The sequence below is a fragment of the Mesoplodon bidens genome (genome assembly GCF_964165515.1).
Source record: "Mesoplodon bidens genome assembly, contig: HAP1_SCAFFOLD_528, whole genome shotgun sequence".
NCBI classification, from domain to species: Eukaryota; Metazoa; Chordata; class Mammalia; order Artiodactyla; family Ziphiidae; genus Mesoplodon; species Mesoplodon bidens.
In genome coordinates this window covers 124,990-197,078 of record NW_027672313.1, presented here as the reverse complement: position 1 = coordinate 197,078, position 72,089 = coordinate 124,990, and the positions used below count along the sequence as shown (strand labels likewise).

The following is a 72,089-nucleotide window of genomic DNA, read 5'->3' as shown; positions in this document are numbered from 1 at the left end:
AATACTGCAGATTTGGAAGAAGATAATGCCATGGGAAACACACCACACTTACAATGATAGAATAGCCAGGAAACTCTATCCTGAACTTTATGGTGACATGATTTATCATGGTCTCCAGTCTTTATTGTATGAGGAAGATCAGAGAGAGACGCAGACAGAGACAGACTGACACACACCAACAGCAGTGTGGCCACACTTAGAACCCAATGGGCCAATTTTTACCCCATGCCGCTTCACTTTACCTTCGGTTTTACTTCTCTTTCAGTAGGCCTGGGATACAAATGAAGAATATCTCTTCAAAGTGATGGTGTCTTTCTCCATGAGAAGAGTTCCCAACAGAGAAGCAACTGAGTAAGTAAGCAATGAAAAGTCTAAATTGACTGTTTGCAGCATTATTTGAGACAGGACGTTCATTGAAAACTCAATCTTGAAAATAATGTATACCTCAAATTTTTAGGGACACACTTTTTAATTTAACATTAAAAAGAACCTTTATAATCTAGCTCAGCTTATAGTTTATATCATGTTCAAACAATGCTCTTCATTCAATAGGCACTATGAAGATAAATACAAAAATTTGTAGTTACATGTCATAAGCTTTCTACATTTATATATATATGTGTGTGTGTGTGTGTGTGTGTGTGTAATATATATATATATATATGTATTTTATATATATATATATATTATATATATATATATATATAATATATATATATATTTTTTTTCTTGCAGATAGATAGATAGATAGATAGATAAAGATAGAAAGAAAAGAGTTCGCTTCTCATTGTATTGGTCTGCTCTGGCTGCCATAACCAAATACCACAGACTGGGAGGCTTACACAACAGAAATTTATCACAACAGAAATTTATTTCTCACAGTTCTGGAGGCTGGGAACTTGAAGATTAAGATGCTGACAAGGTAGGTTTCATTCTGGGGCCTCTTCTTTCAGCTTGTAGGCAACACCAAATCTTTGTATGCTCACATGACCTCTCCTTTGTTGAGGGGGAAGTGGCAGGGGAGAGAGTGAACATTCTGGTGCCTTTCTGGATGAGGGTGCTAATCCTCTCTATCATGGCTCCACCATTATGACCTCATTTAACTGTAATTATCTCCTTATAGGCCCTATCTCTAAATATTAATACATTCACATTTGGGGTTAAGACTTCAACATGTGAACTTGGGGGCAAGGGGATAAGTGCACAGCACTCCTTTTGAAAATAACTTACATATGTATTGGTTCATCGCACTGTTGGTATCTGTCACAGCACCTTGTTTATTTTCTTCAGAGCCTTAGTCCAACTTTTAATAGTTTTACATTTGAATCTGTTCTTCCGAAGGAATCTTCCCTATTTGTGATGTTTCCGTCCATCTCCATTTGTGATTAGGGTAACACTCCTGGTTTCTCTCTACTCCCTTACTTCACTCTTCCCTTGAGAGGTGAAATGACTGATTTGATTGGTGGGCTGGAAGGATAAACGGGGCATGGGTTCCCTTCTCATGAGGAGCCGGCCTGCCCTCTGCACACATTTTTCTGTGCTGCTCCCCACACTAAGTACAGAATCAAGCCCTGCCTGGGCAAGCTCACACACCCACATGGTTGTCCGTGCTGTCTGTAGCTGTAGACTGTTTAGATTGGTAGGGGCCAGATCCTAAGGTGTTAAATATCTTGCATATTACACCAGAATATCGTGATACCTGCCTCGGTTCAGCTCTGCCTGGGTCAGTGTAGATGAATTTATCTCATCACAGGATATTTTTAAAATTAAGAAGGAAACTTGCCCCCTGATAAAAGTCATATCCTCCCACGCAGCCTTTTATTGTGGTCTCCTGTCTGCTTCATTCTTTTGTCTTAATTTTATTGAGAACTTGACAAAGAGGGTTTCTATTTATTGTCTTCCTCAGACTCAAAATGTATCATGCATGGACTGTGAATATAAGGGATAAAAGAGAAGAGGAACATTTGGGGGAGCAATATAAACATATGATATGTGGATTTGTGTGTACACAAACACACACATATATACACAGCACATGTATGTATTTTAAGATACGTAACATGCTCACATGATTCAAAAAAATTAAAAGAAGGAGGTGTAAGGTAAAAAAACAAATGATGCCCTACGTGAACTTTACTCCTGTTTTATAGATTTTTAGAAAAGATATATTTGCCTTTATCTTATGCTTTAAACAGAAGCATTCTTTCCAAAACAATTTATAATAACCTTTTAAAAATAAAAAATGAGAAGGTTGCCTTCCAAGAAATGAAAAAGGGAAAATATAAGGAGAAGAGGGAACCCATGTACACCATTGGTGGGGACGTAAATTGTACAGCCTGTGTGGAAAACAGTATGGAGGTTTCTCAGAAAACTAAACATAGAACTACCATATGACCCCGCAATTCCATTCCTGGGTATATATCAGAAAAAAAGAAAATCCCTCACTCAAAAAGATACATGCACCCCAATGTACACAGCGGTGTTATTTACAATAGCCAAGACACGGAAGCCACCTAAGTGTCTATCAACAGAAGGATGGATAAAGATTATGTGGTGTACACACACACACACACACACACACACACACAGAGACACACATACACATACAAATACAATGGAATACTACTCAACCGAAAAAAAAAGGATGAAAACTTGCCATTTGCAATAACGTGGATGGACTTGGGAGGCTATTACGCTTAGTGAAATAATAAGACAAGTACTGTATGTTATCACTTATATGTGGAATCTAAAATGTAAAGTAGTGAGTATAAGAAAAAGAAACACACTCAGATATAGAGAACAACCCAGTGGTTCCCACTGGGGAGAGGGAAGGGGGAGGGGCAAGATAGGGTTAGGGGGTTAAGAGGTACAAGCTACTATATATAAAATAAGTAAGCTACAAGGATATATCATACAGCAGAGAGAATAGAGCCAGTATTTTATAATAGCTATAAATGGAGTTATAGCCTTTAAAACTGTAAATCACTGTGTTGTACACCTGCAACGTATATAGTATTGTACATAAACCTATACCTCAATTTTAAAAGATGCAAAAAAAAGAGAAGAATATAAGGAAAAAAGCCTCTGGTCATCTCACAATGCTAGCCCCTCAGCTATTCTCTTTTTATCTTATTGTCATGTTTGATCAACAGATTTTATACATTGCTGTGTTCATTGTATTATTACTTCCTCTTAGTACCTAAATTACACCTTGTAACTGACTGTGTTATATCACATTTCCATCCTTAGTAAAAGTTAATTTAAATATGTAACATTTCAGATTAGTTTTGAGGAATTGACTTTGGGAATTTTATTTTTCGGAACCCAGACATTGTAGGAGTCTGTGCATATGTAATCTGGTTTATTTGCAAAGGTGTTTTAATTGGAACTGGGTGCATAGGCTATATAGAGGCTTTTGTTGCCAGTGTCAGTTGAAAAATTGAAAAGTGCAAACCTAGATTGGGGTCAACAAATTGTTTTCCTGCGAACGCTCAGGCAGCTGGAGTCCCAGCAGCACTGCGCTCAGGGGGCTGGGGGCTGAGGGCTGAGGGCTGCCTCATGAATCAGGATGTGTTTAAGATGCAGTACACGTGCTGCCCCCCAATAGTGGCTGCTTCTTTACATGAGCAGGTTTCCTCTATGGGAAAGGGCACCACAGGATGCAAGATGAATTGGAAACAGCTTCCCAGACAGGCTGGCTCTCCCGAGTGTGGTGGGTAATAGAAAGACACCACTAGCTTGGCAAATGGATCAGATTTTAAACGTGCTTTTCAGAGGTCTTTTGGTGCCAGTGTGAGGCAGAGTGGATTCTACAGGGTGGGAAGAATGCCTGTTAGGATGGCTTTAGACATTCAAATCTTGAACATTGGCCGTTTTTTTACATCTATTTTTTCCTATCCTGTCACTGCTTATTCTATGGATACTGCAGAAAACTCAGACCTACTGAGATGCGCTGGGTGGAAGATGTAAAGAGTAACTCACCAAAGATAGTCAAATAATGAACAGAGTAATGAAGACTCTCCGTCCCACCTTTCACCCAGTCCTAACTATGGTATCTCCTATCGAGCGTGATGACGTCCAGTGACACAGGGCTCAGTGTCTCCTCTGCATATTTGGGAACCTACCGCCAGCCTACCCTTGACCCAATATAAGCTGGATTGACTCTGCAAGAGGGTGTTGTTTCTAAAGCGAGGTCCTGGCCACATCCATGAAGGACTTGCAGGAGAGCTGAACGGGTGCAGTCACCATGACCCCAAGCGGGTAGTGGAAGAGAATGTCGATGGTCCGAGAAGCAGAGGGCGAGGCCCTGCAGAGAGGGTGTGGTGTGTCCACGGCCTTCCCCACAGGACAGGGGCGGGGATGGGCCCCAGTGTGGGTGCACCACGCAGCCGGCTGGGAGCTGACAGCTGGGTCCATAAGATGAGTTAGCACCCAGGCCACACTAGTGGACCGCTTGCGTGTTCTCCTGCCCACCTCAGGTCAGGCAGCGCTGCTAGTAGAGAGAGGAGCCGTCTGTGAGAGGAGAGAGGGGCACATCACTCCCCAGCTTGCAGACGTTCCCAGGGCCACTTCCAGCTGATGCCACCAGAGTAGCAGCACCTGGAGCGCGAGCCACCGTGATGGTGTCCCCAGCCACTGAGACTATCCCGTGGGTGGAACAGAAACTGGCGCCTAGCTCTTAGCTGGAGAGGTCTGAGGGCAAAGGCTGGCTTGAGGCTCCGTGGCTGGGTGAGAGAGGGCGGCTTTTCCAACAGCCTGCACTCGGATGGCTGCCCGGGGACAAGCAGAGGCCTCCGGAGGGAGCTGCACGAGTCGCTGCCTGTGGGGCCCGAGAGCCAAGTGAAGGGCCGAAGGAAGGCGGCAGAGCGGGCAGGGAGGGGCGAGATGGAAGCCTTCGGCCAGACTGTGTCGTCCTTTTCAGGGGCAGGGGCAGTGCGCAGGCCCCCAGACCTGTCTCCTGAGGCCCCCCGGGTGCACTCTGGGTGGAGAACGCGAGGACCCGCCCCGACAGGAGCCACCAGCGGCCAGCGGGCAGCACAAGGAGCCTGGCTTGGGAAAATGAAGCTTGCCTTTTTCTCTCCTGTCGGATCCCCGCCCTCTCCCACCTCCCTTTTCCATCCCCCAGTGAGCAGGACTGCGGGGAGGTAAGGGGCGAAGCGCAGGAGGGGTGGAGCCAGGAGAGTCAAGGAACAGAGCACGCCGCTGAGGCCAGCACGGCCGGGGGAGGGAAGGTGTGTGTTAAGGGCGGGAAGACAGTGCGTCTAGGTTTCGATCAGACTGGCCCGAGCTCTTTAAGGGCCAGAAATGACAGGCAAGCTCCATCGCGCCTCCTCGCGGTGCTGTCAGGGAGTGAGGGAGAGAAAGAGCTGACAGAGCGCCCAAGGCAGTGGTGTGAGAAGCAGAAGCCTCTTCTTCATGGCGCTCTCCTGAGGCCGCCTGTGGGCTGCACTGCTGGATGGGGGCCAGAGAATTAAGTAACCTGTGTTGGAAGCCTGCTGTGTAGGCTGCTAGGTAGGCCCTGAGATTTAAATGATGGGTAAATCCAGGTCCCACACAGCACGGGCCCACACGCAAGAAGCCGGCCCTGGGGGTCATGGAAGACGGACGAAATGTGACAGAAACAAGACAGTTCCTTTGAAAGCATTACTTACAAATCTTGATATCAAGTGGTTTTCTTGCTCTTCCCTGGATTTTCGTCAAGGTACAATGGAAGAGGGAAGGACAAGTTTAAGTGGTAGAAAGTTCTGGTTTCATTAGATCAGATTACTCGAAGGTTTCTTGGGACTTTGACTGAAGATGGTAAACAGGTGTTTTCAAGTTTTTACAAGAAGGTTTAGGCCAGATTTTCTAAAATCCTTTCATAGGAATTTTTCAATGTTGGAAGTAGTATTATCTCAGGAAAATATGATTCAGTTTAAACTTCAGTCTATTTTCCAGGTGAACTGAGAAATCTAATTGCCTAGTTTACTCCAATATTGGTTTTGTAGAATAATTTTAGCAGGAGAGGCAGAAGAGTAACTCAGGCATAGTGTTCTCTTTCTGAGTAAAATGATGTAGGGCACGGAGTGGATGTCTTCCTCTGCCTAATTAGTCAGGGATAAGCCTTGTGATCTAAGAACGAACAACATGCTCTTGTATCCACCGTAAGGGGATGAACGGTCTCGTGCCTGTTAAACAGCAGCACAGCTCCTATTTAGTCCTTTGATTTCCAGAAACAAGAGCCCGATTCTTCCCACCCTAGTTGGCCCTGTCTGGCGCCACTGATGAGAAGTGGCAGTGGAGCCAGTTCTTAGACAGTTACCTTCAGACCAGGGCTTCCCACCCTCAAGGAATGGGAGGGGACATTTCTACCCTTTTAGTTTTTGCTGACAGGAGTAATTGTATATGTATAAATATTACAGCTTTGTGAAACAGTTGGACAAAATTGTTATTCCAGTGAATACAAAGGATTCCATCAGACCCATCTATATTTACAAATCTTGAAAGTGTAGGTTTGCTGTTTAGCTGTGCTAATGCCATTTCAGGCATTTATTTATTTATCTATCTATCTATTTATTTATTTATTTATTTTTATTGAGGTATGATTGACAGACCACATTATATTAGTTGCGGGTATACGACATAATGATTTGATATTTGTGCGTATTGTGAAATGATCACCTCAGTAAATCTAGTTAACATCTGTCACCGTGCATTGTATTATAATTTTTTTTTATTGTGATGAGAAGTTTGTAAGATGTAGGCACTTCAGTTTATTTATTACATCAAAACATACTTTAAAAGACATGTTTAGTTCAGTCAGTGCTGTTGGCTGATTAATATTTCATTTTGTGCAAATCTTAGAGGACATTCTGTGATGACAAGTATTAAGGATCATTGTGATCACACGTGTTTGGAGCATTGTGATGACAGAGATCATGGATCATTTTGAGTTCAAGGAGCATGAGCATTGTGATGACAAGAGCAGGAAGAAATGTGATCCCAAGGTTCATGGAGGACTGTGATAACAAGCGCATGGAGCATTGTGATGACAAGGTCATGTAGTATTTTGCTGACACAGGCATGGAGCATTGTGATGACAAGGGTCATGGATCACTGTGATAACATGCATCAAGGATCATTGTGCTTACAGGGTTCATGGAACTTTGGGATGACCAGGTCATGGATCATTGTGATGACAAGGTCATGGAGAATTTTGATGCCAAGATTCCCAGACCATTGTGTTGTCAGGGGTCATGGAGCATTGTGATGACAGTGGTCATGGAGCATTGTGATGACAGGGGTCATTGAGCATGATGAAGAGAAAGTCATGGATCATTGGGCTGAAACTGTTCCTGGAGTATTGTGATGACAGTGGTCATGGTGCATTGTGATGGCAAGGGAATGGAGCATTGTGCAGACAAGTTCCTGAAGCATTGTGATGAGAAGACCATGGAGCCTTGTGATGAAAAGTCTCATGGAACATTCTTATGAAAAGGGGCATGGAGAATATTGATTACAGGGGTCTGGGAGCACTCTGATGACAAGCGTATGGAGCATTGTGATGAGAAGGCCATGGAGCTTTCTGATGACATGTATCATGGAGCTTTGTGATGACAAGGACATGGAGCATTGTGATTACAGGGTTCCTGGAGCATTGTGATGAAAAGGGCATGGAGGCTTGTCATGACAGTGTTCAAGGAGCATACTGACGACAAGTGTCAGGGATCATTGTGATGACAAGTGTATTGAGCATTGTGATGACAAAGATCATGGAGCATAGTGATGAGAAGACAATGAATAATTGTGATGATGAGCGTCATGGGGCATTGTCATGACAAGTGTTATGGAACATTGAGATCACAAACGTTTGGAACATTCTGATGAGAGAGGTCATGGAGCATTTTGATTTCATTTTGATGAAAATAGCCTGAAGCATTAAGATGACGGGCATGGTGCATCATGATGACAGTTTTCGTGGAGCATTGAGATGAAAAGGAGCATGTAGCATTGTGATAACAGGGATTTTGGAGAATGTTGATGACAAGAACATGTAGCATTGTGATGAGAAGGCCATGGAGCATTCTGGTGACATGCGTCATGGAGCGTTGTGACAACCAGGGAATGGAGCATTGTGATGGCAAGACCGTGGAGCATTTTGATGAGAAGACCATGGATAATTTTGATGACGAGTGTCTTGGAGTACTGTAATGACAAGGGACAGCATTGTGAGAAAATGTGTCATGGAGCTTTGTGATGACAAGTTTCATGGAGCATTGTGATGAAAAAGGTCATGGAACTTTCTGCTGACAAGCCTTTGGAGTATTGTGATGACAATGTCATGGAGCATTGTGATGAAAAGGGCATGGATCATTGTGATGAAAAAGGCATGGATACTTTTCATGACAGGGCTCAAGGAGCATTCTCAAGACAAGTGTCAGGGTGCATTGTGATGACAAGTGTATTCAGCATTGTGATGAAAAATGTCATGCAGCATTGTGATGACAAGGGCATGGAGTATTGTGGTGACAGGCATCATGGAAAATTGTGATGACAAGTGTTATGGAACATTGTGATCACAAGGGATTGGAGCATTGTGATGACAGAGGTCATGGATCATTTTGATTTCAAGAGAAATGGAGCATTGTGATGACAAAGGTATGAGGCAATAGGATCCCAAGGTTCATGGAGGATTGTGATGACAAGCGCATGTAGCATTGTGATGACAAGGTCATGTAGCATTTTGCTGACAAAGTCATCGAACATTGTGATGACAAGGGTCATGGAGCATTGTAATGACATGCGTCAAGGAGCATTTTGATTACAATGTTCATGGAGCATTGTGATGACAAGGGCATGGATCATTGGGATGACAAGTTACATGGAGCCTTTTGATGACAAGAGTCCCGGATCATTGTGTTGTCAGGGGTCATGGAGCGTTGTGATGACCGTGCTCATGGAGCATTGTGATGGGAAGGTCATGGAGCATTGGGCTGAAAATATTCATGGAGTATTGTGATGACAGGGGTCATGGAGCATTGTGATGGCAAGGAAATGGAGCATTGTTATTAGAAAGGAATGGAGCATTGTGATGAGAAGTCCATGGAGCTTTGTGTAGACAAGTGTCATGGAATATTCTGATGAAAAGGGGCATGGAGCATTGTGATTACAGGGGTCTTGGAGCATTGTGATGACAAGGGGATGGAGTGTTGTGATGAGAAAGCCATGGAACATTATGATCACATGCGCCATGGAGATTTGTGAATGACAAGGGCATGAAGAATTGTTATTACAGGGGTCTTGGAACATTGTGATAACAATGGTCATGGAGCCTTCTGATGACAAGGCCGGGGAACATTGTGATGACTGGGGTCATGGAGCATTGTTATGACAGTGATAAAGGAGCATTGTGATGAAAAGGGCATGGAGCATTGGTGTGAAATATTTCATGGATTATTGTGATGAGTGGGCATGGAGCATTGTGAAGACATGGGCACGGAACACTGTGATACATGGGTCATGGAGGATTGTAATGACAAGGGCATGGAGCATTGTGATGAGAAGGGCATCGAGCATTTTGATGAAAAGTGTCATGCAACTTTGTGATGACAAGGACATCGAGCAATGTGATGAGCGGGTTCATGGAGCATTGTGATGACAATGGCATGGAGCATTGTGATTACAAGTTTCATGGAGCATTGGGATGACAAGGGAATGGATCATTGGGATGACATGTGTCATGGAGAATTTTGATGACAAGAGTCCCGGATCATTGTGTTTTCAGGGGGCATGGAGCGTTGTGATGTCAGTGCTCATGGAGCATTGTGATGAGAGGGGTCATGGAGCATTGTGATGAGAAGGTCATGGAGCATTGGACTGAAAATGTTCATGGAGTATTGTGATGACAGGTGTCATGGAGCACTGTGATGGCAAGGGAATGGAATATTCTAATGAAAAGAGGCATGGAGCATTGGGATTACAGGGGTCTTGGAGCTTTGTGACGACAATTGCATGGAGCATTGTGATTACAAGGTTCTTGGAGACTTGTGATGAAAAGGGCATGGACCATTGTGATGAAAAATGCATGGGGCCTTGTCATGACAATGTTCAAGGAGCATACTGACGACAAGTGTCAGGGAGCATTGTGATGACAAGTGTATTGAGCATTGTGATGACGAAGGTCATGGAGCATTGTGATGAGAAGACCATGTATAATTGTGATGACGAGCATCATGGGGCGTTGTGATAACAAGTGATATGGATCATTGTGATCACAAGTGTTTGGAGCATTGTGATGACAGAGGTCATGGAGCAGTTTGATTTCATTGTGATGACAATGGCATGAAGCATTATGATGATGGGCAAGGTGCATTGTGACGACAGGGTTCATGGAGCATTGAGAGGAAAAGGGGCACGGACCATTGTAATTACAGGGGTCTTGGAGCATTGTGATGACAAGGGGATGGAGCATTGTGATGAGAAGGCTATGGAGCATTCTGATGACATGCGTCTTTGAGATTTGTGAATGACAAGGGCATGAAGCATTGTGATTACAGGGGTCTTGGAGCATTTTGATGAAAAGGGCATGGATCATTGTGATAACAAAGGCATGGAGCCTTGTCATGACAGGGTTCAAGGGGCATACTGATGACAAATGTCAGGGAGCATTGTGATGAAAAGTGTATTGAGCTTTGTGATGACAGAGGTCATGGAGCATTTTGATTTCATTGTGATGACAATAGCATGAAGCATTATGAAGAAGGGCATGGTGCATTGTGATGATAGGGTTCATGGAGCACTGAGATGAAAAGTGTCATGGAGCATTGTTATGGCAGCGGTCTTGGAGCATTGTGATGACAAGGGCATGGAGCATTGTGATGAGAAGGCCAAATAGCATTCTGAGGACATGTGTCCTGGAGATTTGTGATGACAAGAGCATGGAGCATTGTGATGACTGGGGATTTGGAGCATTGAGATGAAAAGCGGTATGAAGCATTGTGATTACTGGGGTAATGGAGCATTGTGATTACAAGGGAATGGAGCATTGTGATGAAATAGGCATGGAGCCTTTTCATGACAGGTTTCAAGGAGCATTCTGATGACAAGTGTCAGGGAGCATTATGATGACAACTGTATTGAACATTGTGATGACAAAAGTCATGGAGCACTGTGATGACAGGGGTCATGGAGCATTGTGATGAGAAGGTCATGGAGCATTGGGCTGAAAATGTTCATGGAGTCTTGTGATGACAGGGGTCAGGGAGTATTGTGATGACAAGGGAATAGAGCATTGAGATGACAAGACCCTGGAGCATTGTGATGAGAAGTCCATGGAGCCTTCAGATGACAATTTTCATGGAGCATTCTGATGAAAAGGGGCATGGAGCATTGTGATTACAGGGGTCTTGGAGCATTGTGATGACAAGGGCATGGAGCATTGTGATGACAAGGTGGTGGAATATTTTGATGGCAGGGGTCATGGACCATTGTTATGACAGTGGTAATGGACCATTGTGATGACAAGGGCATGGAGCATTGTCTATAATGTTTCATGTATTACTGTGATGAGAGTGGGTATGGAGCAATGTGATGACAAGGGCTCGGAACACTGTGATACATGGGTCATGTTGGATTTTAGTGACAATGGCATGGAGCATATTGATGAGAAGGGCATCAAGCATTGTGATGACAAGCGTCATGGAGCTTTGAGATGACACGTTCATGGAGCAATGTGATGAGAGTGTTCATGGAGCATTGTGATGACAATGGCGTGGAGCATTGTGATGCCAAAGGTCATGGAGTTTTGTGATGACAAAGGTCATGGAACATTTTGATGACAAGGGCGTGGTGCAATGTGATGAGAAGGGCAGAGAGCATTGTGATGACAGGGTCATGGAGCAATTTGATGAAAAGGGTCATGGAACATTTTGATGACAGGGGTTATGGAATATTGTGATGTCAAGGGTCATGGAGCATTGTGATGAAAAGGGTCATGGAGCATTTTGATGACAGGGTTTATGGATCATTTTGATGTCAGGCATCATGGAGCATTGTGATGATCAAGACATGTAGCATTGTGATGACAGGGGCCATGGGAAATTGTGATGACATGGGTGAGGTAGTATTGTGATGACTAGTGATGGAACATTGTGATATCAGAGGTGAGAGAGCATTTTGATGAGAAGTGCTTGGAGAATTGTGATTACAATGTTTATGGAGCATTGTGATGACAAGTTTGTTGAGCATTGTGATGAGAAGCGCATGGCATATTGTGATGACATGTGTCATTCAGCATTGTGCTGACAAGCACATGGAGCATTGTGCTGACAAGGGTCATGGAGCATTGTGCTGACAAAGGCATGGGGTATTGTGATGACATTTGTCACAGAGTATTGTGATGAAAATTTCATGGATCATTGTGGTGACAAAGGTCACAGAGCCTTGTGATGACGAGGGCATGGACCATTGTGATGAGAAAGGTCACGAAACATTGTGATGACAGGTGTCACAGAGCATTGTGATGACAGGGGTCATGGAGCCTTGTGATGATAAGGGCATGGAGCATTGTGATGACAGAGACATGAAGAATTGGTCTGACATGTTTCATGGATTATTGTGATGACAGTGGGTATGGTGAATTGTGATGACAAGGGCATGGAGCATTGTGAAGACAAGGCCATGGGGTATTGTGAAGACAGATGTCACGGAGCATTGTGATGACAATTGTCATGGTCCATTGTGATGACAATGAAATGGAGCATTGTGATGCCAAGTGTCATGGTGGATTGTGATGACAAGTGTAATGGAGCATTGTGATGACAAGTGTCATGGAGCATTGTGATGTCAAGTGCATGGAGAATGGTGATGATATGGGCCATTGAGAATTTTGATGACAAATTCATGAAGCGTTGTGATGACAAGTGCATGGAACTTGCTATGACACGGGTCATGGAGCATTGCGTTGACAAGTGCATGGAGAATTCTGATTACAAGAGCATGTAACATTGTGATGAGAAGTGTCATGGAGCATTGTGATGGCAAGGGTCATGGAACATTGTGCTGACAAAGGCATGTAGCATTGTGATGACAAGGGTCACAGAGCATTGTGATGAAAAGTTTATGGAGCATTGTGGTGACAAATGTCACAGAGCCTTGTGATGATGAGGGCATGGACCATTGTGAGGTGTGATGACAAAGGTCATGAAACATTTTGATGACTGGAGTCACGGAACAATGTGATGACGGGGGTCATGGAGCATTGTGATGACAGGGGCATGGAGCATTGGTCTGACAATGTTCATGGATTATTGTGATGACAGTGGGCATGGCTCATTGTGATGACAAGGGCATGGAGCATTGTGATGACAAGGTTATGGAGTATTGTGAAGACAGTTGTCAGGGAACATTGTGATGACATATGTCATTGTTCATTGTGATGACAATTGCATGGAGCATTGTGATGCCAAGTGTCATGGAGGATTGTGATGACAAAGGTAATGGAGCATTGGGCTTCCCTAGTGGTGCAGTGGTTGAGAGTCCGCCTGTCGATTCAGGGGACACGGGTTCAGGCCCCAATGTGGAAAGATCCCACATGCCGCGGAGCGGCTGTTCCCGTGAGCCATGGCCGCTGAGCCTGAGCGTCCGAAGCCTGTGCTCTGCAATGGGAGAGGCCACAACAGTGAGAGGCCTGTGTACCACAGAAAAAAAAAAAAAAGGTAATGGATCATTGTTATGACAAGGGCTTGGGGCATTTTGATGACAAGCGTCATTGAAAATTTTGATGACAAGATCGTGAAGCATTGTGATGAGAAGCGCATGGAGCTTGCCATGACAGGGGTCATGGAGGATTGCAATGACAAGTGCATGGAGAATTGTGATGACAAGAACATATAGCATTGTGATGAGATGTGTCAAGGAGCATTGTGATGACAAGGACGTGCAGAATTGTGATGACAAGGGACATGGAGCATTGTGATGAGCAGGGCATGGAGCATTGTGATGGCAAGACCGTGGAGCATTGTGATGAGAAGACCATGGATAATTGTGATGACGAGTGTCATGGAGCACTGTAATGACAAAGGGCATGGAGCATTGTGAGGACAATTATCATGGAGTATTGTGATGATGGGGCTATGGAGCATTGTGATGACAAGGGTCATAGAGTTTTGTGATGACAATGGTAATTTAGGATTGTGATGAAAAGCGCATGGAGCATTGTGATGACATGGTCATGTAGCATTTTCTGAAAAAGGCTAGGAGCAGTGTGATGACAAGGGTCATGGAGCACTGTGATGAAAAGTGTCATGGAGCATTGTGATTACATTGGTCATGGAGCATAGGGATGACAAGTGCATGGATCATTGTGATGACAAGTGTCATGGAATATTTTTATGACAAGAGTCCCGGATCATTGTGTAGTCATGGGTCATGGAGCGTTGTGATGACAGTGGTCATGGAGCATTTTGATGACAAGGGTCATGGAGCATTGTGATGAGAAGATCATGAAGCATTGGGCTGAAAATGTTCATGGAGTTTTGTAATGACAGGGGTCATGTAGCATTGTGATGACAAGAGAATGGAGCATTGTGACTACAGGGTTCTTGGAGCATTGTGATGAAAAGGGCATGGATCATTGTGGTGAACAATGCATGGATCCTTGTCATGACAGGGTTCAAGGAGCATACTGATGACAAGTGTCAGGGAGCATTGCGATGACAAGTGTATTGAGCATTGTGAAGACAATGGTCATGGAGCACTGTGAGAAGAAGACCATGGATAATTGTGATGACGAGCCTCATGGGGATTTGTGACGACAAAAGTTATCGAACATTGTGATCACAAGGTTTGGAACATTGTGATGACAGAGGTCTTGGAGCATTTTGATTTCATTGTGATGACAATAGCATGAAGCATTATGATGAAGGGCATGGTGCATTGTCATGACAGGGTTCATGGGGCATTGAGATTAAATGGGGCATGGAGCATTGTGATTACATGGGTATTGGAGCATTGTGATGACAAGGGAATGAAGCATTGTGATGAGAAGGCCATGGACAATTCTGATAACATGCGTCATGGAGCTTTGTGATGACAAGGGCATGGAACATTGTGATGAGAAGTCAATGGAGCATTGTGATGACATATATCATGGAGCTTTGTGATGACAAAGGCATGGAGAATTGTGATTACAGGGTTCTTGGAGCATTGTGATGAAATGGGCATTGATCATTGTGATGAAAAAGGCATGGAGCCTTGTCATGACAGGGTTCAAGGAGCATACTCATGAGAAGTGTCAGGGAGCATTGAGATGACAAAGTTAATGGAGCATTGTAATGAGAAGTCCATGGAAAATTGTGATGACGAGGGCCATTGGGCGTTGTGATGACAAGTGTTATGGAACATTGTGATCACAAGGGTTTGTATCATTTTGATGACAGAGGTCATGGAGCATTTTGATTTCATTGTGATGACAATAGCATGAAGCATTATGATGATGGGCATGGTGCATTGTGATGACAGGGTTGATGGAGCATTGAGATGAAAAGGGGCATGGAACATTTTGACTACAGGAGACTAGGAGCATTGTAATGACAAGGGCATGGAGCATTGTGATGAGAAGGCCATGGAGCATTCTGATGACATGCGTTATGGAGCTTCGAGATGACAAAGGCATGGACCATTGTGATTACAGTGGTCATGGAACATTGTGATTGCAAGGGTCATGGAGCCTTGTGATGACAAGGCCGTGGAATATAGTGATGGCTGGTGTCATGGAGCATTTTTATGACAGGGGTCTTGGAGCATTGTGATGACAAGGTCACGGAACACTGTGATACATGGGTCATGGAGAATTCTAATGACGAGAGCATGGAGCATTGTGATGAGAATGGCATGAAGCAATGTGATGAGAGGTTTCACGGAGCAATTTGATAACAATGGCATGGAGCATTGTGATCCAAAGGGACATGGAGCATTGTGATGACAAAAGTCATGGAGCACTTTCATGAGAAGTGTGTAGTGCATTTTGATGAGAAAGGCTGGGTGCATTGTGATGACAGGCTCATGGAGCAATTTGATGACAAGGGTCATGGATCATTTTGATGACAGGGGTTATGGAACATTGTGATGTCAGGGTTCATGGAGCATTGTGATGATAAGTGCGTGTAGCAATGTGATGATAGGTGTCATGGAACATTGTGATGATAAGGGTGAGGGAGTATTGTGATGACTAGTGATGGAACATTGTGATATCAGTGGTGAGAGAGCATTTTGATGAGAAGTGCATGGAGCATTGTGATGACAAGTTTTAAGGAGCATTGTGATGACAAGGCTTATGGAGCATTGTGATGACAAGGTTGTGCAGCATGATGATGACAAGCGCATGGCACATTTTGATGACATGTGTCAAGGAGCATTGTGGTTACACAATGATCCGGGACTCTTGTCATAAAAATATTCCATGACACTTGTCATCACAATGATCCATGCACTTGTCATCCCTATGCTCCATGACCAATGTAATCACAATGCTCCATGACACTTTTCATCACAGTGCTCCATGACCCTTGTCATCACACTGCTCCTAGCCTTTTTCAGAAAATGCTACATGACCATGTCATCACAATGCTCCATGCGCTTTTCATCACAATCCTAAATTACCATTGTCATCACAAAACTCTATGACCCTTGTCATCACAATGCTCCATAGCCCCATCATCACAATACTCCATGATAATTGTCCTCACAATGCTCCATGCCCTTTGTCATTACAGTGCTCCATGACACTCGTCATCACAATTATCCATGGTCTTCTCATCACAATGCTCCACGGTCTTGCCATCACAATGCTCCATGCCCTGCTCATCACAATGCTCCATGTCCCTTGTCATCACAATTCTGCACGTCCTTGTCATCACAATGCTCCTTGACACATCTCATCACAATGCTATATGTTCTTGTCATCACAATTCTCCATGCACTTGTCATTGCAATCCTCCATGACCCCTGTCATGGCAAGCTCCATGCGCTTCTCATCACAATGCTTCACGATCTTGTCATCAAAATTTTCAATGACCCTTGTCATCAAAATGCCCCAAGCCCTTGTCATAACAATGATCCATTACCTTTTTTTTTTTTTCTGTGGTACACAGGCCTCTCACTGTTGTGGCCTCTCCCATTGCAGAGCACAGGCTTCGGACGCTCAGGCTCAGCGGCCATGGCTCACGGGAACAGCCGCTCTGCGGCATGTGGGATCTTTCCACATTGGGGCCTGAACCCGTGTCCCCTGAATCGGCAGGCGGACTCTCAACCACTGCACCACTAGGGAAGCCCAATGCTCCATTACCTTTGTCATCACAATCCTCCATGACACTTGGCATCACAATGCTCCATGCAATTGTCATCACAATGAGCCATGCCCACTGTCATCACAATAATCCATGAACATTGTCAGACCAATGCTCCATGCCCCTGTCATCACAATGCTCCATGACCCCCGTCATCACATTGTTCCGTGACTCCAGTCATCAAAATGTTTCATGACCTTTGTCATCACACCTCACAATGGTCCATGCCCTCGTCATCACAAGGCTCTGTGACATTTGTCACCACAATGCTCCATAAACTTTTCATCACAATGCTCTGTGACCCTTGTCATCACAATGCTACATGCCTTTGTCAGCACAATGTTCCATGACCCTTGCCATCACAATGCTCCATGACACTTCTCATCACAATGTTACATGCTCTTGTAATCAGAATTCTCCATGCACTTGTCAACGCAATGCTCCATGACCCGTGTCATAGCAAGTTCCATGCACTTGTCATCACAACGCTTCATGAATTTGTCATCAAAATTCTCAATGGCCCATATCATCACCATTCTCCATGCACTTGACATCACAATGCTCCATGACACTTGTCATCACAATGCTCCATTACACTTGTCATCACAATCCACCATGACACTTGGCATCACAATGCTCCATTTCATTGTCATCACAATGGACCATGACAATTGTCATCACAATGCTCCGTGACATCTGTCTTCACAATACCCCATGGCCTTGTCTTCACAATGCTCCATGCCCTTGTCATCACAATTCACCATACCCACTGTCATCACAATAATCCATGAAACATGTCAGACCAATTCTTCATGTCTCTGTCATCACAATGCTCCATGCCCTTATCATCACAAGGCTCCATGACCCCTGTCATCACAATGCTCTGTGACACCTGTCATCACAATGTTTCGTGACCTTTCTCATCACAATGGTCCATGCCCTCGTCATCACAAGGCTCTGTGACCTTTGTCACCACAATGATCCATGAAATTTTCATCACAATACTCTGTGACAAATGTCATCACAATACCCCATGCCTTTGTCAGCACAATGCTCCATGACCCTTGTCAGCACAATGCTCCATGTGCTTGTCAGCACAATGCTGAATGACACATGTCATCACAATATGCCATGCGCTTCTCATCACAACGCTCAACAAACTTGTCATCACAATGCTCCATAAACATTGTAATCACAATTCTCCAAGCACTTCTCATCAAAATGCTCTCTCACCTCTGATATCACAATGTTCCATCACTAGTCATCACAATACTACCTCACCCATGTCATCACAATTTCCCATGGCCCCTGTCATCACAATGCTACATGTCTTGATCATCACAATGCTCCATGATGCCTGACATCAAAATGATCCATAAACCCTGTCATCAAAATGCTCCATGACCCTTTTCATCACAATGCTCCATGACCCTTGACATCACAATATTCCATAACCCCTGTCATCAAAATGTTCCATGACCCTTTTCATCAAATTGCTCCATGACCCTGTCATCACAATGCTCTCTGCCCTTCTCATCACATTGCACCACGCCCTTGTCATCAAAATGTTCCATGACCTTTGTCATCACAAAACTCCATGACCTTTGGCATCACAATGCTCCACGCCATTGTCATCACAATGCTCCATGAACACTCTCATCACATTGCTCCATGAACGTGTCATCTCAAAGCTCCATGACGCTTGTCATCACAATGCTTGATGCCCTTCTCATCAATATGCTCCATGCCATTGTCACTAAAATCCAACATGACCCATGTATCACAGTGTTCCGAGCCCTTGTCATCACATTGCTCCATACCCACTCTCATCACAGTAATACATGAAACATTATAGACAATGCTCCATGCCCTTGTCATCACAATGGTCCATTACCACTGTCATAACAATGGTCCATGACCCCTGCCATCAAAATATTCCACCACCTTGTCATCACAATGCTCCATGCCCTTGTCATCACAATGCTCCAAGACCCCTGTAATCACAATGCTCCATGCCCCTTTTCATCAGAATGCTCCATGAAAATTGTCATCTGAAGGCTCCATGGACTTCTCATCACAATGCTCCAGGGTCTTGTCATCTCAATGCTCTATTCCCTTGTCATCACAATACTCCCTGACCCCTGTCATCACAAGACTCCATGAACATTTTCAGCCCAATGCTCCATGACCTTCTCATCACAATGCTCCATGACCCCTGTCATCACAGTGCTCCATGACTTTTGTCATCACAATGTTCAATACAGTTGTCATCATAATGCTCCCTGACACTTGTCATCAGAATGCTCCTTGAAACCTGTCATGAAAAGGCTCCATGCCTATTTCATCACAATGCTCCATTCCCTTGTAATCACAATGCTCCATTACCCCAGTAATCACAATGCTTCATACCGCTTTTCATCTCAATGCTCCAAATCCCCAGTCATCACAATGCTCCATGCTCTTGTCATCACAAATCTCCAGGACACATGTCCTCAGAATGCTATTTGGCCTTCTCATCACAATGCTCCATGCCCTTGTCATCACAATGCTCCAAGACCGCTGCCATAACAATGCTCCATGACACTTTTCATCTCAGTGCTCCATGAACCCTATCATCACAATGCACCATGCCCTTCTTCATAATGCTTCATGCTATTGTCATCACAATGAAATCAAAATGCTCCATGACCTCTGTCATCACAAAGCTCAATACACTTTTCATCACAATGCTCCCTGACATTTGTCATCAGTATGCCCCTTGAACCCTGTCATGACAAGGCTCCATGCCTTTGTTATCACAATGATCCATGCCCTTTTCATCAAAATGCTCCAAGACCCCTGTAATCACAATGCTTCATGCCCTTGTCATTCACAAATCTCAAAGACGCATGTCATCAGAATGCTCCATAGCCTTCTCATCACAATGCTCCATCCCCTTGTCATCACAATGCTCCAAGACCCCTGTAATTACAATGGTCCGTGCCCCTTTTCCTCTCAATGCTCCATGAACCCTGTCGTCACAATGCACCTTGCCCATCATCATAATGCTTCATGCCATTGTCATCACAATGAAATCAAACTGCTCCATGACCTCTGTCATCACAATGCTCCAAACACTTGTGATCACAATGATCCATATCACTTGTTATCACAACGCCCCATGATGCTCGTCATCACAATTATACATGGTCTTCTCATCACAATGCTCCATGACCTTCGTCATCACAATGCTCAATACACTTGTCATCACAATGCTCCCTGACACTTGTCGTCAGTATGCTCCTTGAACATTGTCATGACAAGGCCCCATGCATTTTTCATCACAATGGTCCATGCCCTTTTCATCACAAGTCTCCAAGAACCTTGTAATCACAATGCTCCATGCAATTGTCGTCACAAAGCTCCAAGACCCCTGTAATCCCAATGCTCCATGCCTCTTTTCATTAGAATGTTCCATTCCCTTGCCATCACAGTGCTCCATGACACCTGTCATCACAATACTCCATGAACATTTTCAGTCCAATGCTCCATGACCTTCTCATCACAATGCTCCATGACCCCTCTCATCACAATGCTCCATGAGCACTGACATCACAACGCTCCATGCCCCCTGAAAACACAATGATCCGGGACTCTTGTCATCAAAATTCTCCATGACACATGTCATCCCAATGATCCATTCCCTTGTCATCCCAATGCTCCATGAAACTTGTAATCACAATGCTCCATGCCATTGTCATCACAATGCTCCATGAACCCGCTCATCACATTGCTCGATGTCCTTGTCATCACAAAGTTGCATGACACTTTTCATCAAAATGCTCGATGCCCTTCTCATCACAATGCTCCATGCCCTTGTCATTACAATCCTCCATGACCCATGTATCACAGTGTTCCGTGCCCATGTCTTCACAATGCTCCATGCCCACTCATCACAATAATCCATGAAATATTTCACACCAATGCTCCATGCCCTTTTCATCACAATGCTCCTTTATCACTGTCATAACAATGCTCCATGACCCCAGTCATCACAATGTTCCCCGGCCTTGTCATCAGAAGGCTCCATGACCATTGTTATCACAATGTTCCAAGACCCCTGTAATAACAATTCTTCATGCCCTTGTCATTCACAAATCTCCATGGCGCATGTGATCATAATGTTCCATGGCTTTCTCATCACAACACTCCATCCCCTTGTCATCACAATGCTCCAAGACCCCTGTAATCACAATGCTCCATGCCCCTTTTCATCAGAATATTCCATGACACTTGTCTACACAAAGCTCCATGGACTTCTCATCACAATGCTCCATTCCTTTCTAATAACAATGCTCCATTTCCTTGCCATCACAATGCTCCATGACCCCTGTCATCACAATACTCCATGAATATTTTCAGCCCAATGCTCCATGACCTTCCCATCACAATGCTCCATGAGCACGGTCATCACAACGCTCCATGACCCCTGACAACACAATGATCCGGGACTCTTGTCATCAAAAGGCTCCATGTAACTTGTCATCCCAATGATCCATGCCCTTGTCATCACAATGCTCCATGAACATTGTAATCAAAATGCTCCTTGACGCATGTCATTACAATGCTCCATGACCCTTGTCATCACAATGTTCGATGACTTTGTCAGCAAAATGCTACATGACCTTGTCATCACAATGCTACATGCGCTTGTCATCACAATCCTCCATGAACCTTGGGATCCTATTGCCTCATACCTTTGTCATCACAATGCTCCATTTCTCTTGAAATCAAAATGATCCATGACCTCTGTCATCACAATGCTCCAATCCCTTGTGATCACAATGTTCCATAACACTTGTCATCACAATTTTCCATGATGCCTGTCACCACAATACTCCATGCCCTTGTCATCACAATGCTGCATGACATTTTTCATCACAATGCTGAATACACTTGTCATCACAATGCACCCTGACACTTGTCTTGAGAATGCTCCTTGAGCCCTGTCATGAAAAGTATCCATGCCTTTTTCATCACAATGATCCATGCCCTTTTCATCACAATGCTCCATGACATTGTCATCACAATACTCCAAAGGCTTGTCAGCAGAAAGTTCCATGACCTTTTTCATCACAATGCTCCATGAAACTTGTCATCACAAAGCTCCATGACACATTTTCTCACAATGCTGTCCCTTGTCATTACAGTACTCCAAGACACTCGTCATCAAAATTATCCATGGTCTTCTCATCAAAATGCTCCACGGTCTTGCCATCACAATGCTCCATTCCCTGGTTGTCACAACGCTCCATGACGCATGTCACCAGAATGCTCCATGGCCTTCTCATCACAATGCTACATGTTCTTGTCATCAACATTCTCCAAAATCCCTGTTATCACAATGCTACATGCTCCTTTTCATCTCAATGCTCCACGAAAACTGTCATCATGATGCACCATGCCCGTCATCTTAATGCTTCAGGCTATTTTCATCAAAATGAAATCAAAATGCTCCATGACCTCTCTCATCAGAATGTTCCAAACGTTTGTGATCTCAATGTTCCATAACACTTGTCATGACAATGCCCCATGACGCTCATCATCACAATTATTCATTGTCTTCTCATCACTATGCTCCATGATCTTTGTCATCACAATGCTCAATACACTTGTCATCACAATGATCCCTGACACTTGTCGTCAGTATGCTCCTTGAACACTGTCATGACAAGCCTCCATGCCCTTTTCATCACAATGCTCCAGGAACCCTGTAATCACAATGCTCCATGTCCTTGTCATCACAAAGCTCCATGATACATGTCATCAGAAAGCTCCATGGCCTTCTCATCACAATGCTCCATACGCTTGTCATCAGAGTGCTCCCAGACCCCTGTAATCAATATTCTCCATGCCCCTTTTCATAAGAATGTTCCATGAGACTTTTCATCACAAGGCTCCATGGTCTTCTCATCACAATGCTTCAGGAACTTGTCTGCACAATGCTCCATTCCCTTGCCATCACAATGCACCATGACCACTGTCATCACAATACTCCAGGAACAGTTTCAGCCCAATGATCCATGACTTTCTCTTCATCATGCTCAATGACCCCTGTCATCACAATGCTCCATGACCACTGTCATCACAATGCTCCATGACCCCTGACAACACAATGGTCTGGGAATCTTGGCATCAAAATTCTCCATGACCTTGTCATCACAATGATCCATGACCTGGTCATCCCAAAGTTCCATGAACCCTGTAAGCACAATGATCCTTGATGCATGTTATCACAGTGATCCATGACCCTTGTCATCACAATGCTCCATGCCTGTGTCAGCAAAATACTACATGACCTTGTCATCACAATGCTCCATGCGCTTGTTATCACAGTCCTCCATGAACCTTGGGATCACATTTCTTCCTGCTCTTGTCATCACAATGCTCATGCTCCTTGAACTCAAAATGATCCATGATCTCTGTCATCACAATGCTCCAAACACGTGTGATCACAATGATCCTTAATACTTGTCATCACAGAATGTCCTCTAAGATTTGCACAAAATGAAATATTAATCAGCCAACAGCACTGACTGAACTAAACATGTCTTTTAAAGTATGTTTTGATGTAATAAATAAACTGAAGTGCCTACATCTTACAAACTTCTCATCACAATAAAAAAAAATTATAATACAATGCACGGTGACAGATGTTAACTAGATTTACTGAGGTGATCATTTCACAATACGCACAAATATCAAATCATTATGTCGTATACCCGCAACTAATATAATGTGGTCTGTCAATCATACCTCAATAAAAATAAATAAATAAATAAATAGATAGATAGATAAATAAATAAATGCCTGAAATGGCATTAGCACAGCTAAACAGCAAACCTACACTTTCAAGATTTGTAAATATAGATGGGTCTGATGGAATCCTTTGTATTCACTGGAATAACAATTTTGTCCAACTGTTTCACAAAGCTGTAATATTTATACATATACAATTACTCCTGTCAGCAAAAACTAAAAGGGTAGAAATGTCCCCTCCCATTCCTTGAGGGTGGGAAGCCCTGGTCTGAAGGTAACTGTCTAAGAACTGGCTCCACTGCCACTTCTCATCAGTGGCGCCAGACAGGGCCAACTAGGGTGGGAAGAATCGGGCTCTTGTTTCTGGAAATCAAAGGACTAAATAGGAGCTGTGCTGCTGTTTAACAGGCACGAGACCGTTCATCCCCTTACGGTGGATACAAGAGCATGTTGTTCGTTCTTAGATCACAAGGCTTATCCCTGACTAATTAGGCAGAGGAAGACATCCACTCCGTGCCCTACATCATTTTACTCAGAAAGAGAACACTATGCCTGAGTTACTCTTCTGCCTCTCCTGCTAAAATTATTCTACAAAACCAATATTGGAGTAAACTAGGCAATTAGATTTCTCAGTTCACCTGGAAAATAGACTGAAGTTTAAACTGAATCATATTTTCCTGAGATAATACTACTTCCAACATTGAAAAATTCCTATGAAAGGATTTTAGAAAATCTGGCCTAAACCTTCTTGTAAAAACTTGAAAACACCTGTTTACCATCTTCAGTCAAAGTCCCAAGAAACCTTCGAGTAATCTGATCTAATGAAACCAGAACTTTCTACCACTTAAACTTGTCCTTCCCTCTTCCATTGTACCTTGACGAAAATCCAGGGAAGAGCAAGAAAACCACTTGATATCAAGATTTGTAAGTAATGCTTTCAAAGGAACTGTCTTGTTTCTGTCACATTTCGTCCGTCTTCCATGACCCCCAGGGCCGGCTTCTTGCGTGTGGGCCCGTGCTGTGTGGGACCTGGATTTACCCATCATTTAAATCTCAGGGCCTACCTAGCAGCCTACACAGCAGGCTTCCAACACAGGTTACTTAATTCTCTGGCCCCCATCCAGCAGTGCAGCCCACAGGCGGCCTCAGGAGAGCGCCATGAAGAAGAGGCTTCTGCTTCTCACACCACTGCCTTGGGCGCTCTGTCAGCTCTTTCTCTCCCTCACTCCCTGACAGCACCGCGAGGAGGCGCGATGGAGCTTGCCTGTCATTTCTGGCCCTTAAAGAGCTCGGGCCAGTCTGATCGAAACCTAGACGCACTGTCTTCCCGCCCTTAACACACACCTTCCCTCCCCCGGCCGTGCTGGCCTCAGCGGCGTGCTCTGTTCCTTGACTCTCCTGGCTCCACCCCTCCTGCGCTTCGCCCCTTACCTCCCCGCAGTCCTGCTCACTGGGGGATGGAAAAGGGAGGTGGGAGAGGGCGGGGATCCGACAGGAGAGAAAAAGGCAAGCTTCATTTTCCCAAGCCAGGCTCCTTGTGCTGCCCGCTGGCCGCTGGTGGCTCCTGTCGGGGCGGGTCCTCGCGTTCTCCACCCAGAGTGCACCCGGGGGGCCTCAGGAGACAGGTCTGGGGGCCTGCGCACTGCCCCTGCCCCTGAAAAGGACGACACAGTCTGGCCGAAGGCTTCCATCTCGCCCCTCCCTGCCCGCTCTGCCGCCTTCCTTCGGCCCTTCACTTGGCTCTCGGGCCCCACAGGCAGCGACTCGTGCAGCTCCCTCCGGAGGCCTCTGCTTGTCCCCGGGCAGCCATCCGAGTGCAGGCTGTTGGAAAAGCCGCCCTCTCTCACCCAGCCACGGAGCCTCAAGCCAGCCTTTGCCCTCAGACCTCTCCAGCTAAGAGCTAGGCGCCAGTTTCTGTTCCACCCACGAGATAGTCTCAGTGGCTGGGGACACCATCACGGTGGCTCGCGCTCCAGGTGCTGCTACTCTGGTGGCATCAGCTGGAAGTGGCCCTGGGAACGTCTGCAAGCTGGGGAGTGATGTGCCCCTCTCTCCTCTCACAGACGGCTCCTCTCTCTACTAGCAGCGCTGCCTGACCTGAGGTGGGCAGGAGAACACGCAAGCGGTCCACTAGTGTGGCCTGGGTGCTAACTCATCTTATGGACCCAGCTGTCAGCTCCCAGCCGGCTGCGTGGTGCACCCACACTGGGGCCCATCCCCGCCCCTGTCCTGTGGGGAAGGCCGTGGACACACCACACCCTCTCTGCAGGGCCTCGCCCTCTGCTTCTCGGACCATCGACATTCTCTTCCACTACCCGCTTGGGGTCATGGTGACTGCACCCGTTCAGCTCTCCTGCAAGTCCTTCATGGATGTGGCCAGGACCTCGCTTTAGAAACAACACCCTCTTGCAGAGTCAATCCAGCTTATATTGGGTCAAGGGTAGGCTGGCGGTAGGTTCCCAAATATGCAGAGGAGACACTGAGCCCTGTGTCACTGGACGTCATCACGCTCGATAGGAGATACCATAGTTAGGACTGGGTGAAAGGTGGGACGGAGAGTCTTCATTACTCTGTTCATTATTTGACTATCTTTGGTGAGTTACTCTTTACATCTTCCACCCAGCGCATCTCAGTAGGTCTGAGTTTTCTGCAGTATCCATAGAATAAGCAGTGACAGGATAGGAAAAAATAGATGTAAAAAAACGGCCAATGTTCAAGATTTGAATGTCTAAAGCCATCCTAACAGGCATTCTTCCCACCCTGTAGAATCCACTCTGCCTCACACTGGCACCAAAAGACCTCTGAAAAGCACGTTTAAAATCTGATCCATTTGCCAAGCTAGTGGTGTCTTTCTATTACCCACCACACTCGGGAGAGCCAGCCTGTCTGGGAAGCTGTTTCCAATTCATCTTGCATCCTGTGGTGCCCTTTCCCATAGAGGAAACCTGCTCATGTAAAGAAGCAGCCACTATTGGGGGGCAGCACGTGTACTGCATCTTAAACACATCCTGATTCATGAGGCAGCCCTCAGCCCTCAGCCCCCAGCCCCCTGAGCGCAGTGCTGCTGGGACTCCAGCTGCCTGAGCGTTCGCAGGAAAACAATTTGTTGACCCCAATCTAGGTTTGCACTTTTCAATTTTTCAACTGACACTGGCAACAAAAGCCTCTATATAGCCTATGCACCCAGTTCCAATTAAAACACCTTTGCAAATAAACCAGATTACATATGCACAGACTCCTACAATGTCTGGGTTCCGAAAAATAAAATTCCCAAAGTCAATTCCTCAAAACTAATCTGAAATGTTACATATTTAAATTAACTTTTACTAAGGATGGAAATGTGATATAACACAGTCAGTTACAAGGTGTAATTTAGGTACTAAGAGGAAGTAATAATACAATGAACACAGCAATGTATAAAATCTGTTGATCAAACATGACAATAAGATAAAAAGAGAATAGCTGAGGGGCTAGCATTGTGAGATGACCAGAGGCTTTTTTCCTTATATTCTTCTCTTTTTTTTGCATCTTTTAAAATTGAGGTATAGGTTTATGTACAATACTATATACGTTGCAGGTGTACAACACAGTGATTTACAGTTTTAAAGGCTATAACTCCATTTATAGCTATTATAAAATACTGGCTCTATTCTCTCTGCTGTATGATATATCCTTGTAGCTTACTTATTTTATATATAGTAGCTTGTACCTCTTAACCCCCTAACCCTATCTTGCCCCTCCCCCTTCCCTCTCCCCAGTGGGAACCACTGGGTTGTTCTCTATATCTGAGTGTGTTTCTTTTTCTTATACTCACTACTTTACATTTTAGATTCCACATATAAGTGATAACATACAGTACTTGTCTTATTATTTCACTAAGCGTAATAGCCTCCCAAGTCCATCCACGTTATTGCAAATGGCAAGTTTTCATCCTTTTTTTTTCGGTTGAGTAGTATTCCATTGTATTTGTATGTGTATGTGTGTCTCTGTGTGTGTGTGTGTGTGTGTGTGTGTGTGTACACCACATAATCTTTATCCATCCTTCTGTTGATAGACACTTAGGTGGCTTCCGTGTCTTGGCTATTGTAAATAACACCGCTGTGTACATTGGGGTGCATGTATCTTTTTGAGTGAGGGATTTTCTTTTTTTCTGATATATACCCAGGAATGGAATTGCGGGGTCATATGGTAGTTCTATGTTTAGTTTTCTGAGAAACCTCCATACTGTTTTCCACACAGGCTGTACAATTTACGTCCCCACCAATGGTGTACATGGGTTCCCTCTTCTCCTTATATTTTCCCTTTTTCATTTCTTGGAAGGCAACCTTCTCATTTTTTATTTTTAAAAGGTTATTATAAATTGTTTTGGAAAGAATGCTTCTGTTTAAAGCATAAGATAAAGGCAAATATATCTTTTCTAAAAATCTATAAAACAGGAGTAAAGTTCACGTAGGGCATCATTTGTTTTTTTACCTTACACCTCCTTCTTTTAATTTTTTTGAATCATGTGAGCATGTTACGTATCTTAAAATACATACATGTGCTGTGTATATATGTGTGTGTTTGTGTACACACAAATCCACATATCATATGTTTATATTGCTCCCCCAAATGTTCCTCTTCTCTTTTATCCCTTATATTCACAGTCCATGCATGATACATTTTGAGTCTGAGGAAGACAATAAATAGAAACCCTCTTTGTCAAGTTCTCAATAAAATTAAGACAAAAGAATGAAGCAGACAGGAGACCACAATAAAAGGCTGCGTGGGAGGATATGACTTTTATCAGGGGGCAAGTTTCCTTCTTAATTTTAAAAATATCCTGTGATGAGATAAATTCATCTACACTGACCCAGGCAGAGCTGAACCGAGGCAGGTATCACGATATTCTGGTGTAATATGCAAGATATTTAACACCTTAGGATCTGGCCCCTACCAATCTAAACAGTCTACAGCTACAGACAGCACGGACAACCATGTGGGTGTGTGAGCTTGCCCAGGCAGGGCTTGATTCTGTACTTAGTGTGGGGAGCAGCACAGAAAAATGTGTGCAGAGGGCAGGCCGGCTCCTCATGAGAAGGGAACCCATGCCCCGTTTATCCTTCCAGCCCACCAATCAAATCAGTCATTTCACCTCTCAAGGGAAGAGTGAAGTAAGGGAGTAGAGAGAAACCAGGAGTGTTACCCTAATCACAAATGGAGATGGACGGAAACATCACAAATAGGGAAGATTCCTTCGGAAGAACAGATTCAAATGTAAAACTATTAAAAGTTGGACTAAGGCTCTGAAGAAAATAAACAAGGTGCTGTGACAGATACCAACAGTGCGATGAACCAATACATATGTAAGTTATTTTCAAAAGGAGTGCTGTGCACTTATCCCCTTGCCCCCAAGTTCACATGTTGAAGTCTTAACCCCAAATGTGAATGTATTAATATTTAGAGATAGGGCCTATAAGGAGATAATTACAGTTAAATGAGGTCATAATGGTGGAGCCATGATAGAGAGGATTAGCACCCTCATCCAGAAAGGCACCAGAATGTTCACTCTCTCCCCTGCCACTTCCCCCTCAACAAAGGAGAGGTCATGTGAGCATACAAAGATTTGGTGTTGCCTACAAGCTGAAAGAAGAGGCCCCAGAATGAAACCTACCTTGTCAGCATCTTAATCTTCAAGTTCCCAGCCTCCAGAACTGTGAGAAATAAATTTCTGTTGTGATAAATTTCTGTTGTGTAAGCCTCCCAGTCTGTGGTATTTGGTTATGGCAGCCAGAGCAGACCAATACAATGAGAAGCGAACTCTTTTCTTTCTATCTTTATCTATCTATCTATCTATCTATCTGCAAGAAAAAAAATATATATATATATTATATATATATATATATATAATATATATATATATATAAAATACATATATATATATATATATTACACACACACACACACACACACACACATATATATATAAATGTAGAAAGCTTATGACATGTAACTACAAATTTTTGTATTTATCTTCATAGTGCCTATTGAATGAAGAGCATTGTTTGAACATGATATAAACTATAAGCTGAGCTAGATTATAAAGGTTCTTTTTAATGTTAAATTAAAAAGTGTGTCCCTAAAAATTTGAGGTATACATTATTTTCAAGATTGAGTTTTCAATGAACGTCCTGTCTCAAATAATGCTGCAAACAGTCAATTTAGACTTTTCATTGCTTACTTACTCAGTTGCTTCTCTGTTGGGAACTCTTCTCATGGAGAAAGACACCATCACTTTGAAGAGATATTCTTCATTTGTATCCCAGGCCTACTGAAAGAGAAGTAAAACCGAAGGTAAAGTGAAGCGGCATGGGGTAAAAATTGGCCCATTGGGTTCTAAGTGTGGCCACACTGCTGTTGGTGTGTGTCAGTCTGTCTCTGTCTGCGTCTCTCTCTGATCTTCCTCATACAATAAAGACTGGAGACCATGATAAATCATGTCACCATAAAGTTCAGGATAGAGTTTCCTGGCTATTCTATCATTGTAAGTGTGGTGTGTTTCCCATGGCATTATCTTCTTCCAAATCTGCAGTATTAGTAGCCAGTCAACAAATAGGTCATTTGGACATCTCATCCTGGACATAAACAGTTGATTCCCTTCTTTCCTTTCACCTTTCCCTCATAAACTGACTCCCTTTCTCAGCTTCCTTCCCTTTATTAACACCGGTACAATTTTACTTTTTATATTCTTAGCTGAAAACTTGAGTGTACGTGTTTATATTATGGGCTGAATTGAACCCCCCTGCAGAGAAATTCATATGCTAAATCCTACACCCCCAGTACCACAGAATGGAACCACATATGGAGATAGTGTCTTTACAGAGGTGATTAGGTTACAATTAGATGACTAGGGTGGGCCCTAATCCAATATGACGGGTGTCCTTGTAAGAACAGGAAATTTGTCACAGACACATACAGAGGGAAGACGTGTAGACACAGGGAGAAGTCAGCCATCTAGAAGCCAAGGGGAGAGGCCTGGAACACCTCCCTCCCTCACAGAACTCAGAAGGAACCGACCCCGCTGACACCTTGATCTTGGACTTCCAGCCTCCAGAATGAGAGAAAACAAATTTCTGTTGTTTAAGCCACTCAATCTGTGGTACTGTGTTACAGCAGCCCTAGCAAACTGAAGTGGCTGACCCCATATTTTAGGTGGTAATCAAGTGTAACTGGAGAAAATCACAAAACAGCTTTTGTGGCTTAACTCTAAACTCATGATGACCTACTCCCAAATTGCCTGGGATCCCCTTAGTAGTCTCCAACAGTTTTCTCGCTCTCATGATTCACAATGACTATTTCAAAGCTCCTTCAGGCCTCTCCAAATCTCAGTGCTGCCCTCAAACCTCACTCTCACTAGGCACTCTTGTTTTATAAGTTACTGATAACATCTCAAGTCATCCACTTACACTCCCCCGCCCTCCTGACACCAAGTACAAAACTTCCTCCATAGGCACATGTCTTATCCACGCCCTCCCCCGAAGGGCCAGATGTGGTGTTTCTCCTCCTGTCAAAGGCTGTTCTGTCCACCTCTATTAGGAACACTTCCATTCGGCCCTTCCCGGGATCTAAACAATACAGTTTCGTCCTCTCTTCTGTGCATTCAGTGCTGACTGGAGGCTCTCCATTGACTCTGAACCATGCTCAAGTCTTTCCCATTAAAACAACAGCAAAACTAAATCACTTTATTCAGTCCTCCTTCTTCTACCCATTGCTGTCTCTCCCCTGCCCTTCACAGCCAAAATTCCCAAAGGAGTTATCCATCCTTCTGTCTTTACATGGTCACTGCCCACTTACTCTTTTTTTATATAAATTCATTTATTTTATTTATTTTTGGATGTGTTGGGTCTTTGTTATTGTGCGTGGGCTTTCTCTAGTTGTGGCGAGCAGGGACTACACTTCATTGTGGTGAGTGGGCCTCTCATTGCAGAGCACGGGCTCTTGTTGAGGAGCACGGGCTCTTCTTGTGGAGCACGGGTTCTAGGCACGTGGGCTCAGTAGTTGTGGCACATGGGCTTCAGTAGTGGTGGCTCGTGGGCTCTAGAGCGCAGGCTCAGTAGTGGTGGCACACGGGCTTAATTGCTCCGCGGCATGTGGGATCTTCCCGGACCAGGGCTCGAACCCGTGTGCCCTGCATTGGCAGGCGGATTCTTAACCACTGTGCCAGAAGGGAATCCCCACTGCCCACTTATTCTTACCCTCCTCCACCATCTGCCTTCCAATCCCTCCACTCCACAAAGCAGCTCTCTCACATTACCAATGACCTTCACGCTGCTCAACACAATGAGCAGTTTTCAGTCACGCCTCGCTTGGCCGCTCAATGGCATCTGATGCTCTTGAACAGTCCCTTCATCTGAAAGCGCTCTCTTCCCTTTCGTGATATACAGCATCGTCCTGGTTTTCCTCCTGCCCCTCCGCCTCCTTTGCAGGTTCACCCTCCTCTACAAGGCCTTTAAGCTTTCGAGAATCACTAAGCTCAAGGCTAGCCCCTCTCCTCTTGCCACCCTCCGCTTTCTCCCTCAGCACCGTCATTACCACCTCAATGCAGGTGACACAGGAATGTGTATCTCAAGCCACTTCTCTCCTTGCCTGTTTGTCAATAATATGTCAAAGTCAGTAAGTCCAAAATTAAAGCCATGATTTTCTTGTTGGTTCTTTGTTCCCTGACTCGTAAATGGGCCATTATGCATCCAGCTGCATAATTAGAAACCAAAGCTTATCCTTGACCCCTCGTCCTCTCTTCCTTGTGAACCCATCCCCGTGGCTCTCAAATCCTTTCACTGCCCCCTCTCTCCACCAACACACCGTACTCCAAATAGCCATCACCTCCCACCTGCACTACTCCAACTGCCTCCCAACTGGCTCCTCCTCTCTACTCCAGTCCCCTTGACTCTGTCTTCCACACTGTGGCCAGAGTGTCTTGTAAACACAAATTCTGTCATGACACCCCTTCCATGAAACTCCTCATCGCTTTAAAGATAATATCAAGGACTTCCCTGATGGTGCAGTGGTTAGCAGTCCACCTGCCAATGCAGGGGACACACGGGTTTGAGCCCTGCTCCAGGGAAACCCCACATGCCGTGGAGCAACTAAGCCTGTGCTCCACAACTACTGAGGCTGTGCTCTAGAGCCTGTGAGCCACAACTACTGAGCCCACATGCCACAACTACTGAGCCTGCATTCTAGAGCCCGTGTGCCACAACTGTGGAAGCCAGCATGCCTATAACACGGCATGCCCGTGTTCTGCAACAAGAGAAGCCACCACAATGAGAAGCGCGTGCGCAGCAACAAAGAGTAGCCCTGGCTCGCCACAACTAGAGAAAGCCCGCACGCGGCAACACAGACCCAATGCAGCCAAAAATAAATAAATAAATGCTTTCTTTTAAAAGAGAAAGAACTAGGGGGTTGAAATTTTGTCCGCAGGCCCAGTCATAAAGCAAGAAAACTTTGTCTTTCAAATACAGGAAAAGGGGCCTAAATTCTACTATGAGCAGCACTTGAGCCTGGAAGATTCTGGAAGGTCTGGAAGCCACTGCCGACTTGTTCATCCAGGACTCAGAATTCTTCCTGGAGGAACGGCCTTCCCACCACTGATCTGTGAGGAGTGTTCAAAAGGGGGCTGAGCTCATCCCCCAGGAACCCACATTCTGTGGTCTTCATTAACGTTGCAAAGCCAAAGCCCCCCTTTTTTAGAGAAACAAAGAGGAAGGTGGGCCCCTCCTCCAGCAGATCTTTCCCACCCCCCGACCCGGGCCAGTGGTAAAAAGCATGGGAGGGAGCAGGTCTCCTTTCTGAACCGACCACAGGGCTGGGCACTGCTGCAGCCCCTGCTTGCTCACCCTTGCTCACCGAAGGATGTGCCAAGGCGCCAGGAAGCTGGAAGCTTTCATTTAAAAAGACGAAAAAAGAAAAAAAAAAAAATGGACCGAGAGAGAAAGAGTTGCAGGGATCGACAACCACATAGCTTTCCCTAGAAAAATGAAAACTGCCCACCAGCCTGCCAAGACTGGGTCGTTAAGGTGGGTAGCTCAGTTTCAGCCCCCCTTCCTTGTGTTTTACCTTCTCCAGTTACATTGTAAATTGAACATAAAAGGATCTGAGCAATCAAAGGCATATTCTCTGCAATACATAGCGGAATATAACGTTTTCCCATTTCATTCAAACATGATAAAAATACTGACCAACGGAGGCTTCCCTGGTGGTGCAGTGGTTGAGTGTCCGCCTGCCTACCGATGGAGGTGACGCGGGTTCATGCCCCGGTCTGGGAAGATCCCACGTGCCACAGAGCAGCTAGGCCCGTGAGCCATGGCCACTGAGCCTGCGTGTCCGGAGCCTGTGCTCCGCAACGGGAGAGGCCACAACGGTGAGAGGCCCACGTACAGCCAAAAAAAAAAAAAAAAATTACTGACCTACGATGGATTGTTTGCCCGACTGTGTGTTTGTCTGCCCACCTTCTTTGCATTTGTCTCTACCTATGTGCCAATGTTCACCAGCCTCAATATTTATTAGAGATGTTAGGCTCTTAGTGTGGTTGAGTGTGGTTGCCTAATTTTGTAGAGCATCCAATTTGGACACACTGGCTCTAAATAAATTCTTCCCCGTGAAGACGATGATAAGAATCCCAGCAGCGGTGCTGAGTCTTAGGAAATAGAACTCGGGTTGGGGTGAAAGTCTATGAAACCTTAGGATCTAAGGAGGGGCGAGTCATCTGGCCCCAGAGGGCTGAGTTTCTCCCAATCTCCATTCCTGATCAGAGTCTACATTTTCCCCTTCAAGGTCCAGTTTCAGGACTGTTCCTTTATAAAGCCTCCTGAGTCGTGCTCAGGGTTTCCTCCCCACAAATCTGAACCTTTCTGGGTAGTGCAGAAACTTGAAACTTACAGGGGCGTGACCCATGACATTGTTTGTCTTATCTCTCTGTGTGTGTGTGTGTGTGTGTGTGCGCACGCGCATGCACAAGAGTAAGAGCTAATGTTTCCTGAGAGCTTTCTTTGATGCAGGGGCTATGCAAAGCAATATATATGTCATACATATGAAATACATATATATAATGATATAGATAGATATTCTGTCTCCCCAACTAGATAATTAATTCCTTATGGGAAAGAGCTAAGTTCTGAACTTGGTTCTATGCCCCCAAGAGAGCTTAGGTTGGTGCAGAGTACTCAGTAAACATTCAATAAATATTTCTTGGCTGTCAACCAATCCCAAGAAATTAGCAGAGTTCACTCTGGAAGGAATGTTGAGTGAAACAATAATGGAACCGGACTCAGCAATGAACATTTTTTTGACTGCCTGATGTAGAGATATAACCAATCTGGCTTGTCATTCATTAACTAATTGTGTATCGCGGCCAAAGAGCATGGGTCTGGAAGTCAGGTGACATAAATCTCACCCCACTTCTGTGACCAGGTCAGGGTAGTGCCTTGGGTGAGTCTCTTCCCCTCTCTGGGTCTTAATAGCCTCAAAAAAGGAATTGGACTAGATGGCTGTAAGCTTCCTTCCAACCCCAGAATGACGTGATTCTATAGCTCTATCTACAAATGTACACGCTTCTTGTTTGTGACACAAAGCCCCACCGAAAAACAGAGTCGGTGAGAAATTATGAAAAACATCGGGTGCCGTGATCATTTGCACACTCTAAGGATGCTCAATTCAATAAATTCCACCCCTGTACCTAGCCTGCCTCTCCAGGGCAACAGAAGATTCAAGGCTGTCAGTGGAGCAAACCAAACAGTCTCTCCCCATAATTGTATTGACAGGATATCAGTCGAGTTCTGATGGCAGGAAGGGTGCACCCTGACAGGTTCTGTAAAGGAGCCTTGAAGGCTATTGTTGCAGGATCCTCTGTTGAGTCACAGAGTTCTGGGGAAATGAAAATCAAGCAGGGAGAAGCCTGGCTCTTTCTCTATTTAATTTTATTCTTCCCAGAGAGTCACATTTGAAGGAAAACTGGCTAACCACACGTCACTTTATACAATAGAATAGATGCCCTTTCTAATGGAAAACACCTGCATCTTCTTGTGGCCACATTAAAACATGCAGTTGTTTCAATCAGCCCCACTCAATAGCCAGCTGGCTTGGTTTTAAATGAGGCAAAGAGTTGTTGAGCTCTTGCTGATAAAATATCTGCTTGGATGTCTGAGGTTTTCACTTTTCACTTGGTTACGGTGACATCTGGCAGACATGTTCTTGAATAACTGATGTGTGTACGTCCCGGTAAATTCCATGGGTGTGAAACAGCAGTGTTGTGTTCGTTCAGGCAGTGTGTCTGCATTTTAAATGAAAAAGAAAATTGCAATCCTATTCACTGGAGAAAACAATCTGAGCAACAACCTCCCAACATGGGGGAGTCAATGACTCTTTCTCAGGTGCTATGTTCCCCCAATACAGATGCAACGTTCAGATTCAGACGGAGACAAAACCAAAATATACTTCAGTTCCAATCATTCTCCTGCAGACACCCCAGGCAGAGGGCACTCCCACCTCTGCTGCACACAATGAGAACTCGCACAGAAACAAGGGTTTGAAAATCTGGGATTGTGAAACTGACATGCCACAGTCAAGAAATCCACAAGCCATGCCTCAACAGAAATTTCAGCAATACATTATTGTTTAAAAAGATTTTTTTAAAGGCTCCACCATCTTGGATACTTTCAATCTTCTTTTCTTGAGAGCTGAAAACCTCAAAGTTTTTTTTTCATAATTTAAATTTCCTTTAAAATAGAGGAAGCTTTTTGGAGTGGTAAAAGTAAAGCTGGGCTGGGAGCCAGTGAACGAAGCTTATACCCCTGGCTCTGCCAGAACCTGGCACAAAGAACCCACCACAGACCTCCTCAGCGTCGCCAGTGTAAGGAGGGGTCTGAAGAAGGTAATAATCAAGGTTACTCCTTGCTCTCAATGTTTCTGCAGCTTTTACTTAGGCCAGATTTTAGTAGAAAAATCTGGTGGTGGTGGTCAGTATTGAAATGTGGACATAATCTTCACTGCTACTGAAACTACCTTACGGCCCATCAAGAACTGGAGGGAGAAAAGTAAGAAGGAAACACCTGCTTTCCTGACAGGAGACAAGCTGGGCACGATCACCAGGGCGCCCCCTGCTGCTTGAGCCGAGTCACCGCTGACGGGGCAGCCCTGCTCTGTGTCACATGCTCTGAAGACAGAACCCTCGGTGGTGGGTCAGTGTCTCCCGCACGTTTTCCAACCCAAAGTTCAAGTTCAGGAATTAGGACTGAATTCATCTGGAAGCTGTTCAGCTAGTGCCATCCAGAGGCCAAATACTGTCTTTCTTGATATGCAGCACGAGCAAAAGGAAAAATGGGAGGGGAAATGTTTACTTAGAGATGTATGTTATACATGTTAAACACATGTATATTGTACATACACATGTGTGTATGTGTGCATACATATGTGTATATACAAGGTGTATATATCTATGCATATACCTATATGTATGTATGTGTCTCTATGGCTATGTTATAGCTTGGGGTGTGCATCACACTTAATTCACCATGGAGAATAACTCCATTACACTGTCCATTTTGTATTTCACTAGGAAGGCGTTGGTCCCCCAGTAACTGCTTGAGTAAAAGCAATGATCAGAGGTGAGGAAATTGATTCTCCCCTTGATCCCAGAGTGGTGAACCCCATCTGTCTGTGCCATCTGTCCTCTGAGAGTGGCTCTTCTCACCTATAAATAAGTGAAGGATTTTGCTCCACTTTGGGAGGCCTAGGAAGGGGAGGTGTTAGATGGAAGGGTGCCTAGTGTGATAAGCCAGCTTCTCCCAGCTGCTGGTCCAGGAAACAGTTTGGGTAGGGCAAGAGCAGAGAATCCATGTTTTCACAGGAGCCAGTTAACTCAGCTAATTCTACCACGATGTTAAGAAAGCCCAGGTTCCCTGTACGAAACAAACAAAAAACTAACAACAACCAAAACCTCTGGGCTCTAAACAGCTCCTGGCGTTCAGATAAATAATTGTTACTGAATCCACGGTTATCACCTGCGCCGTCCACCCCCGGAATCTGGGGAACTGCGCACATTTTTAAAGGCACACTGCCCTCCAGTGGCGCAAGGTAAAATTGCTCCATGACCAGCTTCCCAAGCGCCAAACTTCAACTTGACCTTCCCTGAGGCCCCGGAAAGGAGCGTTGATGCCACGCCAGCGTTGGGTGATCACCATTCCCGAAACGTGACTAATGTAAGGGAGCGTGCGATCAAAGAGGCGGCGACCTAGTTGGAAACGGCGGCTCCCTCGCTCGTTTGTGTCTGTGGGACTCCTGGGGCAGAGATTCGCGCTTTTTGTCTCTTAGGGTCGTAATTCTGGTTAAGAGTATGATTGGGTGGAAATTAGCGTGTGATGTGATGCTTCCAAGGGACGTACAGAACACTGGCTACATAACAGCAGCCCAGGCATTCAGGGGAATCGGGACAGGCGGCCTGCACCCTGCGAGGGCTGGCTGGTGGTAAGGGTGCTGCTACCTGTCTGTCACCCTGGGGGTTCACCCTGCGTGAATACATATGCAAATAGCCGCCAACGTGGAGCACTTACCACGTGTCAGGGATCTCACAGGGATTACCTTATACAATCTTCCCAGTCACTCCCTTTAATGAGTGCCATTATCCTCCCACTTTGAGGATGAGGAAACTGAGGCTCAGCGAGGTGATGCGGCCTGCCCATGACCGCCTGGGGGTCCAGGTCTGTCTGGACCACAGCTGGAGCTCCCAGTGCCAGGCTTGGAGCGGGGCGGTGGGGCTGGGGCAGGATGGGTGGAAACCCCCGGCCGCGTGGGTGCCCAGTGAGGGGACGAGTGCAAGAGGGTGAAGGGCGTGGGGGCGGCTCACCTTGACGATGAGCGAGCGGGTTCTGAAACATGGAATCCCGCACGACCCCCAGCCTCTCATTCTCCATGGCCGGTTGGATGTCGGCCACGGTCAGGGGCCGCCGCGGGGGCAGGCAGATCTGGCTGACGGTGTGGCGCACCGGCTGCTTCTTCTTCCGTCGCGTGAGGTCGTGGCAGGAGGTCCTGGCCTCTGGCATCCTGGGGATCGTGGCGAGTCGACCAGCCGGCTGGATCGAGCGGCCTTCCCAGGTAGGGGGCTGGTGCGGAACTCGGAGGGGCCCTCCGCCAGTCCCGGGACATACCACCCGGACGCCGGGGTGGACACCAGACGCCGGGCTCCCTCCGGAGCGAGGCACGCCCACCTCGCGCCGCCCCCTCGTTGCAAGGAGCACTAAGACCTACAAAAGCCCCTCTGGCTCCTGAGAGCGCCTTCTGGGCTCTGCGCTGTGGATTCGAAAAGGAGAGAAAATCACGACCACCCCTTGAGGAAGAATGGAACCGTCCGTTTCCATGGTGACAGGAGACCAATGGCACTGGAACAGGGCTGGTCGATTTACTTTCAGGAAACTTTTTGGCGGCCACCTCAGTGGACGTGTTTTGAGTTTTCTTAAGTAGACCTGAGAAAAACCCAAGAATCACCACTGGGCTGTGTTAAAAGCGACGGAGTTCTAGAAGGCCAGCTACACTTGACTTCCAAGTCAAAGACACATACACCCCCCCACTCACCACGACCCCTCTCGCCGCCCCTTCCCACTTCTCCCAGCGACACACACACACACACACACACACACACACACACACACACACACACACACACACACACACACACACACACACACACACACACACACACACCGGGGCAGAGCGTTACGTGTTTCAGAATGAAATAGAAATCCGCATGCCAAGCCTGATGTTACTGCTAAACCACTGTGTGATCTCAAATTAGTCACCTTTTGGGTCCTCGGTATTTTCTTCTGTGAAATGTGTAGGGGGGGAAAGTCTAGAGTTGAATGAAATCAATGGTACCCAACTTTGTGCAACAGAAAAAAGGGAAGTTGAAAAATACAGATTCACTGAATCAGAATATCTGGAAATGGGATCTGAGAATCTGTATTTTAATCCTTCTTCCCCTTTGGATTTTTTTTTTTAAGTTCAAAGCTATGGAAACTTTGAAAGAAGAGTACAAGGAAAACCCATATAGACTTCACCTAGATTGACTGGTCCTTAGTATTTGCCACGTTTACTTTCTGTGTGTGTGTGTGAACATGCACACACACACACTGCTAAACCATTTTGAAAAGATCTGCAGACAGCATCATATCTGACCCTAAATACATGTACCTGCCAAGAACAAGGACAGTCTCACACAGAACTACAATGCTATTATGTCTATGGATTTCAATGTCACAATAATGGTGCCTGGTATGCAGTCTGTATGCAAAGTGGGAAATCTGCACTTTTTAAGAGCTTCCCGAGTGATTGGTGCAGTGTTTTGGGAACCACTAGCCTGGATGATCCCTAGTCTGCCTTCTAGTTCCAGCCTTTAGTGCCGTCATTCACCCATCATTATCATCTTCATTAAATGTGCAAATATCCACAAGGCTCTGGGTAAAGGGTTCACCACAGAGAAGTTGCACAGACAACAAACCTTCACTGCACGGCCTTGCACAGCAACAGTGGACAACAGCAGCACTGCCTTTCCAGAGCAAATCAGACAGACTTCCGACTGTCCATCCAAGGCCTGAAGAGGCCCTTGGGTGGTGACAGGTGTATGATGTACGCTTTATGGTTTCTCTAGTCTGCTTCACTTTCAGACTTTCACATAAGTGCGTGTTGTGCACTTTTTAATCAAAGCTGCTTGGCAGCTCACACAGAGGAAGTCAGGTGGTGCAGCAAGGCGCAGGATACTGCAGTAGTAGGAAGATCACAGGTTTGAATCCTAGCTGGGGCCACATAAGTTCCCCTGTGACAAGTTACATGAAGCCCTAGTTTTCTCATCCACAAAGTAAGGCTGATATTACCTAATAAAGATTTCCTAAAACAGGGGGTTGTTATAGGATTCCATGAGAAATCTCTTTGCTGGTGTGATTGTCTTCACTATGCAGTAAGACTAAAAGTTTGGGTGGCATGTATACTGGCCTCGACTTGATGGCCTGCTTAAAGCTTTACTTTTAATCATAAGCTAAGTTTCTTCAGGACTCAGTGGAAATGGGAGAATCGGAATAGATCTTCAAGGTTTCTTCTACCTCTAACCTCCACCTAAGTTCAATATGCATTAGACTCCACACCGCTGAACCCCTGCCATCCCCTGACTTCACCCCTTACCTCTGTCCCCGTCACTCACGGTGCTCCCGCTACCCTGGCCTTCTTTCAGTTCCTGCAGCAACCAAGTTCAGGGCCCCTGGATTTGCTCCCAGCCTGGAACACTCTTCCATCGATTTTTGTTCACCCTTTTCATTTAGAACTCAACGGTCACTCGTCCAAGGGCCTTCCTTACTATCTAACCTAGCTCTCACTGTCCCTAGTCGCTCCCTATCACATTACTCTGATCTATTTTCCTTAGAGGATAATCTGAAATTATCTTGGTTGATTAGTTTGTTTTCTGTCTTCCTCAGGTTAGCCCTCAGCATCTTGTTCACTCCTAGACTGCAGACGGACCTCAGCAAAAAAAACTGTTGAATAAATGGCATGCATGCACGAATAAGCAAGTCGGCGGAAGGGCTCTGTCCCACTTTCTTAGTTTTAGGATCCCGCTCTACCCTGTCCCACCCCACTCGCAACAAGCCCGGGAGCAAATTGGGCAGAAAACGACGCGAGTCACAGCCCCACAGCCAGCGAGCTGCTACGGCAGGGCGATGCCGAAGGGGGCGGGCCGGAAGTGACACACCCACTTCCGCCTTCGCCACACCAGCACTTCCGGATTGGAAGGCAGGTGGCCACGCGTTCGGAAGGTAAGTGAAAGCGCCTTATAGTTGCTCCGGCTTTTTTCCCAGTTGGCGTGTCTGAGCCGAGAGGTGTGTGGCTGCTGTCTTCACCTCCCCGGAGGCCCGCCTTTGGCCCAGGTCCCCAGGGATGAGGGTGGCGCCTGTTTTCTCCGCAGCCGCTCCAGGCCCCTCCACTCGGGAACCTCTCGTTCGTTCCTCCCTCTCAGCCCCGGAACGCCCACCTCGGGGCAGAGCAGGGTCTCCAGGGCACCCCAAAGTGGGGAGGGGATCGGGACCAGGCTTGGGCACGTCCCTGAAAGGCGGGAAGTGGTATGTTCCGAATAAGTGTGAGTAAATGTATATCCATACATATCGAATGCCGGGGAATCATTTGGGAGCTAGACGGACGAGAAGATCCCAGCCCTTAGGAGGCCGGTTCTGTCCCAACGGAGCGAAGTGCAGTAGGCAAGCAGCTGGATTGTTGAGAAACATTGTAACGAGAAGGCGGGACCCAGAAGTGATGAGAGAAAGTGAGTTTCAAACTTAGACCAGTTATAGCGCAGAAAGGTAACGGAGGAAAGGCATTCCTGGGGAAATGAGATGCTTTTGTAAAGTCCCTGATAACGAGAAGGATCACGGTGTATTCTGGGAACGGAAAGAAGACAGGATGTCTGAAACCCAGGGAGAAATGAGCGGTGGAGGGGTAGGCATGGACTAGACTAGCTCATGAAGGGCATGGTAGGTCTGTAAGGATTTGGAACTTTATTTTAAGAATAATGGAGGGACTTCCCTGGTGGTGCAATGGTTAAGAATCCACCTGCCGGTGTAGGGGACACGGGTCCGAGCCCTGGCCCGGGAAGATCCCACATGCCTCAGAACAGCTAAGCCTGTGCGCCACAACTACTGAAGCCTGCGCTCCTAGAGCCCGTGCTCTGCCACAGGAGAAGCCATGGCAATGAGAAGCCTGCACACCACAATGAAGAGTAGCCCCCGCTCGCGGCAACTAGAGAAAGCCCACAGACAGCAACGAAGCCCCAGCACAGCCAAAAATAAATAAAATAAAATAAATAAACTTACAAAGAATAATGGAGAAGCCATAAGAAGGTTTTAGTGGGACGTGACTATATATTTAAAACGTGGTGCTGAGTTCAAGAGACCAGAAGGAGAAGCATAGAAGGTATTTACAAAAAGAAAGAAAGAAACTAATGGAAGGTAAAAATACTAAAAGGAATTATCTGCTCTGTTCATTGTTATTGAGAGATCCTGAGGGAATTCCCTGGTGGTCCATTGGTTAGGACTCTGTGCTTCCACTGCAGGGGGCACGGGTTCGATCCCTGGTCAGGGAACTAAGATTCCGCCAAGCCACGTGGTGCAGCCAAAGAGAGAGAGAGAGAGAGAGAGAGAGAGATAGAGAGAGAGAGATCCTGAAAGATGGGCCAGGAAAGTATCTCTTGAATTTAGTGGCTCTAAGGTCATAGGCACTCTAACTGGAGCAGTCTCAGGGGGCGTGTCTTGGAGATGGAAGCTGCAAAGAAGTGGGTTAAGAAGGGGTTTCTGTGCATCTCTGGGTGACACCAGGTAGGAAGGCCTTAACCAAAGCTCCTGTTGCCTCCGTTGGAGGTGAGATCCTGAGGCTGGTAGTTTTGGCTTATAGGTATCAGTCCATATGTTTGTTATTCCCCATCCTTCCAGCTAGACAATTCTTATAGTTTCTTGACTACCGAGGAGAAAGTAGGTACCTTCTGGTAGAAAAGGTGCTTAAGCATTCAGACTTGAAAGACCACTGACACAGAGAGGTCTCCAGGATCTGTTGTTAAGTGAAAATAGCAAAATGCAGATCAGAATATACAGATGCTGCCTTCTCTGTGAGAAAGGAGGGAAAATAAGGGCAGATTATTTTGATGTTTGAACCATGTAAACGTATTACCTTTAGTATTACTTTTAGTCGCAGAGAAATAAAATCTTAAAAATTGAAACCCAGAAGCAATACGGAGCAAGGAGAGTTGTAAGATGTGTTTGTAAAATTATATTTTTAACCATGTCTTTTGTGAAGTACATTTCTATTCCTGTACTTAAACTCCAGGATGCACGTGCTCTGTATAAGAATTGACATTGGAGCCTTATTAAACTTCATTCCAACTTATTGCAGAACTTGGACATTTTGTTGGACACTAACAAGGCCCATTCAGCCTCTTTCTCAAAGATGCGATCTACTAGTTTGAGGTCAGTGGATACTTGATGTTCCCGCTCTGAACCACAGCTGGGCTAAATGCTACAAAAGAAAAATAGTTTGCTATGAAAGTATAGCATTTGGGGAATGGACCAAGCTCAAAGGGTCAGGAAAGGTTTCTTTCTTTTCTCTCTCTCTCTCTCTTTTTGGTAAATACTTGAAACAGTATGTTTACATCCTTCAGTTGCTTGTTTTTACGCTTGTATTTTTTAAAAATAAATTTATTGATCCATTTATGGCTGTGTGGGGTCGACGTTGCTGCCCGCAGGCTTTCTCTAGTTGCAGCGAGCGGGGGGTTACTCTTTGTTGTGGAGCATGGGCTCTAAAGCAGAGGCTCAGTAGTTGTAGTGCAAGGGCTTAGTTGCTCTGTGGCACGTGGCATCTTCCTGGACTAGGGCTCGAAACCGTGTCCCCTGCACTGGCAGGTGGATTCTTAACCACTGCGCCACCAGGGAAGTCCTTAATGCTTATTTTTCAGTGAAAGGAGTCTGTATTCTTGTTCTGCCCCTTGCTTTTTAGAAAGTGAACTATTTCAGTTCACTTTAAAAGAGTAGACAAATAAGAGTAGACAAAAATATAACAAATACCCCTGTACTCGTTACTCCAGTTAAGAAATAAAAGATTGAAGATATAAGAGTAACTGGCTCTCTACTTGTCCCTAATCCCTGAATTTACCAGTTATATTCCCCGTGCTCTATTCATAGTTTTACTACATATGTATCCATTCAGAAAAGATACATGAAACGATTTTGTGTTTTGAATGTAACATACATGGCATCATCATGTATGTATTCTCTTAACTCAATATACACGTCATCATAACATTTATATTGTCTTAACTCAGGATGCATGGTATCATAATGTTTATATTCTTTTAAAGCTTTCTGGAAGAAGCGATGCTCAAGCCAAGCTCTGAAGGATGAAAGGAGGCAGGGAGGGGTAGGAGACAGCGGAGAGCGGCCCAGAGTGAGGGAGTCGTGATTTATAAGACCTCAAGCCAGGGAAAGGATTGGAGCATGTTTGGGGAACCGAAAAAAAAAAAATAGTCCCGTGTAGCTGGAGCAACAGAGTTTGAGAGGAGAGGTAGAAGATGAGGCCATGGGGGAACAAGGGCCCGATCATGGCAGAGCACTGTTCTCAATTAACTATATTTTTTCCATATCATAAAGGCAATGGAACCAGACAAGTGAATTACAGTGAGCTTGCTACACATTTAGAATAATGGAAAACTTATAATCATGACTCCAGGCTTGCCATTTGTCCTGCAGTTTCGTTTTTGTGTGATTTTTTTTTTCCTCCTGAGGCTAATGTTTAAAATGCTCTGCAAAAAGAAACCATGTGGTTCTGTTTCCCTATAGGAGTAAAATGGAAGGAGGATCAAGCAGATTGGAAACCCACACTCCAGTTTTCGTCTAGAAAAAGATCAAGCATTCTGTACATAAGGAGAGACATGGGAGGCATCCCCATGAAAGATTCAGAGACTCCTCCCTGGCAAAGAAACCGGCTGACATAACTAAGGGTAAAAAAAAAAAGAGAAAGGATGCCCAGCATCTTGTTTCTTCTGCTTTGAAACAATCAGAAATGTGTGATGAGCCTGAAAAGACCACTTCTATACCGAAAAAGAATAAAAAGAGAGGAAAATGTGCTTTGGGAGTCTATAAGGAAACAGGTATTGTGTACATCCTGGTGGATAAAGAAAACATTGTGGGGGCTTCCCTGGTGGCGCAGTGGTTGAGCGTCCGCCTGCCAATGCCAGACACATGGGTTCGAGCCCTGGTCTGGGAGGATCCCACATGCCGCGGAGCGGCTGGCCCCGTGAGCCGCAATTGCTGAGCCTGCGCGTCTGGAGCCTGTGCTCCACAACGGGAGAGGCCGCGATAGTGAGAGGCCCGCGCACCGCGATGAGGAGTGGCCCCCACTTGCCACAACTGGAGAAAGCCCTCTCACAGAAACGAAGACCCAACCCAACACAGCCATAAATTAAAAAAAAAAAAAAAAAAAGAGCTGGTGACACGTACGTGCGCCGAGACAGCGCGAATTGGAGGAAAAAAAAAAACTTCAATAGGTTACCAGAGTAATTCAAGGTAAACTACAAATAAAGGATAATTGAGACAGAATTAAAAAAAAAAAGAAAACATTGTGAACACACCCAAGAATTTTAGAAAGCATGTCGATGTCATTTACATTGATGTAAGCAAGCGGCAAAAGTCAACAAAAGGGCCTGAAGCACATTTAGTTACTAAGTCACGTGAAAATGAGTCAGAACTGCATGATAAAGTTCGGGGGAAAAAGCATAAAAAAACATCGGAGGAAAGTCAGGTCCTGTGATGCTGTCCAGGAGAGTCTGGGTGCAAGCATCACCCTGCCCAGATCAGAATCCCAAGAGCAGGAACCCCAGCCTCCCATGGGCCAAGAAGGTGAAATCGCACAACTACCAGTGTCTGCAGATCAAAGCAAGTCTAAGACAAGAAAGAGGAAGCGTCCAAGTGACCAGGAATTCGAGGCCTTGCCTGCGCCTGAGAGCGCTGAGAACATATACTCAGAGGGATCTCAAGTGATTGGTGAGGTCGGGACTGCAGGGGGCAATCAGGAGTCCAGTGGCCTTAAGAAAAAGTCTAAGAAAAGGAAGAGAAGATCTTCTGTTGATACTGCCGTGGCACCTGCTGGTGAGTGTTCAGTGCTCAGGACGAGCTCTGAGGACACGCGCTTTGATTCAGTGGAAGGTACTGGTACCTTGATTGAAGAAAGTGTGAAACCCAGGCCACAAGAGGAGAAACCCCAGGCCTGTTCGGAAGAGGTGCAGAGGTAACGTGTGGGTGTAGAGCCTTCTGATGGTGTGCGTCTTGGGTGTGAAGTCTGCCCGTTACCTCTTTGTTCAGCACGGCCATAGGAAGTGGCAGAAATCATAAAGAGATAGACCATCGAATGTATAGGATGTCGTGCACATTTAACTGAGTAACTTGGCAGGTACTTTGCGTTCTTCATGTACAAAATAAGGCAGTTACAGTCTGTTTTCACTAAGAATTATTCCAGCCCTGAAATTCTATGTATAAGTTTAAAAAGAATTTTAAGACCCCACAATTACCTTGTCTATATGTACAGAGAGAGGAGAAAGGATCAGAGAACTTAGAATGCCACAGAACAGGAAAAAAACTTGACTTAGGGTTCTCCCTAATAAAAGAAACTTAGATATCGTTCTTTATATAATTATCATTTAAGTATACTGGCCGATGAGTAGATGCAGGAATTTTTTTGAAGCACTTTATTTCAGTTCCTGGGAGTTGGGACAGGTTTTCTCCCCTTTTCTACTCTGTGACGTTCTTACATTTGCTAGATTGTCCTGGCTTAAAATAGTTTCACATAGAAGTTAAATGGCAGAGGGCCCAACTCACATCATCCTCTGTGCCCTCTCTTTGGGGACATTTTTAGATCACTGATAATGATGCAGGAATGTTCTCGGCCTGTGGTTCTTAACTTGTATGGGGCTGTGGACCTGTGAAAGCTGTTGACCCTTTGCTCAGACAAATGCGTACAGTTTTGTTTTTGTTTTTGTTTTGTTTCAGTTTCCTGTCTGGGTGGTTAGCTGATGCCCTTGGCTGAGAACACCTTTGCACATCTGGCAGAAAGTCTGTGGGAATGAATTAGTGATAGATACATAGAAGACTATGTTTTCTTTATACTGCCAAGGGGAAAATATGTGGCCATTGTTAACTGCAAGGAAGCAATTGTAACGATGTAAACCCTGAATATTGACTTAACTAATTAGTAACCATTATTATAAAACGACTCATTGGTGGGGGGGAGGTGTCTTGAGTATCCATGGGTGTAGAAGAGGGCTGAGCTTATGAGGAAGTCAATATCTGAAACAATACAGTTGAGAAATAGTAACATAAGCAATGCCTGGTGGAAATAGGGCTTAAGGCGACATGTTTACCTTCCAGGCAGCCTCTGAGGTGTATCCAAGTTAGTAAAGCTACATTAAAGAGTTCAGACATCACAGACGGAATCAACTCCAAGATCCCTTCCAGCTTTAATGCTGTCGTAGTCAAAGGGAGAGTCACTGTAAGGAAAGAATCTGAAAGCCATTAGGGCACGTGACCTGTCAGTGTTAATCAATCCAGTTTTTCTCCTTAGATTAGAACCCACAAATGAAGAAGAAAGCAATTTGGAGTCGGCTAAAGATCCTGAAACGAAATATTTATCTGAAGATTCGAGAGATTCAGATAATTCAGACGTGGATTTGGATTCCACTGTGAGGCAGCTCCAGGAGTTCCTCCCTGATATCAAGGAGAGGGCTGCCACTACAATTAAGTGAATATATCGGGATGACTTGGGACGCTTTAAAGAATTTAAAGCCCAGGGTAAGCTTGTGGGACTTGAATATTTGTTGAACTTTTCTATATGCGTAACTAGCCCTGACTTTCTTTTGTGAGTGGTTCATATTTATAGATTCACAAAGAGCATCCCTTAGCTACTTTCAGCTTTATCTCCTTCCAGAATCATTATCTGCACTGTAAAATTACCAAACTGAAGTGCACTAGTTTTCCTCCTCTGTGCCCAACTTCTGGTAGGGGAGGCGAGGAAAAACGGGACTAATGGATCCAGGTGATCCACAGACTAGAAGATCAAGCCCGGAAGAAGAGGGGGAGGAGGTTAAGTGGTTGAGACACTGGGAGGGGGGCACAAGTGAAATCAAATTAAAACACGCATATCAACATCATCAGCTTTGATGAGGTGTAATTTCAAGGATATTAATTTGAGGGTGAGCTGGTTGTAGTGGGCATGGCTTCAGGCAACACCCAGCTTGGTCTCCTTCTTGATTTCACTGTGTTACAAGAACCTCCCAGAAAGCTTATTGGGTTTCAGAATGAACTACAAATGTAAGGTTGTGTACTGCAAGTGATAAAAGATTTTTAAAATAAGTTTAAGATTAGGAAAATGTACTGTGTAATGCAGTCAATAATAAGGAGACTTGAGTGCTTTGAGTTATGACGAGGAATAGAACGTAAATTGCAGTGACATTGTCCCCACCTCCCCCCAACATATATTTGTAGAGAATATACATGTTCATGTTTGTGCCACCCAGTTCCCAGCACTGCCTTGGGGGGAGGAGGGGCAGAGGATAGTGAAGTGGGGGGGGGGCGCTTCTTTTAAACTTTTATTTCAACACTGTTTGAATTTTTAATGAATATCTATTACTGTTAATTTATTTCTTAAATAACTGTGTAAAAAGGAATTGATGACACAAGAAAGGTCACATTGGAGTAGGATGGCCAGGGAAGACTTTGGGAGGACAGTGTGGCTTTGGCCGAACTCTGCAGGAGAGCCAATGTCAAGGGCACAAGCAGGGGCTGCTCCCCGATAGGTGGGGAGGAGCTGACGGGTGCTGTTGTGATTGCTAAAGACAAAACGGTGGTTCGCTTTCATTCATTGTTGACAGTTGTGTACCTTTTTCTCCTTCCCCAAATCCTAGGTGTCGCTATTAAATTTGGCAAGATTTCCGTGAAGGAAAATAAGCAGTTAGAGAAAAATGTGCGAGAATTTCTGTCTCTGACAGGAATCGAGAATGCAGACAAGCTGCTGTACACAGACAGATACCCAGAGGAGAAATCTCTAATCACCGACTTAAAAAGAAAGTACTCGTTTAGATTGCACGTTGGTAAGTTTAGAACTGTGGCCTCTTTGACCATCTGCAGCCTTCCAGCCTTGCACAGATAACCATGGTGAGTATTGAACACAATGCCTGGCCCGTCCAGTACATGCAGTGCATGTTAGCCGCTGCTACGTTAATAGTATTTTTATTGCCAGCCTATACGTTCAGGGATTTGGAATGTGTTCACGTCTCCCAAGGATAGTGCTTTTACAGATTTTCTAACAAATTAGATGATCAGCTTCCAGCTTTCCTACTTGGTAACAATTACGGTTTTGGTTTCTCTTCTTGACCTCTATTGTGTATTTTTTGCATACACTGCACAAAGTACTCTGGTATACACCAGAGTCTCAGACGTTTTTTTAAGTAGAGCCATTTTTGCGCTTTGAGCTGGAACCCTCCTCTTGGAGGTATCCTGGGGAAGTTAGAAGGTCACGAAGCAATGTAGGTTTGGACTGGAAAAAAAATCTCTCTTGAATTTAAAGAGGATAATTTCTTAGGTGAAATGCACAAAGGAAAACAGAACAGTGAGCCCCTGCTGGGGGATCCTTTCATCTTTAGAGTGGCAAAGCAGGAAGAAGCTTATTCAATTGCAAAGTTTTTTTGTTTATCTTATGGGGAGCTGCTGGAGTGTGTCCTCCACCTCCAGATTACGGTAAAAGCTCTTTGCCTAATAAGGGTCTTTTCCGTGAATTTAGCAGAACAGAAGCTAGAGCCCCTACATACTAAGCATCTAGTTTCCAGAGATGGCCACGGAAACTGGGGATTTTGTATATCTGCTCCCCAAGACGGCTTTCTGCAGGACATAGGAAACCGCACCCTCCACCTGGGGTCTAGGATAGCGTGTGCTGTAAAAAGGGGCCCTTCTGGGTTTCTTTTATAATTGCGACTGTGTTTCATGCCACGCTCCGGTTGTCCCTCTGACCACCTCTCTTCCGACTTTAGGTAAGGGCATTGCCTGGCCCTGGAAACTCATATACTGTCGAGCAAAGAAGATGTTTGATGTCAACAATTACAAAGGCAGGTAAGAAAAAACTTGAGCAGAGCATTTCTCTAGTCTTTGCTGATACTGTAAATCAAAACGTACACAACAAAATCGTGAAGAGTTTCGTGTGTGAAACCAGATGTGCCGTCAGGTGTATGTCTCCAAAGTCCCTTTCAGTTTCCACCTCTTGAATAAATCTTCTGTCATCTTCCCCTTTCTAAATCCCTGGCTTTTACTTTATGCTGTCAATTGTAGCATTCTCCACGCGCTGCCTCTTAGCGTCACCTGTGCAGTTTTCTCGGCAGTCTCCTAAGTTGTAAGCTCCTTGCGAACCCAGACGTTCCTTCTCAGTGTGATGTGTGCCCTTCAGCACTGAGCCCAGTGCTTTGGGTTTTCAGTAAATATTTGAAGGTGGGGGTGAGCATTTGTGTGAGGTCATTTAAGTGTGATTCGGTAACATCAATGCAGAGCTTCATGTGGCGGTAGCCTTTCTGTCCTCCCTTTTTTCCTAAATAAAATACCCAATTATGTTCTGTTTCCAACATTCCAAATAAATCAAATGTAGACTGAGCGTCAGTGGTGGGTAAGCACTCTGCTTAAGGACAAAGGGATGAGGGAGAAAGCATCAGCTCCTACCCTTGAGGGCCCAGACAGCCACCTAGGGCTCAACTACTGATCTCACTTCCAGGAGGCAGATGGAGTGAATCTGTCACGGCCAGTTGGGTCCTACTGAGCGCCGTGATCTTGAATCAGGACATAGGTACTATCAGAACGTAACATTGATATGACCTCGGCTTCTTTTTAAAAATTTTTACCAAAAGAAATAAACCGGAAGTAGAGGAAAGGCGCCTCCACACAGACTGAAACCTGCCCTCTCTTTTTCCCAAGCCCCCGCCATGTACTTTAAGGAAATTCACTAAGGGTGACATTTTAAGTGGGACCAAAATGATGCTTTTGGTAAATGAGTGAGGTAACCTGTTTTTCTACCTGTTACATCACTGTGGGAAATGGCATTTTTCAAATAATGAAGGTCTGTCATTCTGATAATAAAGTTCATTCACTGGTACCATATTACTTGTGTTGTGCTGACCATTTACCCTTAAAGTATGTTTCCAACTTAAGGAACTCTTAAGTGAAAAAACCATAGAAAGTCAAAAATCAAAGAATTGTAAGGCTCCAAGGGGCCATGGAGGTCAGTACACCTGTTTCCTCATTTTCGTACACTCTGTTTTTCTCTCATGTCCTCTTTTTTGTTGCTTCAAGGGTACTTTTAAGTCTTGTTTTAAATCTCAGGAAGACCCTGCTTGCCTTATAAAGGAAACTGCTAAAAAGCTTGATTCTTAATGGTGAAGGATTTCGCATCTCTGTTCACCATGCTCTGCATTTTAGATCCATTTCTGAGAATGCTAGGATCTTACTGTCCCCCGGTAGTTGTGGATCATCCTCATTAGAAATGGTTAGTATTTTATTAGGGCTGCTTTTGTGTTGCATTAGTAATAACATAAACTACCACTTCTGACCCCTCTTCCTTCCCACCAAAAAGGAATTATAAAATGTCATAATGATGGCTTTTTTCCCCTTAAACATTTAAGATGTTTAATCTCAAAATCTGCATATATTATAGTGCACTTTAGTTCTTTTCTTTTAATGTATTTGCTTTTATGTGGGATTGCTGCCTCTTAACTTCCTTAAACTGTGACCGATTTGTGCTAAGGCATCTGTCACATCTTTTATTTTTGTCTGTGTTCGGTCTTTGTTGTTGCGCACGGGCTTTTTCTGGTGGTGGCGAGCAGGGCCTACTCTTCGTTGCAGTTTGTGGGCTTGTCATGGCGGTGGCTTCTCTTGTTGTGGAGCATGGGCTCTAGGCGCACGGGCTTCAGTAGTTGTGGCTCTCAGGCTCAGTAGTTGTGGCGCACAGGCTTAGTTGCTCCACAGCATGTGGGATTTTCCCAGACCAGGGATCGAACCCATGTCCCCTGCATTTGCAGGCAGGTTCTTAACCACCGCGCCACCAGGGAAGTCCCTGTCTCATCTTTATTGAGCATCTGTTGTCTGTCAAGCATTACCGGGTTCCAAAGTGTAGAAAACTGACAGGGTCCCCACCCTCCGAGGACTTCCCCTCCAGAGCTGTGCTGTCCATCCATGTGACCACCAGCCTCATGTGGCCATGGAGCACTTGAACTATGGTTAGTCCAAGCTGAGATGCGCTGAAGAGTGAAGTATACAATGGACTTAGAAGGCTTGGTGTGGAGAAGAGAGTGTAAAGTATCTCATTCATACTTTTAGGTTCGGATTACATGTTGAAATGGCTGCATTTTTAGTATATTGAGTTAAACAAGATATGTTATTAATTCATTAAAACTAAATAAAATTAGGGACTTCCTTGGTTGTCCAGTGGTTAAGACTCCGTGCTTCCACTGCAGGGGGTGTGGGTTTGATCCTTGGTTGGGGAACTAAGATCCCACATGCCGCATGCTGCCGCTAAATAAAACCCCCAAACACATGGAAGGCAGAGTGGAATGGTGGAAAGTGGTCCTTGGTGATTTGACTGAGCTCCTGGATTAAGCTCACCCTAGGGCCCACTTGTATCTGGACTTTTCAATTGCCTGAGCCAATAAATTATCTTTAAAAAAATTAATAAAATTAATTTTCACCTGACCACTAGAAAATTCTAAATGACATCTGTGGCTCATATTTCCATTGGCCAGTGGTGGCCTAGACGACGGGTCAGATAAACCAGGGAAGCCACGAGCGTACAGTTGCCAGTGGTGATGGGGGCAGTGAGAGAGCAGCAGAGTGTCCTGTGGGAGAGGACAGCAGGACACCTCCAACCAGGTGGTCAGGGAAGCCCTCTCTGAAGATGCACCATTTAAGCTGCTTCTGAAGAGCTTGCAGGAGCTTTCCAGCGGTGGAGGGAGGCCATTCCCAACACAGGTCCAGAGGCTTCGAGGTGAGAAAGGCCGATAAGGCCAATAGGGTTGAACTTAGGGAGCACCGAGCTTTGCAGGCACAGTCAGAAGTTTGGGTTTTATTGTGTGAAGCCTTTATGGATTTGGCTGGGGAATAGCATGATCAGATTATTTGTCCTGGCCTCTGTGTAAGTGAGCCAGGGACTGCGGTGACTGACTTACAGGATGCTCATGGTTGTGATGCCGAGACAGGAAGTATCTGGGCTCAGGACCTTGGTAGGACTGCGCTGAGCAGGTTTCCTGACAGCCCGCCCTATACAGCTTCTCCCAGCGTCGCAGCGTGCTGCAGTGAGAATAGTGGTTTTAAGCTTGTGGTTAACGCTTAGCTGTGATCTGTTTTCCCTTCCTCTAAGGTATAGCAAAGGAGATACCGAGAAGCTAAAGATATACCAGTCCCTCCATGGAAACGACTGGAGAAAGATTGGCGAGATGATGTCTGGAAGTAGCCTCTCTGTGGCCCTGAAGTTCTCCCAGATCAGCAGTTGTAAGTCGTGGTCTCTAGAGCCCACTTTGGTGAACAAATCAGCCCACAGTGGCCCAGGGCCCAGGCATCACTGCAGGCCTGTCTTCTGAGAGAGTCATCACTCTTTCAGCCATTCTCTTACTGATTCATTTATTTCTTCATGCATATTGATGCAGCCTTTATTCACCAGACTGATTTCTGCCACACGTTATGTCAGTAGCTTTCAGTGTGACTCCAACTGCCAGGTAAACTGAAACCCACTCAGCCGGTGGGCAGGAGAACCTGGGCCACCAAGGTCCTTTCCCCCAGGTGACCAGGGAAACCATCAAAGGGAGGGCCTGTTAGTCAGGGACGTTTCCCAAAGCCAGTGTCAGTCGTCTCTTGTCTGTTCTCTTCTTTCATAAAAAGCTTCCTTGGTTATATTCTTCACCTTAAAAAGTCCCCAGTTGCTTTCAGAAGACAGTCCTTAGTGGGTGTTAGCTTCAGCCCAGAGGCTCACATGCTCCGGCCCTGCAGGCAGAGCCGTGCAGCGGGTCCCAGCAAGGCGTCTGCATGTCCGCACGTGGTAAACTCTGAGGTGGTGGAGACCACGCCTTTTGTGCCACCAACTCTGGCCACCGGTGCCACGCGAAGACTCAGCACAGCCAATTCTGCCAGTTTCCAAGAAGTAAAGCAAACATCTGGATTTGCACGTGTGTGTGAAATCAAGATCTTTTTTTTCTTGGGACTCTCTTTTTTAAAATAAATTTATTTATTTATTTATTTATTTATTTATTTATTTATTTATTTATGGCTGTGTTGGGTCTTCGTTGCTGTGAGCGGGCTTTCTCTAGTTGCGGTGAGCAGGGGCTACTCTTTGTTGCAGTGTGCGGGCTTCTCAGTGTGGTGGCTTCTCTTGCTGTGGAGCATGGGCTCTAGGCGCGCTGGCTTCAGTAGTTGTGGCGCACAGACTCTAGAGCGCAAGCTCAGTAGATGTGGCACATGGGCTCAGTAGTTGTGGCTCGTGGGCTCTAGAGCGCAGGCTCAGTAGTTGTGGTGCATGGGCTTAGTTGCTCCATGGCATGTGGGATCTTCCCAGACCAGGGATTGAGCCCGTGTCCCCTGCGTTGGCAGGCGGATTCTTAACCACTGCCCTACCAGGGAAAACCCTCTTGGGATTCTCTTGATTTTTAAATATTCATCCAAATTGTTATTGGGGAAATAGTAACAATAACATTCTGTAGGCCAGATCGAAGATATCTGTAGCCTTCCAGCTTGCGGCCTCTTCCTTAGCATGACTGTGAGCATGTAGACAAGAAGAGCGAATCATAGAAGCTTTTGATGCCCTGCACCAAGGACTGGCTTTAGGAATTTACAGGTGCTGGGACTTCCCTGGTGGTGCAGTGGTTAAGAATCCACTTTTCCACTTCAGAGGGCATGAGTTTGATCCCTGGTCAGGGAACTAGGATCCCACATGCTGCAGAGCAACTAAGCCCACACTCTGCAGCTAGAGAGAAACCTGTGTGCCACAACGAAGGTCCTACGTGCTGCAGCTAAGGCCGAACACAGCCAAATAATGTTTTTTAATTAAAAAAAATAGCTTAATGAGTGCAATATGTAAAAAAAAGAAAGAAAAAAAGAAATTCACAGGTGCCTTCATCAAGTACTGTGGTGACACCATTGTAGCTGTTAATTTCACTCCAGAAACTCTTGGGGAGAGTTATTTATATAACATGAAAGTCGTTTGGTTATTCTCTTTCCACTAAATGTTTGGGAACCTCACAATTTCTTGCAGTAGGTATTACTCTTAGAAACAGGAAGAACAGCTTTCTCGAAGATAAAAAAAAGATTGCATTAAGAAAGGATTTTTTTTCTTTGCAGTTGGTTGTGTATGTGTGTGTGTGTGTGTATGTGTGTGTGAGTGTGATTGGTCCTTAAAAGGAAACTCTGGCCACTTTCGTAGTTTCATTTTGATTTGCATGTAACTGATAGTTTTTTTGGTTTTGTTTTGTTTTGTTTGGCTGCGTTGGGGCTTCATTGCTGCGCGCGAGCTTGTTCTAGTTGTGGCGAGCGGGAGTTACTCTTTGTTGTGGCGTACGGACTTCTCATTGCCGTGGCTTCTCTTGTTGCAGAGCACGGGCTCTAGGTGCGCAGGCTTCAGTAGTTGTGGCATAAGGGCTCAGTAGTTCTGACACGCGGACTCTAGAGCACAGACTTAATAGTTGCGGCGCGTGGGCTTAGTTGCTCCCCGGCATGTGGGAACCTCCTGGACCAGGGCTCGAACCTGTGTCCCCTGAACTGGCAGGCGGATTCTTAACCACTGCACCACCAGGGAAGTGCATAACTGATAGTTTTATGTTTGTGTAATTGAGATGTTGCCCATTGTCTTCTGAAAAGTGTCTGATTTACCTTTTTGTTTATAAAGGCTTTATTTTGGGCCTTCCCTGGTGGTCCAGTGGTAAAGAATCCTCCTTCAGATGCAGGGGACGCTGGTCGGGGAACTAAGATCCCACATACCGCGGGGCAGCTAAGCCCGTGTTCCACAGCTGCTGAGCTCACGCACCCTGTAGCCCATATGCCACAAACTACAGGGGCCATGCACCACAACTAGAGGGAGAAAATTCACACGCCACAACTAGAGAGAAGTCCGTGCACCATAACAAAGAGCCTGCGCTGCAACAAAAGATCCCACGTGCTTCAACAAAGATCTCATGTGCCGCAACTAAGACCCAACACAGCCAAAAAAATAAAGAAAATAAATAAATTAAGGGAAAAAAAAGACTATTTTTCTAGAGCAGTTTTGGGTTCACAGGTAAAGTGAGAGGAAGGTACAAAGACTTCCTACTTATCTCCTGCCCTACACATGCACGGCACACCCCCATTCTCAACACCCCCCAGCAGAGTGGTCCATTTGTTACAATCCGTGAAGCTACCTTGACACATCTTAACCCCCCAGAGTCCACAGTCCACATTAGGGTTCACTCTTGGTGTTGTAGCTTCTGTGGGTTTGGAGAGATGTCAAATGACAGATACCCCTCATCATCATTTTGTTGTTAATATTGTGTTTGAAAGCAAATAGATGAGCAACTTCAAGACCATCCTTTTATGTCAACAGAAAGAAATCATGGTGCTTGGAGCAAGACGGACACCCAGAAACTAATCAAGGCTGTTGAAGAAGTGATTCTAAAGGAAATGTCTCCCCAGGAGCTAAACGAGATGGATTCTAAACTCCAAGAGAATCCTGAAGGTAGCCTGTCAGTTGTTTGGGAAAAACTGTACAAAGGCATATCCTGGGTAGAAGTGGAGGCAAAAGTGGAAACCAGGAATTGGATGCAGTGTCAAAGTAAGTGGTAAGTTTGAGGCTTCTTACATAAATTTCAACAAGAAGCATTCCCTGCCCCTCTCTCAGCAACTTCCGGAGAGGGGTGGACTGCTGAGGTTACTAAGAATATCTGTAACGACCACGTGGAAAGCCTCACAGTAGGTCAAGAATGATCCTCTCTAATCCGCTGCTCCAAGCACTTCAATATCGAAAGCTGATTTAAGTTAGCATTTAACCACCCCTGATTCATTGTGTGGCTTCTTCATAAAGAACTTGGACCTTTTTATTCTATTTATTTATTTATTTAATTGAAGTAGAGTTGATTTACAATGTTGTGTTAGTTTCTGGTGTACTAAGTGATTCAGTTGTGCATATATATTATTTTTTTTGATTCTTTTCCAATGTAACTTATTACAAGATAGTGAATACAGTTTCCTGTGCTGTACAGTAGGACCTTGTTGTTTATCTATTTTATATATAGTAGTTTGTATCTGCTAATCTGCAATTTCAAATTTATTCCTGCCCCCTTTCCCCTTTGGTAACCATAAGTTTGTTTTCTGTATCTGTGAGTCTGTTTCTGTTTTGTAAACAGAACTTGAATCTTTTTAATATTGAATATTGACTTCTGATTTCTTCACTCTGTCCCTTTCTTCATAAAACAAGATTGTTACCTATTTATAGCATGAAAGAAATACAAAATTAACGTCTGGATATTTAGGAGGGAAATCACAAGTGTAGTGATCAGTAATACCTCCACCTTTTTACTTGTGCTTTCTAATTCAGCAGTTCCTCTGTCTTCATCCAAAGCAGGGCAGTCATACTCTTTCATCCTAGAACATCTTTAGGTACATCCATCATGAAGAAGTAGTTTCGGTCCAGATGCTGCTGCATGTTCTTTGCCCAACGTAGCTTTTCCCAGCCCTGGAGGGATTCCGAGCTAACTTTCAGCTGCAACATGACAGCTTGAAGCAGTGGTTCTACAGCCCACGACCCAGGTCTCCTGTATAAACGGGGCTCCATCATCCTGCATAAAGGGGGCTCCGTCATCTTGACCATTAAAGAAGAATGAAATCCAGAGTGGGCATGTTGTACGTTAAAAGCAAACTGCTAGATTATACTGAGTATTGTTTATATACCTTACAGTTCTGCTGTAGAATATTTATCTTACTAGAAGACTACCCTCAGGAAATAAGGACAGATAATGTTTTGGGGGGGAAGTGTGTAATATGGAGGAACCAGAGCCCTTTCTACCCCTATATCTTAGGCTTAAAAAAAGGAGTGGGGACTTCTCTGGTGGTGCAGTGGTTGAGAGTTTGCCTGCCGATGCAGGGGACATGGGTTCGTGCCCTGGTCCAGGAAGATCCCACATGCCGCGGAGCGGCTAGGCCTGTGAGCCATGGCTGCTGAGCCTGTGCATCCAGAACCTGTGCTCTGCAACGGGAGAGGCCACAACAGTGAGAGGCCTGCGTACCGAAAAAAAAAAAAAAAAAAAAAAAAGGAGTGGGGGCTTCCCTGGTGGTGCAGTGGTTAAGAATCCGCCTGCCAATGGAGGGGACACGGGTTCGATCCCTGGCCTGGTAAGATCCCACATGCCGTGGAGCAACTAAGCCCGTGTGCCACAACTACTGAGCCTGCACTCTAGAGCCTGTGAGCCATAACTACTGAGCCTGTGTGCCACAACTACTGAAGCCCACCTGCCTAGAGCCCGTGCTCTGCGACAAGAGAGGCCACTGCAATGAGAAGCCCATGCACCGCAATGAAGAGTAGCCCCTGCTCGCCACAACTAAAGAAAGCCCACGTTCAGCAATGAAGACCCAACACAGCCAAAAATAATTAATTAATTAATTAATTACTTTTAAAAAAGGAGTGGGTTATAAAGCCTCGGTTGGAAGATGATATGTCAGTGTCTTAAAAAGGAAATGATGAAGGGGAGCCGTGCTTCAGAATCAGCATAATTAAATAACATGCAAGGGTTCTTTTTTAATTTGAAGAAAAAAGTAGGAAACTTGAATGCTGAGCATAGGTTTACTTCATGAAACATTGAAATGGCATCAGCGGGTACATTTCAAACCAGTGAACATGGGCGGCTATTAGTAAAAACTCTCAGTTTCTCTGTGTGTGCCTCATGTACCTCCCTGCTCAAGAAAGTAAATGTCACAGCTCATGATCTGTCCATCAGATTGTGACAGATTTCACTCTTCAAGAGAAGCACTTTTTAAATATTTTTAATTGGGCTGCTTCTCTCATTAGGAACTTCAGGGAACCCTTTCCCTCAGCCTTGAACTTGGGGCCTTAGAGGAATCATGGAGTCATTGATCACTTTAGTAAATCTGTGTAGTTTGGTGTTTCAGCAGCTATAATGGTAATAAGAGCAATATCTCTCTGTTTGATAAACAAGCAAAAATAAATTGAGTCTACACAGCATCCTTTAGCACCTGCAAGCAGGCTTATTCTTTTTTTTTCCTCCCTTTTATTATACTGTTTATTATGGAAATTGTGTAACACACACCAACTTAGAACTCCTTGTATCCATCACTCATTTTCAATAACCATCAACTTTCTATCTCTTTATTTACCCTCTCCCACTTTAAAAAACTTTTAAAAAGGTATATTCTTGATGGTGGTAAATCTTAGCTGTGATGAGTTGCAAAAGTTATAAAGTGGTTCTGAATAAGGACAATTTAAATGAGGAAAACAAAGGACATTTTAATGGAAACTTTACCCCGAAAATAAACTGTTTTTCTTTCTTTCAATGTAGGACGGAAATTCTAACCAAGAAGAGGACAAATGGTCGGGACGTATACCGGGGACTTAATGCCCTACAGGCCAAGATCAACCTCATTGAAAGGTACAGAAATAGAAAGTGACGATATTTTACCCGTTTTCCTCTCTAGCCAAAGAGTAATTGTTAAACAGCAGAATCTGCAGTAAGATTACCACGGTTCATATTCCTGTTCCAGCACTTTCTACGTGCATGACCTTGGATGTGTTTCCTGCCTTTCTAGTTCTTGGTTTGTTCATCTTAAATGAGGATGATAATAACAGTACCTGCCTCTTAGTGTTATTGGCCGAAGAAATGAAATAATGCATGCAAAACGTAGCATGCACTCAATAAACATAGCTCTTTGAGTCCTTAAGGCTTTCACATAGACATTGCTTACTTCTGTCCATTGGAAAATGGAGGTAAATACTTCAGGCCGAGCCCTACTGCTCTCTAGCATGCATTAGTTGGCGTCACTGCTGCTTGGTCTTTACTTTTGTCTTTGAGTTCCTGGTCCGTGCAGAGTCCTCCCTCCCCTGATCGACAGGGAGACACAGAACTGTTTTACAAAGACTGCGAGTCTAGTGGACCTGGCCTCATGTCCAATGAGGAACAGCAAAGAGCAGAAGAAACCTTTGGATTCTGGCCGCCCTGTCCAGCTTCATTATTCTTGCGCTCTGTCAGGAAGCCTGCTTCTCCTTCATTGGTGGGCTTCCTCGTTCTCCACGCTGGCCTGGCTGGGGTTTTTCTCCTCTACCAGAGACAGCAGAGACTAGCAGAGCCAAGGAGGGCATCTCACGTCAGGCAGGCCTGGGTTCCAATGTGGGTACCACCTATGAGTCATGAAACCTTGAGCCAATGACCCGAGCTCTCAACCCTGATTCCTGGCCTGTGGAAAGGACATAATCCCCTAGCTTCATCAGGTGGTGTTGAGGGTAAATGGATTAGTGGGTATCAAGGTCTTAACCCAGTGTTTGTCACTTAGTAAGTGCTGAGTACACATGTATACTACTCTTGTGTGTCTACATTGAATGGTGAAGTTGTGTTTTTGTTTGTTTGGTTGGTTGGTTTTTAATATTGTATTTATTTATTTGGTTGTGCTGTGTCTTAGTTGCAGCAGGCAGGTTCATTAGTTGTGGCATGCAGACTCTTAGTTGTGGCATACATGTGGGATCTAGTTCCCTGCCCAGGGATCGAACCCGTGCGCCCTGCATTGGGAGTGTGGAGTCTTAACCACTGTGCCACCAGGGAAGTCCCTGTGTTTTTTTTTTTTTTAATTGAAGTATAGTTGATTTACAATGTTGTGTTTAACCTTTGCTATACAGCAAAGTGACTCAGTTATACATATATATATTCTTTTTCATATTTCATTCTTTTCTATTATGGTTTATCACAGCATATTTAATATAGTTCCTTGTGAAGTTGTGTTTTTTACTAGGCTTGGTGGGAGATGCAAAGGGCTCAGGAGGAGGAAGGGTGATTTTTTGGTCTGTAGCTCAGCCCAAGACCTTGGGCTGACCTTGGGTTAGCATGCCAGTGACACTGGGCCTGTGTAACAGGGGAGCTGGAGCAGGGGTGAACACGCTGAGGCCTTCCAGCTCTTAATATTCTGTGAGCCCATGAAGATGTGGATCCTGTTGATTTTTGGCTTGAAAACTTAATTTTTATTTTTTCTCATAGGTTGAATGAAATAAATGTGGAAGATGTTAATGAAATAGACTGGGAAGATCTTGCTAGCACCATAGGGTAAGGCCATTTGTTTAATATTAATCTAATGAAAAAATCAGAGAGGAGTTCTAATAAATGCCTCTCAGATTTGAAGAACAGGACTGAGATTCCTGCTGCTTATGGAACTCATCTATAAATTGTATTTGTGTATATATGTATTGGGAACACCCTGTCTACGTACCAGACCAGGTAAATCAGACCAGTCCTCCCTCCGCTCCAACCACCACCTCCACCCCAAGACACCTGAGAAGAGTGAATGAAATGTGTGCAGAGTCTCTTAAAAGCTTCATGGAGCACACCAGCTATGACTGGGATGAAGAACCCATGGTCCCTTTGCCCATAATTAGCCTTTTACCATTTGCCACATTGACTTTATCATCCCTCCCTTTCCCGCTCCCTTCTACAAGGGAATAGAATTCTTTCCCTTAACCGTTTCAGTGTTAGTGGTGGACGCCATGTCCTCAGCAAGGCTGTTATTCTGCATCAGCACAGTGATCGTACTGAGGGCACCTGACACTGATGCACTACTATTGTCTAAAACACAGCCCCCATGCAAATTTCACCCAGCGTCCCAGTCCTGTCCTTTATAACACTTTCCCCCTGATTTAAGATCCAGTCCAGGATCTGTCTCCTTAGAGTCTTCTAAACAGCAGAGTTGTTCTGCCTTTTCTTTTCTTTTTTTTAATTATTGGAGTATAGTTGATTTACAATGTTTCAGGTGTACAGCAAAATGATTTCTGTTATAGATTTTTTAAAATATATTTATTATCTTATTTATTTAATTTTGGCTGTGATGGGTCTTCATTGCTGCGCGTGGGCTTTCTCTAGTTGGGGCGAGCAGGGGCTACTCTTCATTGCGGCTCGTGGGCTTTTCATTACGGTGGCTTCTCTTGTTGAGGAGCACGGGTTCTAGGCGCGTGGGCTCAGTAGTTGTGGCTCGTGGGCTCTAGAGCACAGGCTCAGTAGTTGTGGTGCACAGGCTTAGTTGCTCTGCGGCATGTGGGATCTTCCTGGACCAGGGCTCGAACCCATGTCCCCTGCAGTGGCAGGCAGATTCTTAGCCACTGCACCACCAGGGAAGTCCCTCCGTTATAGGTTATTACAAGATATTGAATATAGTCCCCTGTGCTATACACTAGGTCCTTGTTGTTTATCTATTCTATATACAGTAGTGTGTATCTGTTAATGTCTTTGTCTTCTACGATGTTGAAATTGTGGGAAAATACAGGCTAGTCATTGTGGAGAACTTGCCTCAGCTGGGGAGTTTGTCAGACGCTTCTTCACTGTTAGATTCGGGTTTTGTATTTTACACGGGAATCAGTCACGGGGGAGGCTGTGTTTGTGTCACCATGTCACATCCCATCATGAGGCATGTGGTTCTGATTTTGATCCCCTGGCTCTGGCGGCCTCTGCCACACTGCCCCACTGTAGAAAAGTAAGTTTTTCTCTTGGTGAAAAGAAACGGCCACGGGGAGATATTTTGAGACCACATCAAGCTCCTGTTCCTCTTCGGATTTGCCTCAGTGGTTTCGGTGTGCTGTTCCTTTGCATTTCTCCTCTGAGGAGTGAGATTTCATCGGTTGTCACTGTCTGTCTTCATTGCTATGGTCCTTGCATTTTCAATCAGTTCCTGCCACTGGAGGAGAGGCCATCACTCTGAAGACCTGAGTTCACTGCTGGCCAAGCAACAGAGAGCTGGCTGGCAAAGCACAGTCCCTCTAAGCAATGCAAACTGTTGAGCATCACAGGGCTCAGGGGTTGGTGGGCTTTGGGAGGTGGGGATGTTGAGGGACTGTCTGGCCTTTAGTTCGGGAAGGGTGCTGAGGGGAACAGGGCTGCCACAACCTGGCTGCCTTTCAGAAACGTGGCTGCTGGCGTGAGGTTGTCACTGATCCATTAGGAAGGGTGTAAACTGGTTCTGCTGGTTAGTTATTTACACCTTGGGATTATGGACAAAGAACAATCAGTCCTTTTTTTTTAACTTGGAGAATTGGAATCTTTTCGTGGCAGGCCCTGTTGGGAGTCACAGACACATGCCCATGGTTCCAAACCCTTTCCTCTTCTAGCTCGTCTCAGGGGTGGGGCACCAGCTCTTGGGTGTGGGTCCCTGAGAGGGGAGGGTGTTAGGGGCTTTGAAGGAAGGCTGTCCTGCTGTGTACCCCACCAACTCCCATCCTAAGAAGTATTCATGTCGACAGCTCCCTCCCTTTGTAATATCAAACCCCTTTTGAAAAATCTGACTTTTCCAATAAATGTTTGTGTATCTTGTGACATTGCCTCAGATCACATTTCTTAAATTAAAATGGGTTTTTAATGATTTTAAGTAGAATTATATACTTAAATATTGATTGTTCTGGTTAAGGTTTAGAAATCTCAAAGCTGTAAAACAGACATCATGGCATCCAGTCAAATACCATTGGAAATAGTACATCCTCAAAGTTTTAATAACGAATTAAAACAGTGAAAATAATTAAATTAGAAGTTCGATCTCTTCAGGTTCGTTAAGCCTCCCTTGTGAATTGTTTAGGCAGGATTTTAAAGAAAGCATCTCCACGTAATGAGATGTAACACCTACTTCGTTTGAAAATGTCCAGGTCAGTTATTGTTACTTCTTGAAGCCTGAGCTTTGATCTGCAGAACAACCTGTGTGTGGGGCGCTGTGGGAAGAGGGAAGGCATAGATGCCCTAGATCTTGGGCTTTGCAGTCAGGTGGACCGGGCGTCAAGTCCTGGGACTCTGCTCCTAATTTAGCCAGCCTTGGGCAGGTCATTCCCTCACTTGCCTCTGCGTCACGGTTTCCTCATCTGCGCAGCATTGTAACAGCACCGTGATGAGGACGACAGCAAGGAGACAGTGCGTGTCATGCCATGCACACGCGGCGGGCAGCTGCTGCCATGAAGAGGCAGAGAGAGCCCAGCCATCTTGTACTTCCACATACCTAGCAGATCCAGTTATTCCCACTAATCATATAACAACTAGATTAATTAATTACTGAAACAAATATGCCACGCTTTTGTGGCTTAGGAAATGAGTGCCCAGGAAGTGAAGTTAGTGATTTTCACTTTAAAAAAATATTTAAGATGTGGTTGTTTCCGTCCTACTTATTGTAAATGAAAAGTGGATTTGACTCACCAGAATATCGTAAGCATCCACTTTATTTAGCTTTGTAAAGTAAAAAATCCAGACCCCTGCTTTTGCATTGTGACAAATATATAGTTAGCCTGAAGGTAGTGGTTAAGAGTGTAGGATTTGTGAAATGTTGCCATTGGCAGCAACACGGATGGACCTAGAGATGATCATACTAAGTGAAATAAGCCACACAGAGAAAGACAAATAGCATAGGATATCAATTATATGTGGAATCTTTAAAAAACTGATACAAATGAACTTACTTACAAAACACAAATAGACTCACAGACATAGAGAACAGACTTATGGTTACCAAAGGGTTAGCGGGCGGGAGGTAGGGGGATAACTTAGGAGGCTTGGATTAACATATACACACTACAGTATGTAAAATACATAAACAATAAGGACCTACTGTATAGCACAGGGAACTATACTCAATATCTTGTAATAATCTATAATGGAAAAAAATCTGAAAAAATTATATATATATATATATATATATATATATATGTACAACTGAATCTTTCTGCTGTACCCTTGAAACTAACACATTATAAATTAACTATACTTCCATTAAAAAACACTGATATCAAAAAAAAAGAAAGAAAAAAGTAGAATTTGGAGTGTACCCAATTGAAGTCCCAGCCCTTCCCCCCTATTCACTGTAAGATCTTGGGCATCTTCTCTTGGGTTCCCCATCTCCAAAACGAGGGATAAGCATAGGAGGCCCCACACAGAGTGGTCGTGAGCGTTATTTGTTGCTCTGCGGAGAGCCCTCAGGGTGGGGCTGAAGACAATGTTAGCATCAGCCCCTGTGAGCTAGTGTTACACCTTGTCTTCTCAACTGGTAGTTTAGATTATTCTAGTTTAGACAGAATCCGTGTTGTTGTACTTCTGTTTTTCTTCCTTTTGTGTGTGTGTGTTTAACCAGATGAACAATAGCTTTTCATACGTGTCTTATTTTTCTCACATGTGTAGACATGAGGATTAAGAAAGCTGCTTAGGTCTGTAGACCACCCCTCAATCAATGCACTTAGTACACAGGACTGAAATGATTAATTTTTAAACTGCCACTAACTTTTTGACACCTTTTCCTTTCTAAAGGGGTGTTCCTCCATCTTATGTCCAAAGTAAATTTTATAAGCTGAAAGTTTCCTGTGTTCCGTTTTGGCAGAAGAAGACTTTTCCAGGTCAGTATTTTCGATATCTGAATAGTTAAAAACGCAGCATATGGGGACACACGCTGGTAGTGTGACCTTGGGTAGTGACTTTTGGGAACCTCAGATTCTTCAAATGGAAAATGGTAAAAATTGGCAAATTATAACCCCTACCTGACAGGACTTTCAAAAGTACTAAATGAGATAATGAGCTTGAGAAGTGTGGTCACCAGGCCGCCGGGCGTTTAGCAAGCACTGGGTGAGGAGCTGCGAGTGCTTCTGGATTGCACAGCACACATGCTCACACCACATGCCTGCACACCCACTGATCCACAAAAAACTGGAGGTACAGTTTCTTCTCTGCAGCCATTTGTAGGTGGTTTACATATGTAATTCCCAAACCTGGACTATCGGAGTCAGTTGGGGAACTTGGGAAAAAAGATACATACCTGGGTCTCATCCCAGACCCAGTCGATCCTAGTCTCTAGTCTGGGTCCAGAGGCTAGATTTTTCTCTAACAAGCTCACAGATGAGTCGCCAGTGGCCTGCCCAGCATCATTGTTTGGGAACCACTGGTTCGGGTAACACTGCACCCTGCAGTGTGTGACAAAATGCTCCTTGCTTTCAGCGGACAGCACTTCCTGGGTTTGAATCCTGGCTTCGCCCTCCTGACTCTATGACTTTGGATGAGCTTCATGTCTTTATGCCTCATTTGAAACACGGGTGAACAATAGTGCCTACCTCATAGCATTTTTGAGAGGATTGAATGAGTGACTATGAATAAAGCAGTTAGAGCCAGGTCTTGCACACAGTAGTGCCAGTAACAATGCATTGTCATCATCTGTGCCGTCCGTCCTTTGACCTTGGGAAGAGGCTTTGTCAGATCATCTCAAGATTCAGTTTCTTTTCTTTAGAGATTATAGACTACCTTCATGAGACTAGTCTACCGTTGCTTAAAGAAAAATTAGAGAAGAAGATGGAGAAAAACGGGACTGAGATCCAGACTCTGGCAACCCCCAAGCCAGTCTTCCTGTTTCGAGACATCTTTTGTTGTGACGATGACAGTGAGGGAGAAGACGGAGATGAACAATGTTAAGCGGCTGATACTCTCTTGTCCATTTTTCTAGGTCTGGTTGTGTTTATGTACGTGTCAATAATGCTATTTCCACTATTGATTTTACTGAAGAAGGTGCAACAGCCAAAGGAAGGGTATGAAAATAATAACATACTGTGGAACATTAAAAATTGATTCACATTTCATATTCAAGTTTGTCTGAATGTGAAAAGAAAGGCGAGTACATGAGTTGATTTAATATTTTCTGTGCTATTATATTGAAAATTATCATATTGAAAATACTTACAACTAATGGTTTTCATACAACAACAGGATCCCAAGTCCCTCTAATGGCAGCAGAGGGTAGTCATGTCCAAGGAACATTTTCTTTTTGTTTTTTTTTTTTTTATGGCTGTGCCACATAGCTTATGGGATCTTAGTTCCCCACCGGGGATTGAACCCAGGCCCTCGGCAGTGAAAACGCAGAGTCCTAACCCCTGGACCGCCAGGGAATTCCCCAATGAACATTTTCATGGTGTGGATTCAACTATACGTGCATTCAGCAAAACAGAGAATGTTAACAATTTTAATAATGCATGCCATTTTTTTCTGTGTTTCAGTTGTTTAGATGTATATTTTAGTGTGTGTGCGTATTAGGTAAGTGGTACAGGGACGTTTGTGTTCCTGGAAGCTGGTTTCGGTTCCCATGTGCCTGTCATGGTGTGCGTATCTCATCTTCCCGAGTGTGATTCTAGTGTTCAAAGATAAGTATTTTTCATACAAGATGCCCTCTCAAAGCCAGTCACAGAATTCTTCTGGTGTTTAACTGGAAAAAACAAAGAATCCAGCAGTCTCTTCCATTGCTTCTGGAAAAACTGCCTCTGTTAGACTTCCCTTGCTGGCAAGGGGAATAAAGTGCCCAGGCTTCTAGCCTCATCTGTACAGGGGAGAACATAGAAAGGAAGGTGTGGGTGAGCAATATCCCATACAGTGAGGCCACCCTCTGGGCCAAGGTGCAGCACCCTTGTCTCCTGAGTGTAGCATCATGCTGTGTGATGTTGGTTAATTCATCCACAAAGCTAGACATGTTTCCAAGCTTGCCGTCATCAGAGAAGGAAGAATAGAGAGAAACAAGTTTAGGAGTCCTCATTCACCAGTATATCCACAGCACCTATCATGGTGTTGTGCAAATAATAGACACTCGATAAATATTCAGGGCACAAATGAGTATTTTCTTTTTAAAAGTTAATTAATTAATTTATTTTTGGCTGTGTTGGGTCTCCGTTGCTGCAGAGGCTTTCTCTGGTTGCGGAGAGCAGGGGCTACTCTTCATTGCAGTGCACGGGCTTCTCACTCTGGTTGCTTCTCTTGTTGTGGAGCACGGGCTATAGGTATGTGGGCTTCAGTAGTTGTGGCCCATGGGCTCATTAGTTGTGGTGCACAGGCTTAGCTGCTCCGCAGGATGTGGGATCTTCCTGGACCAGGAGGTGAACCCATGTCCCCTGCATTGGCAGGCGGACTCTTAACCACTGCGCCACCAGGGAAGTCCCAGAACAAATGAATATTTTCTTTTTAATAAGCATCTTGCCTTTAGTCACCTCCTTCTATCTGTCAAACATACCAATCTTCAGGCTGATGGGAATATAAATTACATGTTCCTTTTGGAGGACAATCGGGTAGAATACATCAAAGCCTTAAGAATGTACATATTCTGAGGTCCAGCAATTTCACTTCTAGGACCTAAAGAAATAATAGAACTAGTGTAAAAGAATGGCACATTTATAATATGGAAACTAGAAAAATGAATGTTCTTTCATAGGAAATTTACTATATATGATGGTGTATTCCTAGAATGGAATATTAGGCAGTAATTAAAGAATGATAATGAGGGACTTCCCGGGTGATGCAGTGGTTAAGAATCTGCCTGCCAATGCAGGGGACATGGGTTCAATCCCCGGTCTGGGAAGATCCCACATGCCACAGAGCAACTAAGCCCATGCACCGCAACTACTGAGCCTGCGCTCTAGAGCCCGCAGGCCACAACTACTGAGCCTGTGTGTCACAACTACCGAAGCCCACGCTCCTAGAGCCCGTGCTCCACAACAAGAGAAGCCACTGCAATGAGAAGCCCACGCACCACAACAAAGAGCAGCCTCTGCTCGCAGCAGCTAGAGAAAGCCCACGCATGACAACAAAGACCCAACACAGACATGAATAAATAGATAAATTAAAAAAAATAATGATAGTGATAGATTTGTTTAACATACAAGGTAAACAGTATCATCAACTAAAATATATACTGTTTTTCATTCAGAAGTGTACATATTATCTTCTTAATTTTGTAACAGTAAAAAAAAAATAGGGACTTCCTGGTGGTCCAGTGGTTAAGACACCTTGCTTCCAATTCAGGGGGCACAGGTTCGATCCCTGTTGGGGGAACTAATATCCCACATGCCGCGTGGTGCAGCCAAAAAAGAAAAAAAAATGTGTAAATAGAGTTGCATTACAGAGTAACGGAGGAATTAAACCCAAAGTGTTGACAGTGGTTCTCTCCGGGGAGTGGGATTGTGAGTTTATAGGTTAGAAGTCTTGACTTGCAAGTGCCAGAAAATGAGACTCAGATAGCTCAAAGGAATCCGGGGACTCTCAGACTGAAAATCCAGAGGGAGAGGATGGATCCAGCTACTCGGAGTCCCCAAAATGTGTTTTCTTGCTGATTCTCAGCTCTCCCTTCTCCAGAGTCCACTTCATCTTCAATCCACACAAGGGGCCCCTTGGTCCTGAGGGGTGCCTTCATAGAGCCCCATGTTATAGCATCCTTATTATTACTTAAATAGAGGATGCCATTCAGAGAAGAGAACAATAGCTCTTGCTTAAGTCCTGGGTTTCGTTCCCAGTGCCCAAATTAGAGCTTGTGCCCAACTCTGAGCCATCACTGTAGCCACAAAAAATAGGATGGTCTTCAACCCATCTGGGCTCATGTCTGGAGCTCGGATTTAGCTCAACCTTCCTTAAATGGCTGAAAGGGTAAATACCCCTGTGGACAATTGTTCCCAATTGTCATCTCTATTCTGCATTGTTATCACCATACAAACAAGCCATGGTGTTAGCTATCTTTTTTATTTTTTATTTTTTTTTTGTGGTACGTGGGCCCCTCAACGCTGCGGACCCTCCCGCCGCAGAGCACAGGCTGCGGACGCGCAGGCCCAGCGGCCATGGCCCACGGGCCCAGGTGCTCCGCGGCATGCGGGATCCTCCCGGACGGGGGCACGGACCCACACCCCCTGCACTGGCAAGCGGACCCCCAACCACTGTGCCACCAGGGAAGCCCAGTATTAGCTATCTTTGATTCTATACAGGTAGAATCAATTACCACTTTCTGCTACACTCCCCCAACTGCCCCCAACTTCTAAATGCTCATGTTCCTCGAGACTTTTTGGACTCTTCACATTCTCCCGGTGCCTCGAAATAACATCTATGTGCTGATGGCTCCCAAATGTGTAGTTATAGGTCAGATTCTCCCCCAAACTCCAGGCTAAAATATTAATCTACCTACCTGCCATTTCCATTCAAACGTCTGAGCTGTTTGACCATAAGGTTAAAAAGGACTTTAGTTCCTCAGAGCAGTTTTAGGTTCACAGCAAAATTCAGAGGAAGCTACAGAGATTTCTGATATACCCGCTGCTGCCCCCCGCCATATGCATAGTATCCCCCATTACCAACATTCCCTACCAGTGTAGTACATTTGTTACGACTGAGGAACCTGCGGTGACACGTCATTATCACCCAGAGTCCATAGTTTTCATTAGGGTTCACTCTTGATATGTACATTCTATGGATTTGGACAAATGTATACTGACCTGTATCAGTCCTTTAATATCAGAGTACTTTCACTGCCCTAAAAATCCTCTGTGCTCTGCCTGAAAGCTCAGTCAGTTCACAAAGAAGATACACTAATTCTCAATCTGCACATGAATAGGTGTTCTAGGGCTTCCCCCGTGGCGCAGTGGTTGAGAGTCCTTCTGCCGATTCAGGGGACACGGGTTCGTGCCCCAGTCCTGGAAGATCCCACATGCTGCGGACCAGCTGGGCCCGTGAGCCATGGCCGCTGAGCCTGTGCTTCCGGAGCCTGTGCTCCGCAACAGGAGAGGCCGCAACAGTGAGAGGCCCGCATTCCACAAAAGAAAAGAAAAGAAAAGATGTTCTACATCATTATTCATTAGGGAAATACAAATGAGGCACCATTTTAACCCATTGGGATGACTGAAATTTAAAATACTTACAATAGGGGTAGTATTGACAAGGATGTGGAGCAAATGGCAGTCTTATACTTTGTTTATGGTAATTGAAGATGGTAAAATCACTTTGGAAATGGCTTGTAAATTCTTGTAATGTTAAAGGCACACCTACCCTGTAACCCAGCAATTCCACTCCTGCATATTTATCCATGTTAAATGAAAACATATGAGCATAAAAAGACTTGTACAGTAGTGTTCACAACAGCTTTATCTATTAACAGTGGAAAACTTGAAACCACCCAATATTCATCAGTAGATGACTAAAAGAAAAAAACCCAATTGTGGTGTATTCATTGAATGATACCCTTCTCTGCAATAAAAATGAATTGCTGATACATACAGTAACATCTGTGGACTTCATACACTTCCTGTTGAACAAAAGCAGATGGTCAAAAGAATACATAGTGTATAATTCCATTGATAGAGTTCTAGAATAGTCTA

General features: G+C 44.8%; 1 protein-coding gene across 1 annotated transcript; it reads left to right on the top strand.

The window, feature by feature from the left end:
• Positions 1–39,077: 39,077 nt before the first annotated feature.
• Positions 39,078–67,556, top strand: LOC308610355 (transcription termination factor 1-like; the record flags this gene model as incomplete). The annotated part of the gene is given in 14 exon segments (XM_081259525.1): positions 39,078–39,248; positions 41,746–41,950; positions 46,285–46,448; positions 46,450–46,958; positions 48,288–48,465; positions 48,469–48,514; positions 49,627–49,812; positions 50,749–50,827; positions 54,111–54,240; positions 57,317–57,549; positions 60,280–60,369; positions 61,963–62,028; positions 66,244–66,329; positions 67,211–67,556. Coding segments are annotated over 14 exon segments (2,325 nt in total). The 3' UTR covers positions 67,393–67,556.
• Positions 67,557–72,089: the final 4,533 nt, after the last annotated feature.